We start from the raw sequence: 72089 nt of genomic DNA on the forward strand, positions 1-72089 counted from the left end.
ATTTACCCAAATGTTACTTTCTCACTGTAGTCATCCCTGATATACTATGCAAAATTGAAAGCCCTCCACCACTACCCTTTATACTTTTTCCTGCATTATATTTTTAATGACATTTACCAACACCTAATATAATATATAATGTATTTTATTCACTTATTTTTATTTTTTGTCTCCTTGACCAGAATGTTAATGCCACGAGGCAGGACTTTTTGGGTTCTTTACCCTCTTTCTATACTTAGTGCCTTAGAAAAATGTTTGGCATATAGCAGACAAAGTTGAATGAACCAATGGATGATGTTCTTATCCATTTTGTCATAGGGTTTACTTTTAACTCAAGAACCCTGATCAATAATCCACTTTATCTTTTGTTAAACTTCATTAATAATAAAACCATTGTTTGATTTGCACTGTGATAATACACTTTTTTAAATGTTGATGAAGGAAAACGTTTGTATTGCTCATAATGGCTAGGCAGTTTTACATGACTTCATATAAACAAAGACTTGAGAATAAGAATATGTAGAATAAATATGTAGAGTGGACCCATGGGGTCAATAATTATTGAGTAGAGTATAATCAAGTTAGTACCAGAGCTAAAAAGAGAAGTTAGTATTGTATTCAGAAGTTGGGTAACTTTGAATGTAAGGTTAAGTAATAGAACTCAGTTTTGAAGGAGGGGATCCATTATGAGCCAATTTTTGTTGTGTAACAAGGCCTTACCAAGGTGTTATCAGAGTTTGCTCATTTGATTTTAGTGCAATGAAAAAATTTCTTCATGGGTTAATTAAAAAAAAAAAAATCTGTCACAACTCTACGTGACGAAGTTTTTCATTAACTAATGGCTATTTTTTTTTTTTTTTTTAATGGCTATAATGGCAAGAATATATGTATAATATTCTGAGATTTTTTTCTGGGGGAGGATTTGTTACAAAAAGTATCTCACCATCAATTTCTCTTAGTCAGTAGAGTAAAATAAATGGTGACCTTTTCTTCCTCTAACAGCTTGAAATTATTGGTTTTATACCGAAAATAGTGATTGGGAATGTAGCTCTACATTAATCTTATTTATAATACATATTTTAGAATCACAAAACAATTGTTAAAATGTCAAAACATACTTGAAAATCACTGATAATTTTAAGGCAGATGTGGTGCTTGGCATTCATTTCCTTATGTGCCTATAAATCATTACTGGTGATTAATCTCTATCTCTGGTCTTGCTTGTGTTAATCAGACTTATCACAAAGATACTAAAAATGTTAAGTATCTAGTTATTATTAATGGCTTCACCTTCTATATCTGTATAATCACATTTTCAGATTATTATTAAATACACAGTTCAACCAATTATCACTAAACAAATACGTTTGAAACCAACCCTCACATAAAAAAAAAAAAAATAATCCCAGGAGTTCCTCTCATACTCTCTTCCAATTACTTAATGTTCCTTGCTCCTTAAAGATGACCACCATGTTAATCATTTCTTGGCTTATGTTTACAGTCTTACCACGTAAGCTCACGTGCCAACACATTACAATCTAATTTTTTCTGTTTTGAATTTTACAGAAATGGAATAATATAGTATATAAAGAATATATATACTATATTCTTTTTACCTTAATATTATGCTTACAGAGGATATTCTTGTTATTGGAACTTGGTTCATTTTAATTTCTGTATAATATCCTACTGTATTATTAATACCACAATTTTTTTTTCTTTTTTACTGACAATGGATGTTTGTATCCATCAGAATTGTGTGGATTATGCCAAGGTTATGAAAAAATCCCCAAATACCAATAGCCTAAATCAACAGAGATTTATTTCTCAATGCTTCATGAAAAGTGTGGATGAGCTGGTAACTCACCACTTGAGTTGTCATTTTCACTTCAAGATTCAGTTTGAAGAGTAGCTACTATGCAGTGGTGATGATGATGTTCAATATCATTAGTCATTACCAGTTTCATGGTGACCCCATGTGTGTCAGAGTAGAACTATGCTCCATAGGGTTTTCAATGGTTGATTGTTCAGATGGAGATCACTAGGGAAACTGGTTTATTGTATTGCTCAGCTGCTAACCAAAAGTTTGGCAGCTTGAAATGACCAACCACTCAATAGAAGGCTGTGGAAGCCTGCTTCTATAAAGATTACAGCCTTGGAAACCCTTTGGGGCAGAGATACTATGTTCTATAGGGTCAATATGAGTTGGAATCAACTTGACGGCAACAGATTTTTTTTTTTTTATTGTACTTTAGATGAAGGTTTACAGAACAATGTGTTCTCATCAAACAGTTAGTACACACATTGTTCTATGACATTGGTTAACAGACCCACTACATGTCAACGCTCTCCCTTTTCAACACTGGGTTCCTTATTACCAGCTTTCCTCTTCCCTCCTGCCTTCCAGTCCCTATGCGAGGGCTGGTGCGCCCCTTTAGTCTTGTTTTGTTCCACGGGCCTATTCAATCTTTGGCTGAAGGGGGAACCCCAGGAGTGACCTCATTACTGAGCTGAAAGGGTGTCTGGGGTCCAGTACTCTCAGGGTTTCTTCAGTCTCTGTCAGGCCAGCAAATCTGGTCTTTCTTTTTGAGTTAGAATTTTTTTTTCTACATTTTTCTCCTTCTCTGTCCCGGAGCCTCTATTGTGATCCCCGTCAGAGCAGTCAGTCAGTGGCGATAGCCAGGCACCATCTCGTTGTACTGGACTCAGTCTGGTGGAAGCCATGGTAGATGTGGTCCATTAGTCCTTTGGACAAATCTTTAGTTTTCTTCATTCTTCCTTACTCCTGAAGGGGTGAGACCAGTGGAGTATCCTAGATGGCCGCTCAGAGGCTTTTAAGACCCCAGACACTACTCACCAAAGCAGAATGTAGAACATATTCTTTATAAAATATATTATGGCAATTGTGCTAGATATTCCCTGAGATCATGGTCCCCACAGCCCTCAGCCCAGCAATTTTGTCCTGCAGGGAATTTGGATGTGTCTATGGAGCTTCTATGACCTTCCCTTATACAGGTTGTGTTGGCTTCTCCAGTATTGTGTACTGTCTTACTCTTCACCAAAGTTTCTACTTATCTACTGCCGATTAAGTGTTTTTTCCATCCCCACCCCTCTACTCCCTCTTAACCATCAAAGATTGTTTCTTTTTGTATGTAAACCTTTTCAAGAGAATTTACAGTAGTGGTCTCTTACAATATTTGTCCTTTTATGATTGACTTATTTCACTCAGCATAATGCCCTCCAGATTCATCCATGTTATGAAATGCTTCACAGATTCATCATTGTTCTTTATCATTGCCTAATATTCCATTGTGTGTATGTACCACAGTTCGTTTATCCATTCATGTGTTGATGGGCATCTAGGTTGTTTCCATTTTTTGCTATCGTGAATTATGCTGTAATGAATATGGGTGTGCATGTGTCTATTCGTGTGATGACTCTTACTTCTCTAGGATATATTCCTAGCAATGGGATTGCAGGATTATATGATATTCCTATTTCTAGCTTTCCAAAGAAGCACCATATCGTTTTCCAAAAAGGTTGTATCATTTTGCACTCCCACCAGCAGTGCATAAGAGTTCCGATATCCCTGCAGCCTCTCCAACAATTCTTATAACCTGTTTTTTCCCTTTGTGCCAGTAACACAGGGTGAAATGGTATCTCATTGTGGTTTTGATTTGTATTTTCTAATGGCTAGTGATTGCGAGCATTTCCTCATGTATCTGTTATTCTCTTGAATGTCTTTGGCAAAATGTTCATTTTCTTTGCCCATTTTTTAATAGGATTGTTTGTCTTTTTGTTGCTGAGGTGTTGGATTTTCTTGTAGGTTTCATTAGGTTAGACCTTCGTCTGATTTGTAATAGCCAAATTTTTTTTCCCAGTCTGTAGGTTCTCTTTTTACTCTTTTGGTGAAGTCTTTTGATGAGCATAAGTGTTTAATTTTTAGAAGATCCCAGTTATCTAGCTTATCCTCTAGAGTTTGTGTGTTGTTGATTGTGGTTTGTATCCTGTTAGTGCCATGTATTAGGACCTCTAGTGTTGATCCTATTTTTTCTTCTATGACCTTCAAGGTTTTTGGCCTTATATTTAGGTATTTGATCCATTTTGAGTTTTTGTATATGGTGTGAGGTATGGGTCCTGTTTCATTTTTTTGCAGAGGGACATCCAGTTTTGCCAGCACCATTTGTAAAAGAGGCTGTCTTTTCTCCATTTGACAGGCTTTGGGCCTTTGTCGAATATCAGCTGCTCATATATGGATGGATTTACATCTGGATTCTCAATTCTGTTCCATTGGTCTACATATTTGTCATTGTACCAGTACCAGGCTGTTTTGACTACCGTAGCTGTATAGTGGGTTCTGAGACCAGGTAGAATGAATCCTCCTACTTTATTCTTCCTCTTCAGTAGTGCTTTGTTATCTGGGGCTTCTTCCCTTTCCATATAAAGTTAGTAAGTTTTTCCATCTCTTTAGAGAATGTTGTTGGTATTTGGATCACTATTACATTGTATTTGTAAATCCCTTTGGGTAAAATTGTCCTTTTCACAAAGTTGAGTCTACCTATCCATGAGCATGGTATGTTTTTCCATTTATGTAGATCTCTTTTGGTTTCTTGCAGTACATATTTTGTAGTTTTCTTTGTAAAGGTCTTTTACATCCCTGATTAGATTTATTTCCAAGTATTTTATTTTTGGGGGGGGCTATTATAAATGGTACGAAACCCTGGTGGTGTAGTGGTTAAGTGCTACGGCTGCTAACCAAGAGGTCAGCAGTTCAAATCTGCCAGGCGCTCCTTGGAAACTCTATGGGGGCAGTTCTACTCTGTCCTATAAATGGTATTGTTTTCCTGATTTCCTTTTCATCATTCTCTTTATTGGTGTATAGGAATCCAACTGATTTTTGTATATGTATTTTGTATCCTGCTAATCTGCTGAATCTTTCTATTGGTTCTGTAGTTTTCTTGTGGAGTCTTTTGGGTTTTCTATGTATAGTACCATATCATCTGCACATAAAAATAAAAAAAAAAATTTTTGCACATAGGGAGAGTTTAGCTTCTTCATTGCCAATTTGGATGCCCTTTATTTCTGTTTCTTACCTTATTGCTCTAGCTAGGACTTACAACACAGTGTTAAATAGGAATGGTGATAAAAGGCATCCTTGTCTTGTTCCTGTTCTCAAGGGGAATGTTTTCAGCCTCTCTCCATTGAGAATGATGTTGGCTGTTGGTTTTGCATATATGCCCTTTATTATGTTGAGAAATATTCCTTCTATACCTATTTTATTGAGAGTTTTTATCAGGAATGGATGTTGGATTTTGTCGAATGCCTTTTCTGCATCATGTGATTCTCTTTTTTCTTGTTATTTATGTGGTGGATTATATTGATTGATTTTCTAATGTTGAACCATCTTTGCATACCTGGTATGAATCCTTATTGGTTATGGTGTATTTTTTTTTTTATATGATGCAGAATTTTATTGAGAATTTTTGCATCTATACTCATGAGAGATATTGGTCTATAATTTTCTTTTTTTTGTGGTGTCTTTGCCTGGTTTTGGTATCAGGGTTATGCTGGCTTCACAGAAAAAATTAGGACGTATAACTTCCTTCTCTATGTTCTGAAATAGTTTGAGTAGTACTGGTGCAATCTCTTCTCTGAATGTTTGGTAGAATTCTCCAGTGAAGCCATCTGGGCCAGGGCTTTTTTTGTTGGGAGTTTTTTTTATTACCTTTTCAGTCTCTTCTCTTGTTATGAGTCTGTTCAGATTTTCAACATCATCATTTTGTGTTAGTTTGGGTAGGAAGTGTGTTTCTAGAAATTTGTCCATTTCCTCAAGGTTTTCAAATTTGTTGGAGTATACTTTTTCATAATACTCTGTTATGATCCTTTTTATTTCACTTGGGTCTGTTGTAATATCCCCCATTTCATTTCTTATTTGGATTATTTGTGTCCTCTCCTGTTTTTATTTTGTCAATTTGGCCAGTAGTTTGTCGATTTTGTTGATCCTTTCAAAGAACCAACTTTTGATTTTGTTGATTCTTTCTACTGTCTTTCTCTTCTCTATTTCATTTATTTATGCTCCTATCTTTATTATTTCCTTTTATCTGGTGGCTGTGGGCTTCTTTGGTTGTTATCTTTCTATTTGTTCAAGTTGTGTAGCTAATGTTTTGAATTTGTTCCTTTCTTTTTTTTATTTTTTCATGCGTGCATCTATTGCTATAAATTGACCTCTGAGGACTGCTTTTGCTGTGTCCCAAAGGTTTTGGCATGATACGTTTTCATTCTCATTTGATTTTAGAAATTTTTTTTATTCCATCTCTGATTTCTTCTATTACCCAGTGGTTTTTAAGCAGGGTGTTATTCGGTTTCCCTATAATTGATTTTTTTTTTCCTTACTCTTCATATTGCTAATTTCTACTTTGATGACATTGTGGCCAGGGAAGATACTTTGCATTATCTCAATGTTTTGGATCTTGTCGAGGGTTGCTCTGTGGCCTAACATGTGGTCTATTCTAGAGAATGTTCCATGTGCATTGGAAAAGAATGTGTACTTTGCAACTGTTGAGTAGAGTGTTCTATATGTGTCTACTAGGTCAAGTTGGCTAATTGTGCCCTTTAGTTCTTCTGTATCTTTGTTGAGTTTCTTTCTAGATGTTCTGTTCTTTGCCAAGAGTGGTGTGTTGAAGTCTCCTATTATTGTGGAACTATCAATTTCTCTTCAGTGCTTTTAGAGTTTGTTTTATAAATTTTGGAGCCATGTCATTGGGTGTGTAAATGTTTATTATAGTTAAGTCTTCATGATAGATTATTCCTTTAATCATTATATCCTTCTTTGTCTTTTATGGTTGATTTTATTTTTAGAGTCTATTTTATCTGAGATTAGTATTGCCACTCCTGCTCTTTTTTGGTGGTTATTTGCTTGATATATATTTTTTCCTTTCTTTGATTTTTAATAAATTTACATCTTTGTTTCTAAGGTGTGTTTCTTGTAGACAGCATAGTGATGGATCTTGTTTTTTTTTTTTAATCCATTCTGTTATCCTGTGTCTCTTTATGGGTGCATTTAGGCCATTTATATTCAGTGTAATTATTGATACGTTTGAGTTTATTGCTGACATTTTGTAGTTTTTTTTTTTTTTGTGGTGCTAACATTTTCTTTGTTCCTCTTACTCCCCTGTGCTTTTGTTTGTGGATTTTTTTTTTTTTTTAGATTTTATTTTTATTGAAACTTTATGTTTTTCTTCTTTATTTTGATGACTACTTTGGTTAACTTTCTTTGTGGTTTTCTTGAAAATACCCTTATCTTCGTAGGTTTGAAGCAGTCTATTAGATTTTTTTAATACCAGACTTTGATTCATCTGTTCTTTCTCCATAACAAATTACGATGTAATTAAGAACCATTTCACACATATTATTTTGCACATGCTTGAATATAAATGCAGTTCCTGGGTTACAAATGAAATCCATTCCTAAGACTGTTGTCGAATTTGTAGGTATGTTGGAGCAGGTACATAAGGTTCTTATTTAGTGTCAGTCAAATATTTGTCTTAGTATATAGTATATATTTTACCTTTCAATATAAAACACTTAGAAATACTTCCAAACCTCTTGCACAATGTTTTCTTTGGTGTCACAAAGTAGTACATGTGCTAGTTATTACAAACCATTGTATTTAACTCAAATTTTTAATATGATAGGCTTTATTATTATATCATTAGCATCACATGCAAGTAAAATTTTGCTCCAGATCATTCAAAAGTATTTGCAGCTATATATGGACAGGGAACTGCTAGAAATTCAAGCTGGATTCAGAAGAGGACATGCAACGAGAGATATCATTGCTGATGTCAGGTTGATCTGGATGGAACCTAATAACATGGTAGTCTATTCTTAAGTATGCGTTTTACATAACCTAGGACTTACTGTGTGTTTGTAAAATAAATGTTTGAAATGAGATTGTTGAATTAATGGGTATACATTTGTAATTCAACACAAGCAAATGGAAAATTTCTCTCAAAAGTGGTTATACCACTTCAAACACTCACCACTAGTGACTAAACGCCCCTGTTTGTTCACACATAATTATTCAAAATGTGCTTCAGGGATCAGCATCAGCGTTAACAACAAGTTGTTAAAAATATTAAATCTTAGGCTCCACCCCAGATCTACTGAATCACATCTACAGCATAAAGAAAAACTCAGGTGATTTCTATGTACATCAAAGAATGCCGAGCACTCCTCTAGCAGCAGAGTGTATTCTAATACATTTTCATCCTTGGTCAATCTGACAGGGAAAAATTGGTATCTCTTGAAGTTATAATTTCCATGTATTTTAATATGAATAAAGTTTTGGGGCCCTGATGTTGCAGTTGTTAAGTGTTTCCCTGCTAACCAAAAGACTGGCAACTCGAATCCACCAGCTGCTCCTTGGAAACCCTACGGGGCAGTACTACTCTTTCCTATAGAGTCACAATGAATCGGAATTGACTTGACCGAAATGGATATGGGTAAAGTTTAGTGGTTTGTTATCTTTTTGTATGTTTAAGTATAACTCATATTCACTTCCCTAAGTATTGTGTGTTTATATCCACGGCCCATTTTCTTTTGAGCTGTTGGTCTTTTTATTACTGACCTGCAAGAACTCTTTTTCTATTATTTAATTAATCTTCTGATTTTTTCACATTTGTCTTCTGACTTTTATTGCCATGCAATTGTCTTCTTTTATAATTGTTATTTTATAATCCTCTGTTTTATAGTTTCCATGTTTTATGCCATATTAAGAAATGTCCTCTATACACTGAGATTATTTTTTAAAATTATTATAATTCCTTCATGGGATTACAGTATGAAGAAAACTATAAAAATATTAAACCCTGAAGCAGAAAAGTAATGTTTGGACATCTCAAGAACTTTTGTTACTTGAATATCTTAAAATAGAGGAACAGTTCTTTTAATACCTCTTATATTGATTTCTTCACCCATCATGTTTCCTCATATACCACAAATACTCTTCCATTCCGAAAAGAAGGAGAAAAAAAATCTTCTCTTAGTTTTTCATAAAAGGTTTTTACCACATTTCTCCCTTTTCTCTTTATCTAGCTTCTTTATTATATTAGTGTCCTTAAACTATTTTGTTAAATCTCTCCGGGTTAACTCTCAACCTTCCTACCCATTTTGCAATATGGTATTATGAGTCTCCAGGAGCTAGTCTGGATAATGATTAGAGGGTGTAGGGAAATTGGGGTGGAAACTACCAGATCTCTTTGGAAGGCAAAGGAGGAGAAAATACTCTGAAACAATCTGCTTATGTGTAACCGGAGTTGGTTGCAAGGCATTTCCTCCTTTAAGCTCTAAGTTGATGGTGGTGATAACATTTTGAACCTAGGTACTAGCTGGCTTTAATTTTAATCCTAGCTCTAATTCTGGACAAGTTACTTCACATCTGAAACTTTGTCACCACCTGTGACAGGAAGAGGTTTTGCTATCACTATGAGCTCATTGGGCAAACTGGCTGCAAAAGACCTCTTTAAAGTGCTGAAAAGCAAAGATGTCACCTTGAGGACTAAGGTGAGCCTGACCCAAGCCATGGTATTTTCAATCACATCATATGCATACAAAAGCTGAACAATGAATAAGGAAGACCAATGAAGAATCGACGCCTTTGAATTGTGGTGTTGGTGAAGAATATTGAATATACCATGAGCTGCCAAAAGAATGAACAAATCTGTCTTGGAAGAAGTACAACTAGAATGGTTCTTAGAAGCAAGGGTGATGAGACTGCATCTCACATACTTTGGACATATTATCAGGAGGGATCAGTCCCTGGAGAAGGGTATCATGCTAGGTAAAACAGAGGGTCAGCAAAAAGGAGGAAGACCCTCAATGAGATGGATGGACACAGTGGCTGCAACAATGGGTTCAAGCATAGCAACAATTGTGAGGATGGTGCAGGACTGGGCAGTGTTTCGTTCTGTTCTGTGTAGGGTCACTATGAGTCAGAACGGACTACATGGCACCTAAAAACAACATGATCCCATTGAGTATAACATTCCTTGGAACAGAAAGAAGGGATGCTATCTTAGGAACAGGTTTCTTAGTGTAGTCCAGAGTGTTGCACAGATAATGGAAGATGGCAGCTCTGGAGACTTTTGGTGGTTTGTAAGTTATCTCCCTCATCTTTGGGTTTGTGCAATTTTCATGTCATTATAAGACAACATAAAAATTCAGGCTGCTGTGGGACTAAAGGTGAAGCCTATCCCTACCATTTGTCAATAAAGGAGCTCTGCTCATATTATTCCCACATTGTGAAGTTTCCAGAAACAAAGTTTGTGATTGAAATGGAGCTCCTTGCCCTATAGAGAAAAAAATCAGAACTTAATATTGCATTACATTGGTAAATGTGACTTGTAATCAGTGATCCAGGTGTTCATGAGAGAGTAAGAGGTTGAGATTATGCAATAATTCACTTTCTTACCCAAATAGAAGTAAGATTCATAACCATACATCTGATCCTTCACCTTGGTTCCACTTTCCATTGCTCCTTAAACATAATTCTTAAAAGAAAAAACCACTATGGGAGTTGGGCAGAGTTGCCGTTACACGATTTCTTTCTCCCTGTTGGAAAGATATTTGCTGTTTCATCACTTCTCTGTGAGGTTCATTTAACACTGTGTAGCACATCTCTTTATGTCTGACAAAGATATGCGCAGCCTTAGGCATATTCCTTCAAGAAAAGATTTATTACTGTTTAGAATTTGCAACTTAATGGAGTAAAACTTCTGTCACAATACCCTTAACTGAGAACCAGGTCTACATCAAAATGGTTTTCTTATAGTGTTCTTCATCTGATAACAGGCTTCATTACTTCAAAAATTCAACTTAGGAGACCCAGAGAAGAAAGCAAAAGACCACAAGCTACACTTAGCATTCTGCTACACTCTAAAAATTAGGGCAGTATTTTCCAGAGGGATGTTCTTGTCACCAAAGACCAGTTAATTTATTGAGTGCTGGATTTCAGAGAGTGAAAGTACTCTGAGCTCCATAAGCAGCTTCCATGTCCATTACGACCATTTGGTGTCTCCAGCAGCTGGCAGATAGCAGCTTCTCAGCACATTTCAACCACTGACAGGGTTGCCTTGCCGCTATCTTCTGTTCATCAGGCAGTAGAATAGCCTTCCCAACTTGGACAGAAGGGTATCCATCTGATTTTAAAGGCCTCCAGGAAAGGCATGCCACTACTACCCCTCAGAAACCTCTTCTGTATCTCCCAGAGTCCAGCTGGGTCCCCGAATACAGTCTGTTCAGCAGCTGCTACTGCTTCCCACTGATCTGGCCAGAAATGCTCTGGCTAATTTCCATTTCAGTAAGCTCACTCCTTAATCATTTATAGAACAGCAAAGGGGGTATTGGGAAATCCTGTCTTATCGCTGTTACAGTATTTAAATTTACCTAATTCCATAGTATTGAAAAGGTAAAGCAACAAATCGTCCTTAACATGACCTTAAATAAATTTAACCTGCCGTTTTGAGACAATTCTTTTAAAATGAATATAGGGAGGTAAAAACGGGATTCTTCTTTCCTTTCTAGTAGGATATCCAGGTTTCACACCAGGATGAGCTTATTTCTGGCTTCAGATTCATTTACTGTGATTATTCTCCTCAACATTTTCTTTCTAGTATTAAGGCAAAAGAAATTTGTGGTGGACGTGTTAGGATTAAAATATAACTGCACTGTTTTTTAGGTTCATAGAAGTTCTTTTAATTGTGGATTCACTGTGAAAAAACATGAGAACTTCTGTTTGTGAAATTCTGAAAGGCAACTCCAGGAATTTTCAGAAATAAATAATATGTATGGTACCTCAAAAGGAGAAGGAGTATTAAAACACTGAGTTATAGATTTCACATCTATGAAATTATAGTTTTTACTAGTAATCTAACCTCCTTTATACCCAAAAGCTGGTATAAAGGAGAAATATGAGAAAACACTACTGAGGAAAAAAAAATTATCAATTTTAACACCTTATTCAGTTTATTTTACTAGAATATAAGTTCCATAAGTATAAGGTCTTTGTTTTGCTCATTGATGTATCTCAAGCTCCTAGAACAGTGTCAAGTACATAGTTAGCAGTCAATACATATAGAACTTAGATTATGTTTGTGCATTTATTTTTCAAAAGCAACTAATTGGCATTAGACCTTCATAAGATGGTTATCAGGCTCAGGAAGTTATGTCTCTAAGATGAAGATCTCTTACATATGTCTAAATTTTTCAAAATTAGCTGGCTAAGTTGTGTATATATATATATATATATATATATATATATATATATATAAATCTTACCAAATTTAAAGATAATTTCCAAAGTTACTCTGTCAATAACAGATGGACTTCTTGAATGTGGAATGCTAGTAAGCATTCTCAAACTCAAAGCATTGTGTTTTCAAAGGCAATTACCTATATATCTAGCAATGCCTTGGATCTTACATAATAGGCTCTTAGTATGAAAAAGCTAAGTATTCATAGCTGGTGTGTTGAACACATAAACTGTAGGATATGATAAACACAATTTTATTATCTTTTTCTCCCACTCAAAAAACCAAACCCTCTACCATCAAGTCGATTCTGACTCATAGCGACCCTACAGGACAGAGTAGAACTGCCCCATAGAGATTCCAAGGAGCGCTTGGTGGATTAGAACTGCTGACCTCTTGGTGAGCAGCCGTAGCACTTAACCACTACACCACCAGCGTTTCCTTTTACGCCTTATAAATTTAGACTGTGGCAACAAATTCCTTTGCCTTTAAATTGGGCAACATCCTTAATTTTTCTGTTTATTTTTAAATAAAGAAATTCCTGGGTGGTACAAATGGTTAAACTATTACCCATGACTATGAGCCACAAGTTTGGCAGTTCGAACATACCCAGAGGCTTCTCGAAAGACAGGCCTGGTGATCTGCTTCCAAAAGTTCACCTCCTTCAAAACCCCTATGAGCACAGTTACACTCTGCACACATGGGGTCTCAATGAGTCAAAATTGACTCAAGGCAACCACCACTACCAACAACATAATAATTATAAGTTATAAAATATGATCTGATTAGTAATTAGAACAAGACCAATCAAGGCATTAATTAATATTTCAGTCTTCATTCAAAGTTAAGACTTCACTTTCTCCTACAGTACCACCCTTAAACTCACACAGGAGAGACCCCAGTCCTGGGTCCCGTGTTCTACGTATGACAAGAGCATACTAATGAAAACATTTATTAAAGAACATGTGGGTGCCTCTGTCACTTGGAGTGTGATGCTCAGTGCTGTCACAGCATGAGACACAACTCTAAATATCCACTCTTGTGATTAACATCATCCAGACCCTGATGAAGCCTTATACAACTCTTTTGCCCTATGTCCTTGAACAAAAGGAAACTGTCTGAACGCCATGAAAATTTTGGATTGTGCCCCTGCTGATATCAGAGACAGACACTACTTGCAACTGCAGGGATTATTTAAGTGGGAGAAATGTTTAAAGTTAACTAATAATATAGATTAGGAACATCCCGCTGGAAACATTTCGTAGGCATGGGCTCCTCTCCTAGCAAATACCATTAGTTTGTTTGCCAGGAAGTCTGCTACTATGTTTTACAGGAGCTTGAATTTGGGTTTGGGTCACTTGACTTCTTTCATCCCACCCCCTCAGCCCTGAAAATGGGAGATAAATGGATTGCAGGCTGTCTGCTTAACCCTTTCTTTCCTGGTAAGGGAAAATACAATTAAGTAATTTGCCAAATTCTTCCTCTTAATATAGCATTAATGTAATAGTTGTATATGTTACAAGGTATTGTTTTCTACTAGTGCCAAGTGTCCATTTTCTTGCCTTTCCTCATGTTCCAATTGATGGTTCTGGAAGTGCTAATGAATTAAAATGGTATTTCCAACAGTTACACTTGGTGATCAATGAATGCTTTTTAATAATAAATAATTCATAATAGTATCGAATTTCTTGATAGACCTAAGTGTGTGAAATGTTATACCAACCCTTTACAATATTGCATACATCTAGATATTGCTTTAAGGAAGAATATACACTGATAATTTATATGACATATTAACATATTTAAAATATATTTTTAACATATTTAAAATATTTCATGTTATTTTACATTATAATGATAACTCATTATATTAGACTTTTTATAATAGTTAAACGTAATATTCATAATGTAGTTCCTTATATAAATATTGCCTTAAAAATTTTATTAACTTCATTCAAGTGCAGTTACCTGAATTGAAATAGTAATTAAAAAAAAAAAAAAAAAAAACTGTCTTAGAACTATAGCAACTCAAGAAAAAAAACAAAACCCAAACCCATTACTGTCAAGTCGATTCTGACTCATAGTGACCCTATAGGACAGAGTAGAACTTCCCCATAGAGCTTCCAGGCAGTGCCTGGTAAACTCAAACTGCTGACCTTTTGGTTAGCAGCCATAGCACTTAATCACTACACCACCAAGGTTTTTGTCTAATTTGGCATTTCTAACCCTGGTGGCTTAGTGGTTAAGTGCTACGGCTGCTAACGAAGAGGTCAGTAGTTCAAATCCACCAGACACTCCTTGGAAACTCTATGGGGCAGTTCTTATCTGTCCTATAGGGTCGTGTTGAGTCGGAATTGACTCAATGGCAGTGGGTTATCATTAGATCGCTTTATGTGAAAAATTCTTAAACATGACAAAATAATTAATGATTTGTTGAAATAAAAGCAATAAAAATACATTATATGGAAATATATAATGATCTGTAAATGATGAGTACTTTTTATTACTTATTCAAACATTGCTGACCCAGCATCTGAACACTCAGTTATGGACACTGGTCATTAATTCTGTCATATTTGATATTATGCCAACTTCCAGGCATATAAAATCATAGATTTACACATCTATATTTTATTTGTGAAGTCTTTGTCAAGCTCGAACAAGTGAATATATTTTTTTTTCACAGTTAACTGTATAACTCTTAAATACTTAGAGCTGTAGTGTGCAGGCCTCCATTTGTACCATGACTGGGTCCCCATAGATGTTAGGGGTGACCTGCACTCCACTGCTGAGGCAGCACTGGTGGGTGCCTTCATTCGAGAAAGGGGTTATATGAGGTTTGGCTCTCTTTTGAACAGGGTTGTTACTTGACTGTGGCTTTCTGTTCTCAGAGCCTGGCAGACTTTTCTGTTGTGCGTGCTCTGTGGGTTTTGTCAGAGATTCCTGCCGCTAGAAACATTTAGTATGCAATTCTCACACAATAGCAAGGCTTAGTGTCCCCAGGCTGGCTACTCTCTCTACTCAAGCTCTCTAGAGGTCTCTTTATACACAATCGTAATACTAAAACCCCTTTAGTACTCAGTGAGTATTTTAAAGAAGGAGTTAAAATGTCTATCTATCTCTATGCTATGGTCCGTTCTTTGCTCTGACATACTCTGGAATGCAGGTTGGTTCCAAGGTAACAGTACTCCTCATGGCCCCATCACCATAATCTGTCTGTCTCTTGCCCTTAAACCTAAAAACATGGTGACTCTGAGGTAGAGATTTGCTGAAGCCTATTCTCTCTACTTTAAGGAGATTGTCTCATTCTTTCCCCAAAGAAGGAAAGGGCTTATTGTTTGTAAGGCTGCTTTCTCTAAAGAGGCCTCTACAAATTGTCTCCTTTTTCCAAACTCTAATCATCCTATGTATCTTTGATCTGGTAAAGGCTCTACATCACACTCGTTTTGATAACTGTTATCTATCATATTGACATTATCATATTACTGATTGACAACTGCATTTTAACATCCTGTTACATTTGTTAAAGCTAATTGTTACAGTCACTTGATGGCTTAATTATTACTCTGATGTTAATGTGCAATATATAGAATCATAAAATGATCATTCTAGAAAAATACTTGGAGAATAATCAGGCTTCTTAGTGAAGAGTGTACATGAGCAGAACCCACAGGGCTGTGTAAATGTGAATACACATGACCAGTCCCAACCACTAGAGACTCTCACCCTGAAATCAGAGGAGGGTTACAGGTATGTTTTTGGAAAGCTGCACATGTAATTCTGATGTCATCCTAGTTTAAGAGTTACCGGTTTAGTTCATCATCATTTTACAAATCAACAAACAAAAGGCCAGAGAGATAAAGAGAACTAGCTAAGTGGTAGATTTGGGGCTAGAGAGAGATCCCAACTCCTGGTCCTATGTTCTTTCCACTGTTCCAAATGGTGATTCGTATTATCACAGCTTTTTCATGGTTTTGTTGTTGTTGTTGTTCCCACTGCTGTTGTTGTTCACCAGTGTAATTATTTCCCATCAGGCAGCCAATGTAGTAAAATACGTCCAAAGATTGTTGGAGGAAATCAGTAAATTCGGAGATCAGGGTAGAATTCACCATGCTGTTCTAAGATAGAAAAACAAGCATGTCTTGGAAAAATACAGATAATTCTCCCAGTCTATAGAGAAGTCATTTAGTGGTACAGACTATTAACATTTGCAATATCACCAAATGAGTAATTGTCCTAGTTTATGGATTGCAGAACAAATGAGCTGTTACATTCTACTAGTAAAGTAACACCTGAATGCTAATCTGAAGAATATAACTGTAATTACCTGGAATCTTTTTTGTGCTTGTTATTGTTGTTGTTGTTCCTCATAATAGCAATATAACAGGTGAAAGACAAGTCTTCAGACTGATGAATTTATTCATCCCTGCATTATTGAAAGAATTTAAAATGAACCAACACTGGAGCAAACCCTGAAGCTCTTCAAATAAAAAGATCCTTAAAGTTAAAGTATGTGCTTTCTCTCCCACAGGATTTCCCCGGTAAAATCATAAATTTAATACCCTTGAGGAATTATCAGTACTATTCTCAATGTCTTGTAGGGCAATCTATATATTTGAGATCATTTCCAGAATGGTTGGATGGTCATAAAATGGTATGGATAAGCTTAGCCTGTTTGTTAAAATTTGTTTTTAAATGGAGTTGATAGGTTTTATATATAAATGGTCTTTAATTATAATACTTATCACATCTAAAATTAATTTATGCTTAAATACTAAAATTAACTTTGATTTTTAGCAGATTAAAAGCAGTTAAGCCCTATCATCCCTGATTTCTTTGATATTCACAAATTAATGATTGATGTTCATCCAGCCTGGTTAGGCAAATTCATTTAATCATGGAACCTCCACGTTTGAGGGAACTATAGAGTCCATCTCCCCAGTCTCTTATCCAGTGTTGCAATGTGATATATGTGTTGCTTAACAGCCTTACGTTCTGCAAAAGCACACATTAAAGTATTGCTGGGAAAAATAGAGTTTGAAACAGACTATTTGAAACATGATGAAAGTTGGGACTCCTGAGTTATTGAAACAAGGGGGAAAATGCACAAATATTGGGAAGAACTGGGAAGTAAGCTCGTCTAAGACAGAGCAGGAGAAGAAAAGTAGGTACAGGAAAGACCAAAAGGCAAATGAACAACCCAAAAGGTCAGCAGTTCAAACCCATCAGCTGCTCCTTGGAAGTCCTATGAGGCAGTCCTTTTCTGTCCTATAGGGTTACTATGAGTCAGAATTGACTTGCCGGCCATGGGATTTCTTTGGTTTGGCGGCTGGTATGTTCACTTGCATCATCATACTTTTCACTACTTGGAGGCAAAAACATTAACACCCTAGGAAAAATCTCATGAGAACTAATGCAACTTCCATATTATAATGACAACTTTCCTCTGCTTACCATCCTATATAAACGGATTTGCAATACAGAAAAATGTGTTGAAGTTCAAGAGGCCAATAGAGAATCTATAGCATCCTTAAAGTGACTGTTCAGCTTTGACTTAAACATTTCACAACTTTTTAGACAGCCTTTGCCGATGATGACCATCTCTGGTTATCAGAATATTCTTCCTTTTTCTGAGTCAAAATATTTCCCCATGTAATTGCTGCTTTTAAGTGCTCCTCTGCAGTAACACAAAATGCATCATTGATTTTTCTTTGAGAGAAACTTGCAATTATTTGATTAGTGCTCTCATGTTTCTCATGCATATTAACTTTCAAATGGATTTAATAGCTTTAGGTTGGGTATTAAACAGAGTTAAAGAAAATGCCTATCTATTCTAATTTATAAAAAAAATTTATACAACTCTGCAATTAGGATAAGTTATTTCAAGTCTAAGCTAAAATTTGTTTCATATATCTTTCTTAAACAATTGAAAAAACATCTCTCAATTGTTTCTTAGACCTTTTTCAAAGAAATTGAAAAATTAGTCATTAGTCAGTGACTAATGACTGAGGCATGGTAGATATCCTTCTCCTTGCTTAAGCACCTGCCCCTCTTGCTATTTCCCTGAGCTGTAGGGTTTCCTCTTCCTGAGGGCATCACATATCGATCTTCACCACAAGCTCTTCATGCTTCCTAATTTCTGAACTTTGTCACAATGTATCTACACTGGGTTCACGTCATTCTCCTATGTGTATTTAATCTGTCCTTTGGCAAAGTCATCCACTTTACCATTTCAACTGTCACAAATAGACTGAATCACTCATTCATTTGACAGATATTTATTGAGCATCTACTATATAGTGGGCACTGTTCTAGGCACCGGGGATATAAAAATGCACAAAATGGAAGAAAAAACCTGCCTCTCTTAGAGTTCACATCATAATGCAGAGAGTCAAAAAACAGATAAATAAATAAAAATATGGTGCATTTCATCAAATATAGGATGCCATTAACTATAAGACGCACCATTTTTTTTATGTATTTTATGTAGAGTTATAATGATGAGACTCCATAGATTATAAGACACATTCAGGTTTCAGAGCTTTTAAAGTGTAAAGTAGTATGTTTCAGAGAGAATGAAACACATTTCGATTGAAAAAAATATAGGCAGGGGACTTGAGGGAGTTTGTAATTTAAGTTTGCAAGGTAAGTCCTAAAGCTCAATTACTTCCTGTAACTTCCATCTACTTGTCATAGATTGAATTGTGTTCCCCAAAAAGTTTAAGTCCTAACCCCAAGTACCTGTGAATGTGACCTTGTTTGGAAATACAGTTTCTGAAGATGAGGTCATACTAGAGTAGGATGGTTTTAATACAATATAAGTGGTATCCTTATAAAAGAGAAGAAAAAATTCAGAAGGAAGGCAAAGCGTCCCAGTGGAGGAGGAGATTGTAGGAGGCAGATCTGTAAACCAAGGAACAACAAGGATTGCTGGGAACCAGCAGAAGATAGGAGACAGACATTGAACAGATTCTTCCTCAGAGCCCTCAGAAGAAATCAACATGACCAACACTGTGATTCTGGCTCATATTCTCCAGAGTCGTGAGACAATGAATTTTTGTTCCTATAAGCCATTTTGTGGTACTTTGTTACAGCATCCTTTCCTTATCTTTATAATCACTGCTATGTTTGAGTCCATTAGGAAACTAATATACTAATGGAATTTGTAGTCTAAAGGTCACAAGGGCATTCAGACTCAACATATCAAAACCTACTCCTCATTAAATACCTGATATCAGTCAATGGCTTTATCATTGAACACATTGACTCTATTCTCTCCCTTGGTTATGAGCAAGTCCTGTCTATGCCATCTCTAAAATGTTTCCAGTGTCCTCCATTTCTTCCAGATGGTGCCCAGGTCTAGGACTTCAATATCTCAAATTATGAGTCTTATTATATTCTACTCACTGTATCCCTGGTTCCTTTTTCTCCCCTCTCTGATTTATACTCCACGCAACTATTGCCGTGTGTCTTCAAGTCAATTCGGACTCATAGCATGCAACTATAGTATTTATTTTTATAAAAGTCAGTTCTAATCAAAGCACCCTGACATCATAGCTATCTTTGTTTAAAAGGTAAAGTTCCTTCAGGGAATGGTTTATTTATCTCTGTGTTTCAAAGTTAAAACCTCTGAATCTCAATTCCATTACTTACAAAGTGTGTGACCCATGACATCTTAATCTCTGAACCATAGTTTCTTATCTGTAGAAATGGGAAATAAAGAGGATTAAATTTGAAAACCACAAGGAATAATTAATCACAGAGCTTCCAAAAAAGGCTAAAGTACTCATTTGTTATAGTACAAACATCTCTTTATTTTCACAAAAATTTTCCAGAATTAACACCTTAGCCCAAGGATGTCTGATGTGTGGCATCAGGAAGAGAGTGAAGGAAAAGGGTTAGTTTTGTGCAGTAACATTTATGTCACATCGAGGATGTTTTATCTAGTCCAAATTATGGTATTATTTTCTAAACTTTTTAAATTTAGTATAATGGAAGAAATAAAAATGAAAGCAAAAAAAATGTCAATATATAAATAATATAAGCAATTCAATTTCTGATTCATAAAAAAAACAATGTCAAGTGTATTCAAAAAAGAACATAAAATTTAAAATGAAAGCTGTATAGTAACAGCAACAGTGAAGTTAAAAACAAACAAAAAAAACTGTAAATAAATATTCTAACCCAACAGTTGCTCTGCAGGAGAAAATGTGGCATTCTGTTTTCATAGGAAACCCTGTAGGGCAGTTCTATTCTGTCCTATAGGGTCTCTATGAATAGGAATCAACTCAACTTAATGGCAGTGGGGTTTTTTTTTTTTTTTAACTGAAAGGTGTTTATTTGCTTTCTACTATTAACATTATTAGTGATCAATTTTGATGTTTGCATAATATTTATGGTATAGTTTAATTGTATAAACTAGCCCTTCAGAGGTTATCCATTCCTTGGCACTATACTAGAACCAGATATTGAGGTTACTTAAATTTGTTTTTCTTCATGGCATTAAAAGTTATGCTGACTGTAAGCAAGGATAGCTGAGAATATTTATTTGAAAACAAGCCTACTCAGTTCTGTTTCCTAAAAATAAACCACTGAAACACAACAAAGCAGTTCCACAAAGTTTGCTAATAATTTTAAGCAATCATTATTTTTTAATTTTCACTTAATTTTTAAACAACTTAATATATGCATATGTTTTTAAACAGGTAGTATAGAAAGTTTTGTAATGCAAAGCAATTGTCTAATCCCCCAAAAGAAACCTCTTCCCTAGTTCTATTTTAATTTTTTTTTTCCTGGTAATAACATAGACATCTATAAACAACATACCTGCATCATGTACTCTTTGTATCAGTTACAAATTACTAGACTGCTAAAAAACAAAACTCCAAAATAATAGGTGCTTAATCAAATTGGGAGTGTATACTCACGCATGGACACATACACACAGATACATACGTTTTCCCTTCACAATAACTTGAATTCTGGAAGATGGTGGTGTGGTAATTTACAGCGGTATGGTGGTTCAGAAGGAGCCCTGGTGGCACAATTGTTAAGTGCTTAGCTGCTAACCGAAAGGTTTGCTGTTCAAACATTCTAGCTGCTCCAAGGAGGAAGAAAGATGTGGGAGTCTGCTTCTGAGCCTCAGAAACCCTATGGGGCATTTCTATTCTGCCCTATAGGCTCACTATGACTCAAAATCAACTGGATGGCAAAGAGTTTCATTTTTTGGTTTTTAATGGTGATCCAGAGATCAGGTTCTTTCAACATTTCTGTTCCGTCATCCCTGATGATTGACTTCTATATTCAAGGTGAGTCCATGCCTCAAGATGTCTGCTGGAGCTGCCACAAACAACTTTCCAGGCAGGAAGAAAGGAGCAATTTGTTAACTTGAAAACTGTTATAAAGGTGTCCTATAGATCTTTATCCAGTATGTAAGCCAACGCTTTCTCTCATGCACACCCACTCTGTTCAAGGTATAGTATGGGGTGATTTGGAAATGGAAGTAATTTAGTATATTGTACCTACACATCCAATAAGTATTAAATAATTACACCATTTTATTCCTCAACTTATAAATTATGAAATGTGACTACACTATATGAATATGGGCCTAGAGACAGTGTTTTTAATTGCAAAGGAACAGCCACTTGACAGTCCTTTGAAAATTGACCCTGTCATTTTTCAAGACCTTTCATATAACTCCTTTAACATGCATCTCATCCTTTTTTAGACCTACGGAAAACCATTAAAACTTATATGCTTTTAGCTTTCAGAAAACTGGCTAAAATATTCCGTTTAACAACAGGATTGTAAAATAACTTCTTCAAAAAATAAATATCTCACTAGAATTATTGAACAATTTCTCTTAAATATTTTCTCCCAAAGGCACTATATTCTATTTAAATGCTTAGAATAATTCTTAGAAATACTAATTCTATACTTTTAAGTAATTTTAAACCAAAAAACCAAACCTGTTGCCATTGAGTAGATTCCGACTCGCTGATCTTTTAGCTAGCGGCCCTAGCTCTTAACCACTATACTACCAGGGTTTCCATTTTAAAACATAATTATGGGAATTTTCTTTAATATATAGTGCTTTGAACCCCCAAAATCATTGCCTTCGAGTTGATTCCAACTCATAGTGAACCAATAGGACAGATTAGAACTGTCCCATAGCGTTTGCAAGGAACGACTGGTGGATGTGAACTGCTGACCTCTTGGTTAGCAGTTGGGCTCTTAACCACTGTGCTACCAGAGCTCCATATAATACTTACCATTATGAAAAATATAATATTTTTCTCACTGGCTTTCTCTGTAAAGATTGGAAAGGGTCAGTGAGAAAGACATGTTTTGAAACTTGCCTGTATGACATAAAACTAATGATCCAATATCTTTTTAATTCCTTCATGAATTTTTTGTACCTGATATTTCTTCATGAAAAATAATAAACATAATTAGAGAGTTTTTTCTTACCTCTACATGCAAATGTATCTTTTTTCTCTTTGCTACCACAAAAAGAAATGAATAGCTCTAACATTTTAGATTATCATTAGAATGTAAGATATAAATTATTCATTAAAATTTGTACTTCAACTTCAAAATACTGGCCAATGGGATAACACGGATTACATACATGTATATTTGTATGTATAAATTGCATAACAGCTTGGATAATGAAACAAATAAACTTGAAATAATGAAACATCATAATTTCTACATAAATGCTTGCTTGTACCATGAGAAAACTGGAATATATTTGAAGTTCTTCCCCCATTATTAGCTCCTAGATGTATACTTGCTTTCTCTTTCTAATAGACATCATATCTTTCCCAGTAGTCAGCTAACCAGATCCGGCTTCATAATCAGAGTGGGACTTCTAGAAGGAGGGACATTTAGTCTCAATACCCCGTTTGTAAATGTCAAGTACAAATATAGGCAAAATGTTCTGCCATAGAGGTAGCTATTGTAATATGTTTGTTATTGACTAGACTTCTTAGATGGAGCCCAGGTAGCACAGTGGTTAAGAGCTCGTCTACTAAGGAAAGGTTGGCAGTTGAAACCCACCAGCTGTTCCTTGGAAACCCTACAGGGTCACTATGAGTCATAATCGATTCAATGGCAACAGGTTCAGTTTTTTAGACTTCTTAGAAGTATTAGATTTTGATGCCTGCATTTATATCCATAGCATCCCTAGAGGACTGGCCATCAAATATAACTTCAACACTAAAAATGTTTTATACTAAAAATTTGTTAATTGAAAATACACCCTTTTATTAAAAATATTGCTTATTGGAAACTCACAGAAAAAAATTGTTTCACAGGTTAAAAATAGGCATGAACTGAAGTAACATATACAAGGTCCATATGCTATATGATAGGGAGCTTCAACATCTGTTTCCTTATCTCACATATACAGGTTTCCATCCACAAGGTACCTCTTTTTTCACATTATGTTTATTCATAAATTAATATATCCTTTTATTTAACAAGTATATGTTGTGAATCTATCATTTACCAGGCACAGTGCCAGGTGCTAGCAATGTTCTAATGGAGCTTATAATCTATTGTGTGTGATAGATGTGACTCAATTAACCAGATATTATATACAATATAAAAGATATGTGCCATGTGATAAATATGGGGTATACGCTGGAAATAAGAGGTATATGATGGAAGAGAATCTGGTTATTTGAGATTATAGAACAAAAGAAACTAGCAAGGTTTCTCCAAAGAAAAAAGACTAAACCTGAGCTCAGAAGTATAAGGAATTGTTAAAAAGGAAAAAAGAGAGCACAGAAAGAATATATAAGATAGATGCAGCACAAGCGTAAAGAACTTAGGGAAGGAGAGAGCATAATGCATTTGAGCAGGCACTGAAAGAAGCCTATCATGGCTGGCACAGAGAACTATGGATGAGAGGGATCAGATGAGGAAACAGAAGAAAGGAGAAAAAAAATCAAGCAGAGCTTCATAACCATGATGAGGGTTTTGGTCCATTCTCAGAACACAGAGAAACTACTGAACACTTTGAATATAATCAGATTTGGGTTTCAAAAAGTTCAGAAGACAGTAGTCTAATGAGGAAGGATGATAGCTTTGGATATGCTGGTGGCTGTGGAGATGACAAGAGGGGATGAATTTGGAGGAGTTCTAAGGTAGCGTTGAGAAGACTGTTGATGGTACATGGGGTGTGAGAAAGGAGGAAGAGAAGGTCAGGCATGATTCTTAGATCCATGGGTACACAGCTGACTGAGTGCCAATACCATTCACTAAGATAAATAATACTGAAATAGGATTGGGCCTTTGAGGAGAGGCCTGCAAACATCTGTATCAGTCAAGGTCCAATCAGGAGACAGAAATCAGACCATTAATTTCAGCAGAGAGAATTTAACACAGGTTAATTTAACTAGGCATAAAATTGTTAATTACTGAACAGGTAAAGAGAGGGAAAAAAAAAATTATGAGATTGTAGATTGCAGGAAGCACCTGCCACCTTTCCAAATGAGAGTAAAGAAAACACAGGGAAAAACTTAGAAGCTTAGAAGAAGGGCCCAGCAAAGCTGAAAGTAGGATTTCTGAGGGGAGTGGAGGCTGCTCTGTTTGCCTGGAGCAAGGGTTTCTGAACTCAAAGAAGAGCCTCATAGGTCTGGGACTCAGACCTCTGAGGAGGGGACACTGGCTGCCTGTTTTCAGTGTCCCTGAATGGAAGCTATTTCTGCAAGTATTGGATAATATGCAAACTGGATTCAGCTGCTGTCATAGGAAAGCTTTGTTATTGGGGTCAGGAATCAAAAAGAATAAACAGACTCAGACAAAAAGTCCACCAGAAGTATACCTGGAAAAACAAAACAAAACAAGAAAGCTCTTCTTCCTCACCCAGCCTTCAGTACTCCCTGTGGGCAGAGGCTAATTGGTGGCACAGTGGTTAAGAGCTTGGCTGTTAACAGACAGGTCAGCAGTTCAAATCCACCAGCCGCTCCTCAGAAACCCTATGGGGCTGTTCTACTCTGTACTATAGGATCACTAGGAGTCAAAATTGACTCAACTGCTATGGGTTGGTTGTTGTTTGGTAGCCAAGCAGAAATGTCTTTTTCGGGGTCCCAGCCCCAGTTTCACAAAATGGAAACTACCTGGCACACATACAAGTGGAAATGACATTAAGACTAATGGATACATGATTCTTGAACTCAAGTAATATCTGCATTGAATATATATGTTTGAGAGTCTTTAACATATTGAAATCATGAGTGTGGATTAGACTGCCTGGAGAAGGAGAAAAGAAGAATTAGTGGGCTGTATCTTAAGAAATTTGATGACTGCGTGACCAAGAAAAATGGTCCAAAAAAACTGAAAGGGAGAGACTGTAATTGTTACAGAAAAATTGAAAAGGAAAAATAAAGCAGAATATTGTGTCAAATAGAAAGTAATGGAAAACAATCATTTCAAGTGAGAAATTCTATTAAATGATGAGTTAAAAGCAACCTTCATTAGAAACTTCAGAAACCACTATTTTAATGGTGATCTGAGAAAAAGCTGACTGGAGTGAATTGAGGGGTGAATAGAGGTTGAGGAAATCGAGGAAACAAGAAGAGGCAAAACTTTTAATAACTTAGGCTGCAAATGCGGAAGACAATGTTGCATACTAAAAAAAAAAAACCAAGCCTATTGCCATTGAGTCGATTCTGACCCATAGCAACCTTATAGGACAGAGTTGAATTGCCCCATACAGTTTTCAAGGAGCACCTGGTGGTTTCGAACTGCTAACCTTTTGGTTAGCAGCTGTAGCTCTTAACTACTATATCACCAGGGTTTCTGTTGCAGCTAAAGGGGATGTTAAATCAAGGGAGTTTCCTTGATTTGGTTTTGAAAAGGTAATATACCTGTCTAGGTTTATCCACTAAATGAAATTATCCAAATGAGAAATGGTTGCATATAAAGGAGAAATAAGAGATCAATGGTTATGGTGGACACCTGAATAAGTGGGCATAGACTCTAAGAAGCAATTACATAGATGAATATAAACACATAAAAACCTAAGGCTATCTATTGTTATTCCTGAACAATAGAGTTATATATGATTAAAACCCATTTAAAAGACTTCACATTAACTTTAAAATTGAAGTTGAAAATAGAAAGCTCTGTTTCCCTTCTAAATTTTACTCAGGCTGAAAGGCAGGCTGATGATTGAACACAAGAACATTGGTTGTTTAAAATTTATATATTTTTACCCACCTGGGGCAAAGAAGAATGAAGAACACCAAAGACACAAGGAAAATATTAGCCTAAGAGGCAAAATGTCCACATAAACCAGAGACTCCATCAGTCTGAGATCAGAAGAACTAGATGGTGCCCAGATACAACCAATGACCACCCTGACAGGGAAAACAACAGAGTCCTTCACAGAGCAGGGGAAAAGTGTGGTGCAGAGCTCAAATTCACGTAAATAGACCAGACTTAATGATATGAATGAGACTAGAGGAACTCCAGAAGACATGGCCCCTGGACTATCTGTTAACCCAGAACTGAAACCATTCCCTAAGCGAACTCTGCAGACAAAGATTAGACTGGAACATAAAACATAAAATGATACTCATGAAGAGTGTGCTTCTTAGTTCAAGTAGATACATGAGACCTAATGGACCGCTCCTGTCTGGAGGCGGGATGAGAAGGCAGAAGGGGATAGGAGCTGGTTGAATGGACATGGGAAACCCAGGATGGAAAGAAGGAATGTGCAGTCACATTACAGGGATAGCAACTAAGGTCACATAACAATTTGTGTATAAGTTTTTGTATGAGAAATTAACTTGAGCTCTAAATTTTCAGCTAAAACGCAATAATAAAAAAGTACATTTTACTCAAACGTCTTCCTCTAGCCAAAAAGATACAAATTTATCTTCACATCACTTTTTAAAGTCATTTTATCACTTCAGAAAAAAATCACAAAAATACAGCAAATATGCAATAAAATCACTGGAAATGGGTCAACAATATGGAACTATATAGAGATACATGTCAGTACTATATTTATTCAAATGTGTTGCATAAAACATCAGTCCTGCAAGAAGTTCCATAAAAAATTGCTGGTAAAATTAATCTCAGAAATCTTTCCTGTATCTCTCTTGAAAATTTTCCATAGTAAAATTCTGAAAAGCATTGAACTAATAACTCTGTTTACCTTTGTCTAATCTAGAAATTTAAAAAAGGTTATTTGGGCAAAGAACACTTTTGCTAGGAGTATATTAACATCCTGTGAGCTAGTGTTCCAAGGGCTACATATTGGAATATGCAGCCTGAGGGAAAAGTCAGTTGAAAAACTATAATCTGGATGTTTCATCACCCAGATTATCTGAAAAATAACTTAAGATTTTCCCAGTATCTGGCTTCACAATTTTTTAAAACTAGCTTATAAGCAAAGTTTTCTCAAAATGACTCCTCAACTTCATATCTGGCCTAATAATTCAGTTATAATTACAGAGAATATGCAAAAATGCTCAAAGTTTAGATAATTTTTAGCTTGAGTTCCAGGTATTGCTCTTCTTGTCACCTCATCCCTATTTTTCTCTCTTTGGCCTTAATGATTCCTGAGTGAAACAAGAAAAAGTAAAGCTAATTCCTCTTGAAAATTAAATTACACCCACTCCTCGCTTATCGACATGGTTAGGTTCCAAAGACCAGGTCATTATGCAAAAATTGACCTTATTCAAAATTGGAGGATGACCACATCAGATCACAAAATGGAGAATGGCTACATCATTATCCACCCATTGCTGTTAGGTTGATTTCAACTCATAGCAACCCTGTAGGACAAAATAGAATTTGGAAACTGGGTTTCCAAGACCATAAATCTTTACAGAAGCGGATTCCTTCATCTTTCTTTCACTGAGAAGCTGGTGGGTTTTAATCACAGATCTTTTGTTTAGTAGCCAAGGGTTTAACCACTGCACCACCAGGGCTTTTCATATCATTGCATAACTGTCAGATTATATTACATAACTGCCAAAAATTACATCAGTACACAACTGCAGAAACACTTAGAATCACAGCTCAGCCAAGTTCACGTATAGCCTTAGCCATCACAGCTAGTCTTACTCTCTCCTTGCATCTCAGCTTTCTTTACAGCCAGACATGTGTCATTAATTTGCAAAGTAGTCGGATAGTAGATGCTTTCCTATTGTCACAAATGCGAAATGTCAGATAACATGGAAGTCAATAAGTGAGGAGCAGTTGTATTGCCTCCTGTTCCATGTTACTTTATTCTGTGTACTTATTTATTCCACATATTTCCAGTCACTTTTCATATACGTACGAAAGCTGGAGAATGAATAAAGAAAACTGAAGAAGAATTGATGCATTTGAATTATGCTGTTGGTGAAGAATATTGAATATACCATGGATTACCAGAGGAATGAACAAATCTGTCTTGGAAGAAGTACAGCCAAAATGTTCCTAAGAAGGGAGGATAGAGAGACTTCAGGTATTTTTGACATGTTACCAGGAAGGACCAGTCCCTGGAGAAGGATATCATGCTGGATGAAGTAGGAGGTTAATGAAAAAGGAGAAGACCCTCAATGAAACAGATTGACACATTGGCTGCGACAATGTGCTCAAACATAGCAACAATGTGAGGATGGCGCAGGACTGGCAGCATTTCGTTCTATTGTGCATAGGGTCCCTATAAGTCGGTACCAACCTGGTGACACCTGACAAAAACAACATGTATTCCACAAGGAGTAATTATTATTCCTTATAGAAGATCACTTCTCCACCATCCAACGGCAATATATGCTTCTTAAGTAATATTTGATTGTGCATTAAGTGAAAGTTTACGCAGCACGTTAGGTTCCCCTTTAACAACTTTTATATAAATTGTTCTGTGCCCTTGGTTAAGATTTTTACAATGTGTCAGCATTCTCATTATTTTCATTCCGTTTGTTCTTCTTCCATTGATCTAGTTAACCGTTCCCTTCCTTGTCTTCTCATCTTTGCTTTTGGGTAAATGTTGACAGTTTGGTGTCATATAGTTAATTGTTTAAGGGAGCACATTACTCGTAATGACATTGTTTATTCTGTAAGCCAATCTATTATTTGGCTGAAAGGCTTCAATTCCAAGTTCAAAGGGCAAATTAAGGTTATTGTCTCAGGGGTTCCTCTAGTCTCTATCAGTCCACTAGGTCTGGCTTTTTTTTAGGAATTAAAATTTTGTTCTGTATTTTTCTCCAATTCTATCTGGGAGCTTCTATTGTGTCCCTGGTCATAAAAGTCAGTAGTGGTAGCTGGGCACCATCTAGTTCTTCTGGTCTCAGGTTAGAAGAGACTGTGGTTCGTGTTGGCTATTAGTCCTGTGGACTAATTTTTTTGTTGAGCCTTTGATTTTCTTCTGCTTCATATGCATAGAGACCACTAGTTTTATCTTTGATGTCTACTCGCAGGCTTTTAAAACCCCAGACACTACTCACCAAACTAGGATGTAGAACATTATCTTTGTGAACTATCTTGTGTCAGTTGATGAAATTGTCCCCCGAGACTATGGTCCTAAGCCTTTTAACCCAGAAAATCAATCCCACTGCTTGTCTGGATATGTTTAGAAAGCCTCCGTAACTGTTCCTCCTTTGTGATTTGATGTGTGTGTGGGTATATATACAACACACACAAACATGTATATGCATATGCCTACAGATACAACTAAACATGCACATATATTAACTCACATTATTTCTTCCTATACACATATATGCATCCATATCTACTTACATAACCACACACATATTTTTTGTTGTTTTTACTGTTATAGCAAAATTGAATGCATTATAGTATTTACTAAAATTGTCCCTTTTTCTCATGCACTTCTTAGTGTCTTCATTTACCTTGGTCATGTTGTGCTGACTTCACCCATATTGGTTATTACCCTTCCCATCACCAACAGAACAATTGTCTGCTATCTAGAAAGTGATGGTTCCCATTACTGGGAACCATCAAAGAACTTTACTTTCTGTGTGTATATCTATTCTTGACTTTTTATAATTGTTGTACCATACAATATTTGTCTATTTGTGATTGACTTATTTTACTCAGGATAATGTCCTGCAGATTCATCCACATTATAAGATGTTTTGCAGACTCCTAATTATTCTTTATAGTTGTGCAATATACCGTTGTATGAATTTATCATAATTTGTTTATCCATTCATCTGTTGTTGGGCACTTAGGTTGCTTCCGTTTTTTGCTATTGTGAATAATGCTGCCATGAACATAGGTGTGCATATGTCCATTTATGTCACTGCTCTGATATCTTTAGGATATATGCCTAGGAATGGGATTTCTGGACCATAAAGCATTTCTGTTTCAAGCATTTGAGGAAGCACCATGCCATTTCCATAGTAGCTGTACCATTTTACAATCCCACCAGCAATGTATGAGAGTTCTAGTTCCCCCACAGCCTCACCAGCATTTGCTGTTTTTCTGTTTTTTTAAACATGTCATTTTTGCAGGGGTAAGATAGTATCTCATTGTAGTTTTGAATTACATCTCAGACGGCACTGGGTTTTTTTTTTTTTAATGGCTAATTGGAGCCCCGGTGTCATAGTTGTTAAGCACTTGGCTGCTAACCAAAATGTTGGCAGTTCAAACTGACTCAATGGCAATGGGTTTTTTTTTTTGTTTGTTTTATGACTAATGATCATGAGCATCTTTACATGTGTTTGTTGACCACCATTGATTCTGACTCATAATGACCCTGTAGGACAGAGTAGAACTGCCCCATAAGGTTTCCAAGGAGCGGCTGGTAGATTCGAGCTCTTTACCACTGTAGTGTTTTATAGTTTTCCTTATATAAGCCTTTTACATCCTCGGTTAGGCTTATTCTCAGGTATTTTATCCTTTTTGTGCTATTGTAAATGGCATAGTTTTCTTTTCCTTGTTAATGTACAGAAACCCTACTAATTTTATATCTTGATCTTTTGCTCTGCCACTTTGCTGAACCCTTCTATTAGTTATAGTAATTTTCTTGTGAAAGCTTTGGAGCTTTCTATGTATTTAAAAAATAAAAAAAAAACACCAAACCCAGTGCCGTCGAGTCGATTCTGACTCATAGCAGCCCTATAGGACAGGGAAGAACTGCCCCATAGAGTTTCCAAGGAGCACCTGGCAGATTCGAACGGCCGACCCTTTGGTTAGCAGCTGTACCACTTAACCACTGAGCCACCAGGTTTTCCTTTCTATGTATAGGATTGTGTTTTCTACAAATAGGGATACTTTTACTTCTTCCTTTCCAAACTGGATGCCATTTATTTCCTTTTTTTGTCTTACTGCTCTAGCTAAGATTTCCAATATGACATTGAATAATAGTCTGGATAAAGGACTTCCTTGTCTTTGTTTCTGTTCTAAAGGGGAATGAATGCTGTCAGTCTTTCTCTGTTGAGAGTAACGTTGGCTGTTGGTTTTGCATATATGCCCTTAATTATGTTGAGGAATTCCCCTTCTATTCTTATTTTGCTGAGACTTTTTGTGAGGAAAGGTATTGAATTTTATTAAATGTGTTTCTCCATCTATTGAGATGATCATGTGATTCTATGTCTTTATTGATGTGGTGAATTACGTTGATTGATTTTCTAATATTGAGCCATCCTTGCATCCCTGGTATGAATCTCACTGAATCATGATGTATTATTATTATTTTTTGATATGCTGTTGAATTCTGTTCTCTAGGAGTTTGTTGAGAAGTTTTTGTGTCTACATTCCTGAGAGATATTGGTCTGTAATTTTTTTTTTGTCCATTTCTTTTAAATTTTCAAATTTGTTGGAGTACAACTTTTCATAATATTCTGTTAAGATTCATTTTATTTCAGTTTTCTCTATTATAATATTATCCATCTCATTTCTTATTTTTGTTATTTATATCTTCCCATCTTTTTCCTTTTTCAGTTTGGCTAGTGGTTTGTCAATTTTATTGTTCCTCTCAAAGAACAAACCTCTAAGCTTGTTGATCCTACTGTTTTTTTCTTTTCTGTTTCATTTATTTTGTCTCTGATCTTTATTGTTTCCTTTCTTCTGGCAACTGTGGCCTTCTTCTGCTGTTCCGTTTCTGTTTGAGTTGGTGGGTTAAGCTGTTGATTTTGGCCCTTTCTTCTTTTTTGATGTGTGCATTCATTGCTATAAATTCTCCTTTAAGCACTGCTTTTACTGTGTCCCAAAGGTTTTGTTATGTAGTGTTTTCATTCTATTTTAGGAATTTTTAAATTTATTTTTTTAATTCCTTCTGTTACTCAATAGTTTTTAAGTAAGGAGTTATTCAGTTTCCATGTATTTAATTTTTTTTCTTGTTCTGTCAGTTATTGATTTCTAATTTTACAGCATTATGATTAGAGAAGATGCTTTGTATTATTTCATTGTTTTTTAATTTATTGAGATTTGCTTTGTGCCCTAAAATATGGTCTATTCTGTAGAATGATCCATTGCTCTGGAGAAGAATGTATGCTGTGCTGCTGTTAGGTGGTTTTTTCTGTATATGTCTATGAAATCAAGTTGGTATATTGTGTTATTTTGTTCTTCAGTATCTTTGTTGAGTTTCTTTATAGATGTTCTGTTTGTCATCGAAAGTGCTGTGTTAAAATCATCTTCTATTATTATTGAACTTTCTAGTTCTCTTTTCAATTCTGTTAGAGTTTGTTTTATGTGTTTTGGAGCTCTGTCATTGGGTGCTTAAATATTAGTTATAGTTATGACCTTTCAGTGGAATGACCCTTTAATCATTATATAATGCCCTTCTCTGTCTCTCATGGATTTTGACTCAAAGTCTATCTTATCAGAGTTTATTATTGTCACTCCTACTCTCTTTTGGTTACTATTCATTTGATATATACGTGTGTGTATATATATATGTATACACATATATATGTGTATATGTATATATATTTTCCCTCATTCTTTGATTTTTAACCTGTTTATGTCTTTGTGTCTAAGGTATGTCTCTTGTAGGCAACATATTGATGAGTCACGTTTTACTATGATTCTGCTACTCTCTGTCTCTTGACTGGTGCGTTTAAATCATTTACATTCAGTGTGAGTGTGATTACCGGTAAGTGTGTATTTACTGCTGCCATTTTATTATGCTTTTTTTTGTAGTGGTGTTAACGCTTTCTTCGCTTTAGTTTTCTGTGCTGAGTTATTTTTCATTTATGGATATTCTTTTCATACCTTTTGTTGTTGCTGATTTTGTGTTTACTGAGTCTTTTTGATTTTCTTCTTTATTTTGGTGAGTAGATTTATTAATTTTCTTTGTGATTACCCTGAAAGTTACTTTTATCATCCTAAGTTTAAAACAATATGTTATCTTTTTATATCATCTTGATTTCCTCTCCATATGCAAGTTCTATAACTACATGATTTTTTCCCCTTTTTGTTTTGAAGTTATCATTTACAAATAGACATCTCTGGTTCTTGTTTTCAGTTTTGCAGCTTTATTTTACTTTTGAGAATTCTTTGTCTAGGCTGGTATCTGGGTGATGCTGTTGTGTGTCTTAATCCCAGGTGATTCTCTGATGCCGTTGGTTCTCTGTCTGAAGGACTCCCTTAAATATTTCCTGTAAGTTTGGTCTGATTTTCACAAATTCCCTTAACTTCTGTTTATCTGGGAATGTCCTAGTTTCATCATCATATTTCAAACACAGTTTTGTTGGATATGTGATTTTTGGTTGATAGTTCTTTTCTTTCAGGGTTTTATATGTGTCGGAAACCCTGGTGGTATAGTGGTTAAGTGCTACGGCTGAGTAACCAAAGGGTCGGCAGTTCAAATCCACCAGGTGCTCCTTGGAAACTCTATGGGGCAGTTCTACTCTATCCTATAGGTTCGCTATGAGTCGGAATCGACTCGACAGCACTGGGTTTGGTTTATATGTGTCATCCCATTGCCTTCTTGCCTGCATGGTTTCTGCTGATAAATCAGCACTTAGTCTTATTTGTTCACCTTTATAAGCGATATTTCATTTTTTCACAAGCTGCTCTCAAAATTCTTCCATTGTCTTCGGTTTTTTAAGTTTGATTGTGGTATGTCTTGGTGGCTTCCTTTTGGAGTCTAACCTGTATGGGTTTCATTGAGCTTCTTGGATGGTCTTTCATGATGTTACAGAAGTTTTCTGCCAATAAATCATCAAAAAATCTGTTTTTGTTTTGTTTTGTTTTTCCTCCTCCTTATCTGGAACTCCTATTATGTGAAAATTATTCCTCTTGATAATGTCTCACATAATTCTTTGGTTTTCTTCATTTTTCTTCCTTTCTTTTTTTTTTTTCTAATTGTACCTCTATTTTTGCTGATTTTTTTTCCATTGATTCAATTCTACTTCTATGTCCTTCCATTGAGTTATCTATTTCTGATATTTTACTTTTAATCCTCTGAATTTCTAGTTGTTGTTTTTTAAGGGTTTCTAGTTGTCTTTATTTTGTCATTTTGTTCGTGTATTGCTTTCCTGAATTCTAAAGTTTTTAATCTGTGTTTTCCTTGATCTCTTTGAGGATCCTAAATATAATATATATATATATATATATATATGTCTTATGAATTCTTTATCATGTAATTTTATTACCATTTCTTCTTCAGGAGGGTTTTCTGCCTCTTTATTTTGCTCACTTGTTTGTCACTTCATATGATTTGTTATTATCTGCTGTCTCTGAGGCATTAAGGTGTTAATTTATTGATTAATTTCACGTGCTTTGGTTTTGTGCTGATTTTGTTTTGTTTTGTCTTACTTTGTTTCTTCCCTTTCTTTTTTAGAATGACTTTCTTCCTTTGTATTCTTTTAATTGTTGTTATTTTTTGATGCTGGTCTATGTGTGACTTTGGTGATATCTGTTGTCTGGGTGCAATTTCCTCTCACTAGTGAGTATGGAGAGAGCCCTGGTGGCACAGTGGTTAAGAATTAGGCTGCTAACCAAAGGGTTGGTGGTTAGAGCCCACCAGCCACTTCAGGGGAGAAAGATGTGGCAGTCTGCTTCTGTAAAGATTTACAGCCTTGGAAACCCTGCAGGACAGTTCTGCTCTGTCCATGAAGTCTCTCTGAGTTGGAATCAACTTGAAGGCAATGGGTTTGTTTTTTGATTTAGTGGGTATGGTGGGTCACACCCACGTGTGAGTTCTTTGTGGTTAGGCTCATATATTTTCCCTTACCAAGCTGAGTGGAGATGGAAAAGCAGATTCTTTCCCTAATATTGGGTGACAAGTGTTGTGTGGTCAGGGTCCCTCCATACCCCTTGTGGGACTATAGGGTCCTGATGGGTTCATGCTAACAGCTAGTGCATTGTCTAGAGATCAGGGCAAGACACCTCTGTATCTGCTGTGAAGGAGTACTACCCAAATGAATAGGATAGGCCTACTGTGTGTGCATGAATTGGCATCTCAGTAGATAGTGGGATATCAAGTGGTTTTAATGCAAGTGCAGGCAGCCTACAGGAACCGTTTGGGTGTGGGCTGTCTGACACTGCAGCTGGGCAAATGTTGGATAAGGGCACTAGGATATCCTGCTCATGACTTGGCAGAGGTGCGTATGGTACCTGTCAAGATGTGACTTGTGTTGCTGATGAGGTGATGTGTCTGTCCTGTTGATTATCGGGCATGGGTGCGGGGACCATTCTCACCAGTTGCTGGGTTGGGCACTGTGTATGCACACTGCCAGTTGCCAGGTAGTCAGATAGAGGGTGCATGGGTCATTGGTCACTGAGCAGGTGGCACAGTAGCTCATGCCCCTGGTCGCTGGGTGGACAGGACAGCAGGGGGGAATCTTGCACCTCCAGTTATTGGCCTGGCACCATGAGAGCAAGCTGCCAATTTCCAGACAGGCAGAGTGATGCAAAGGTGGGGGTGTGTGTGTGTGCAAGCCTCCAGTCACAGGACCAATGAGTGGGAGTGCATACTGCGGATCTCTTGATAGGTGGAAGGGGACACACCACTGGTCACTGGGAGGGTTGAGGGGTGAAGGAGGCAGGAAAGGATGTTCCCCTAGTCCCTGGCATGGGCACTGGGCCATTCTTGGAAGAGTGCAGACGGAGGCCAGCACTAGCGCTAACCAAATGTGGGGGCGGGCGTGGTTGTCCAGAGTCCTGTCACATGGGGGATCTCTAGCCACCACTCCAAGGGCCTTCCACTCCACAAGCACGACCTACCCAAATGATCAGAGACTGCTGCTGGTGAGTAGTTCTGTCCCTGTTTCTGGCTACCTCTCTGCTCTGTGATCACCTGGTCCCTACAGCTCTTGCTCACCTTCCTGCATTTTTCCTTCTTAGAACCAGATCATGTTCAGTTCACCTCGATTCACTCCAGGTTTGTCTACTCTGACTCCTGTTGAGAATTCTGTGGAGTTGCCTTCCTGAGCTCCTCGCCCAGGAATGCTGCTCACTTTGTCTCAAGATGGCCATGCTGTGCTGGGCCAGCTGCAAGGTTCCTATGGTCCGTAAGTCCCCTTGTTTGCTGTGTTCATTCAGTTTTCCCTCCCTTTTTTGTCCATTTGCTGTTCTGGGCTCCCAGATTTCCATCTGTATCTGTTTCACTTGGTTTCTTAGTTCTTTGCTGTAGGGAGATGGCATGGTATGTGTGACTAAGCTGCCATCTTGGTCCATCTCAAGACAATAGCTTTTAGAGTCACAAGATCATCCTTCTCCTAACTTCCTAACATCCCATATATTAGTGATGGTTCTCTGCCATCTTACTTTGTCCACTTGTACTAAAGCTAATCATAGGTGTTCTGTTTCATGAAGTTTAAGTTGTTTTCTTCCAGAGTCATCCATTTTCTCTTAACAGAAATAATAGCAAAAAGCTGCTATTTTCTTCTTTACTACAAATTATAATATGCTGTAAAGTTGCATGGAATTTACAGGATTCCAAACACAATGTTTTCTTTTTATTGGCAAGATGCAATTACAAAACTAATTGGCTGTTATATTACAGTGATACATGCTTGGCGGACACCTCTCTCCTGCTGGCAATGCAGGAGTTGGTCTACTTTTGCACCCCCTTTCAATATGTTTTATTATTTAAGCCAAGAGAATGGTCACTCAGTGCATGTGCTTGGCAACTCTGAGACACAGATGCTGGACTCTCACATTTGTCTTTTTTCAAACAGGAGCAATATGGAAAGAAGTGCCTAATTTCTTGGCTAAGAGTCAGTCAACACTCTTACTAGGCTTAGTTGCTAGATTTTGTGGCAGCCACAAACTTACCTTTGTGCCTTTGTGGTAGCTACATGTTAAATGGCCGATTGTCACTGACAGTTATTTCTGATGATGGGATTCTTGCAGATGGGTTTTAATAAGAAAGATTTATTGGATTGATAATTCCAGTTCTCCATCCATTCTGTACTCTGCCCTATTAATTATGGTATTTATGTTCCTAAACTAACTATGCTTAAATGAGTTAAAAACATTTTTAAGTCATAAGAAGTAATGAATTAGACATAAAAGAGAGAAAATATCAGTGTAACAAAAAAAAGGATTTTTAAAATAATTTATTCAAAATAAATTTATTCATCTAAATTTCCATACTCATTTTGTATAAAGATAAGACATGCTCTCCAACATAAAAGTTCTTCCTAGTTATTTGAAAAACAAAAAATGTGCATATTATGGGTTGGACTGTGTTCACCTAAAAGATATGTTCAAGTTGGTAGCATTGGTACCTGGGACTGTAACCTTATTTAGAAATTGTGCCTTTAAAGATAAAATTAGTTAACATGAGGTCATACTGGAGTATGGTGGGTTATAGTCCGATAAAACTATTGTCCTTATAAGAAGAGGAGAAAAGACACAGAGACAGAGAAACACAGAGGGAAGATGGCCATGTGAAGATGAAGGCAGAGATTGGAGTCATGCTGTCACAACCCAAGGAACACATGGAACCACCAAAAGCTAGGCTAGAGGCCAGGAACAGACTTTCCTCAGAGCCCCCCACAAGGAATTAACCTTTCCAGCACATTGATTTTAGACCTCTAGACTCCAGAACTGTGAAAGAATAAATTTCTTGTTTTTTTAAGGCACCAGTTTGTGGTACTTTGTTACAGCAGTCCTAGATAACAAACACAATGCAGAAACAAATTATTAAAAATAATAATAAGCACAATTGCCATAGTTGAGTATAGAATTTGTATAAATGAATAAGGAAAACCTGAAAAGCTGGTCCAAAAAAGAACAATTTGGAGACATGACATTTGGGCTGTCAAAAGTGCACCACCTAGAGACAGTGGTGAAGGTAGATGTATTGGGAGGAAAAAATTTAAAAGGGACTTACATTCCATTCTGAAGAATTTGGATTTCATCCTGATCCTGTAAGCAGTAAAACCCAGTGGTAGTTGTGGCAAAGAAAGTTTATATACATGCTTTAAAAGATGACTTTGAAAGCATGGGGGACAGATGAGTTTTAGGGTAATACATGCAGGAGACACCCTAGTTGAGAAATAATTTCAGCAGACCAAGATAGAGCTAATAAAGATTTCATTTAAGACAACAGTAGTGTAAGGGGTGATAATTAGCAAGGTTTCCAAAAATATTTCAGGAGAAAAATCTATATTACTGAGGATACCTCCCTGAATGTATTTTCATGGCACCTTCTTTTCCCAGTTCCATGGTAGGACAACTTGAGGTATAAAAGAAACTTAATGTTAGATCCAAAAGAAAGAGCATTTCTGAGGCCTTGAATTCTCTCTAGGAAAGAGCAGGAAAAGTGTTCTACTATCTGGAGAGGCCTGTTAGAGAAGAGCATAGGCTGCTTGAACCTACTCACCGCAGTCTCGGAGGAAGGGAACCCATCAGTCTCCACAGAGAAGTCCACCTGGACCAGCATCCTTCAGTTCTATCCCTGCACCTTTTATACCAGAGAAGCTTCAGACCTGAGAGTCAAAACTGGAGGCGGGGTGGGGGGTGGGGAGTTCAATTTTGTATAAATGTTTTTCAGTGAGCTTACTTACAGAAAGAAGATTAAAATAATATTAATCATTCATAGCATTGATGTGGTCCGAAAAGACACCAATAGGCTTTACTCCCTTAATAATTCTTGATTCAAAGTGAAAATAAAATTGAAACTATAAACCATTAGAATATTACCCTAAAAACATAAACTATATCAAAACATATGGTATAAAGATAAAACTTTGTTAAGAGAAGCTTTTGAGGCAGAAGTTATTTTATTACTAAAAGAAGGAATACCGACAATGAATTAAGTATGTAACATGAGTTACTAAAAAATCAAAAACCAAACCCACTGATGTGGAGTCAATTCTGACTCATGGCAACCTCATGTGTTACAGATTAGAACTAATTGCTCCGTAAGGTTTTGTTGACTATAATCTTTATGGAAGCAGATTACCAGCCCTTTCTTCCATGGTGCTACTGGGTAGGTTGGAACCACCAATCTTTAGGTTAGTAGTCAGGTGCAAACCATTGGAGCCACCCAGAGACCTTAACATCACTTACTAGGTATAATACTAAACAATAAACAAAAAAAAAGGGAAAAGTTAATAAGAAACTATAAGAAGAAATACAAAAAGATAAAATAAGTTAAGATCATATTTTACCTCTTTGAAAACAAAACAGATAAATTATTGACAAGCCTGCTAAAGCAAAAAGACAAAGCAAAATAAACAGCTTTAGGAATGTAAATAGATACATGTAATCACAGATACAGGAGCCCTGGTGTCACAGTAGTTAAAGCTCTCGGCTGCTTACTAAAAAGTCAGTGGTCCCAACCCACCAGCCACTGCTCGGGAGAAAGATTGACCGTCTGCTTCCCTAAAGGTTACAGCCTCGGAAACCCTATGGGGCAGTTCCACTCAGTACTACAGGGCCTTTATGAGTAGGAATCAACTTAATGGTAGTGGGTTTTGGTTTTGGTTAATCACAAATACAGGAAGTATTAAAAAATATCAGACAATATTATGCAAACCTTGGTGGCAATAAGTTTGAAAACCTAAAGGAAATGTAAGATTTTCTTATAAAATTTAATTTGCAAAATTGACTGAAGAAGAGTTAGAAAATCTGACGAACCAATCACAGTACAAATTGGGAAAGTTGTTAAAAATCTGCCAAAAATAAGGAAGTACAACACTCAGACACTTTTGCAGCCGAATTCTATTTTAACTTAAATAACAGACAATATCTATGTGTTTTAACTCTTAGAAGACACATAAAATATGGCAGCTTCCCAACTCATTTTTTAAATTTTGTATATATCCAAATTCTTGTTGTGTTAAAAATGCAGAATATACAATTTTATTTATAAATATAAATGTGAAACTTTTAAATAAAATTTGAATAAATCAAGTTCAATAAATACATCAATAAACCATGACGAAGTGGAGCATTCTATAAATGAAAATTTTTTCAACATTTAAAGATATATTTTGATACATTTTAAAATGTTTTACCATTTATTAATGTATTATATCAAGTGGGTTAAAGAATAAAACATACATTATTGTTTTTTGAAATATTTCAAAAAGCTATTTTCTAAAACTCAGCTGCACTCTTAACATGTTTTTAAAGTAAAATAGGAAGAGAAACCTATGTAAATATCAGAATGAATATTTTCTGAAAAACGTCTTAAATACCATATAAAATTGCAAATAACTATTTCTGTTGAAATCAGTAAGGTGAGAAGGGAAGCCTACATATAATATTACTGTAGACATGAAAAGTGAAGATGCATAATAAAATTAACAAGCAGTCACAATTTAGAATACTTAAGAAATTTTGAGAAAGTACCTATCGCATTTTTATGCAAATTATGTTCAAATTATGTTTGTTTACCAACCATGTCCTCCCCCAATGAAGTATTTTAATAAGTGCCATTACGAGAATTTTTTTTTTTTTTACATATTGATGTAAAAAAGTTAGTATAGTGGACTTATGAAAATGCCTGAGGGGTGGAGAGAACAGTTGGCAAACAAAGGTAGAAGGCTCACGTTATTTGTGTGAAAATATGGTACATGCATAATAAGCATGTAAAAGTCTATAGACATTCTCTATAGCTATGAACACTTTGAAATGGAACTTGGAAAAAAAAAGGTCATTAGCTCAATAACATTAAAACCAAAAAATCAATAATAAATTTACAAACAAAAAATACATGGTTAATACGAAGATAATTATCAAACTTTATTAAAAAGTTAAACAGAGCTGAGCGATTAGAGAGAAACATCATTTTTCTGGAAAGATATTAGTGTCATTAAAAATGTCAGTCATACATGAATTAACAATTTCAGTCGGAATCTCAAATTGTATTTTAACTAAATCCAGTGACTTTGAAGTTCACATGAGAAAATAAATGAGAATTTCACAGAATAATTTGAAAAAAGTGAATGACAATAGAGTCTTGTTCATTTCAGTCAAGATTTTAGTTACAAGTCCCAAAAACTAACTCTGGAAATACAATGAAACCTGTGAAAGCCAGAACTTGATGGGACTGCCTTGTTTTTACGGTTTCACAAGTTTTCTACTTTTGACAGTATACAGTCTTACTACTTTTTTATCAATCATTTTAGTGGAATATATTTGAGTTTTCCTTCTTTGACAGGTTTCTACTCTACACAGGTTTTAATGTTTAAGTGGAAAATTAATTCATTAATGATATTGGATAGCACATATCATCTAAGGGAAGGCAAGAAAATCAGGTTTGGAGGCTATGCAGCCAAGACCATCTCCCAAAATCATGTGCTTATGAGTCACATAACAGTAAATGTAACAGACACACAACAGCCCACAAAGAAATAAAAACCCAAACCCACTGCAATGGAGTCTATTCCGACTAATAGAGACCATATAAGACTGAGTAAAAAAGACATCATGCTTGGTAAGGTGAAGGGAAGACCCTCAACAAGGTCGACTGACACAGTGGCTTCAACAATGGGCTCAAATGTTGTTGAGGACAGCACAGGACTGGCAATGTCTTGTTCTGTTGCACATAGGTTTCCCAAAACTGTAGTCTTTCTGGAAGCAGACTGCCACATCTTTCTCCCATGGAGCAGCTCCTGGGTTCAAACCACCAAACTTTTGGTTAGCAGCTGAGCACTTTAAACACTGCTCCGCTTTCTGCCCCTAACACAGAAATAGAGGGACAGAAATTTGTATCTAGGGCTTGCTGAGACCTAGATTGGGATACCAAAAGGCTATGTAATAGGAAAAAGAGTGATTCAGAAATAGACCAGCTCTTGAAATTTACTAAAAATTGAGTTAAGTTGATATAGGATAGGTAATGTCCCTAAATTCCTGCCAGAAGTATAAATAAATCCTCTACAGAGGAATATAATATCATCCTAGGCCTCAAATATTTTCTCAGCTTTTAATATGCAATATCCAGCATCCATCAAAACTAATACACATCGAAGACAAGAAAATACAGCTAAAAAACAAGAGAAAATCAACGAGCAATACATATTCCCACAGGAGATTTATACTTTGAAACAATTGTACATACATGTTGTTATGGATTGAATTTCATCCTGCAAAAATGTATACTGGAAATCTTAACCTTTGCCCCATGGTGACAACCCCATTTATGAATGGGTTGTGTTTGTTATGTTAATGAGGCAGGATTAGGTTATGGCAATGAGGATTAGGTTATGTTTATTACGTTAATGAAACAGGATTAGGGTATATTTTGAGTCAATCTTTTTTGAGATATAAAAGAGATTAAACAAGCAAGCGAGAGAAGCAGATATGAGGGAAGAGAGATGCCAAGCCACATAAAGACTGCTGAGAAACAGAAGCCCAAAAGAGACAAAGACCTTCCTCCAGAGCCGACAGAGAGAGATAGGCTTCCCCTAGAGCTAGCACTCTGAATCCAGACATCTAGCCTCCTAAACCGTGAGAAAATGAATTTCTGTTTGTTAAAGCCATCCACTTGTGGTATTTCTGTTGTAGTGGCACTAGATGACTAAGACTCATATATTCAAGAAAATGAGTGATAAGGTTAAAACCTTAGGCAGAGAACTAGAAGCTAGAAAAGATAACTAAATGTAAATTTATTAAAATACTCTATCTAAAATACAGAATTTAGTAGCATTTATAAACAATTGAATATAGAATTACTGAATAAAAGATGTCAGCATAAAAGATCCAAAAAATATAGCACAAAGAAACTTACGGAAGGAAAACAAAGAAGTAAGCATCAGAGATATCCATACCCAGAGATACCCATAACCATTGCGGTTGAATCAACTGACCCATAGTGACACATAGGAAGCCATAGGGCTCCCACTGCTATAATGTTTATGGAAGCAGACTGCTACATCATTCTCCCAGGGAGTGGTTGATGGGTTCCGACCTCCAACCTTTACGCTAGTGGCTGATCTCTTGACCACTGCGTCACCAGGGCTCCTGTCAGAGATATAGGGGTAGAGAAAATCTAACAATTGGACAATAAGAATTCCCAAATGATGAGAGACATAAGGCAGATGCAATATATAAAGAAGTAATGTTTTCAATTTTTCCCTAACTGAAAAAAAGATACCAAGCCAAAGATGCAATAAATGCCTATGAAAGCAAGCATAATTTTAAAAATTCTGTACATGCATCATTAAATCACTGAAAACTAGAGTAAGAGACAATCTTAGAAGCAGCAAGAAATGTAAAGACATTACCTTCAAAGAGTAAAATATACACTGATGGCAAATTTTTCAAATCAAAAAGTGAAAGTTAAAAAATAACAAAACAATACTTCAGAAAGAAAATAATTGCTAAACACCATGATAATCCATAAAGAAATTAAGGTAAAATAAAGAAATATTCACACAAACCGAAACTGAGAGGATTTTCTACCAGCAAATCCATACTAAATGAAATATTTGAAGAGCGTTTTTCAGACAAAAAGAAATAACTCCAGATAGAAGTTCAGAGAATAAGAAGAAATAATTAGCAACAACAACAAAATTAATATGTAGGGAAAGCTAAACCAATATTGACTGTATAAAAAAAACAACACTAATAACCAATATATTGGGAATATAAAATATATATGGAATTAAAATGCAAAGCAACAATTGCACATAATTTGAGAAAGTATGGAATGTAATTAAAGTGTCCTAATATTCTTACATTATCAGACTGGAAGTGAAAGAACTAGTTTATATTAGGCTTTGATAAGTCAAGGATGAGTGTTTATTATTTTAGGGTAATCACTAAAAGAGTAGTAAAATACAAAACCACCAATCTAATAGAAGAAAAAATAAATATTAAAAAAATATTTCATTGAAAACAGAAAGCAAGGAAAGGAGAGAAAAAAGACCATGGGAACGGATAGGACAAATAGAAAGCAAACAGTGAGATGGTAGATTGAAAGCCAAATATATCATTAATCACATTGACTCTAAATAAAAGAATGTTGTAATTAAAAGATAAAGATTGTCAGGTGGGATAAAAAATCAAAACATACAATGTGTTTCTTGGAAGAAGAACACTAAAAAAGCACAGAATAAAGTAAAATTATGGAAAAAAATACTATGTAAGTATTAACCAAAAACATTTGTTTAACTTTATTAATAATATCAGACTAAGTAGATTTAAAGTAACAATCATTCCTCGAGATAAAGGGATACTTCATAAACATGAACATTTCAATGTGCCAACAAAATGTAATTCCAGAGTTTTATGTACTTAAAAACTATAGAAACAAAATATATAAAGAAAAAATTAGTAAAAAATTAGAAAAAGACTAATCCACCATGATAATGAAAAATTTAGCACAGCTCCTCTTCATAAAAGATAGAACAGACCAAAAAATTGGTAATGTCATAGAAGCTTTGAATAGCACAATTAACAAGCTTGACCTATTGAAAATATATACAACATTGTATCCAACAGCCACAGAATACACATTATTTTCAAGTACACATAGTTTAATTAATTCAACATATGGTAGGTTACAAAGCAAATCTCAACAAATTTCAAATGATTGAAAATATTCAAAGTGTGTTTGCTAACTATAGCCACAATTAAGCTAGATAGTTTTTATATGACCTTTCTTGCCATGGTTTTGTAACTCCCAACAAATGAGGTCCTTGTGGCCCACCAAGAGGATTGCACAGCTTGGTAGTCGTGAAAATAAGGTGCATGGCACCCTAAGGTGGGAGTAAGCCCAAACCCATTGCCGTCCAGATGATTTTGACTCATAGTGACCCTATAGGAATGAGTAAGACTAGCCCATATGGTTTCCAAGGAGCGGCTGGTGGATTCGAACTGCTGGCTTTTTGGTTAGCAGCTGAGCTCTTAACCACTGTACCACCAGGACATCAAAGTGGGGATGGGACCATGAAAATAAAATATATGGAACCCTAACGAGTTGACTGGTTGGTTTTGCCATCAACTAGGCTTAAAATAGAGCCAATCCCAGAGCAAAAGGAGGGGGGACCTCACCACCACCAAGAAGAAGAGATAGGGGCAGAGCTTGTCCTTTGAATCTGGGATGCTTGCACAGAGAAATGTTCCAGATCCAGGAGATAGCTGTAACACTGGAGATGGTGAGAAGCAGCAGCAGAAAAATGGCTGTAGCATGGGCACAAGAACTAGGAGACCAGCAGAAGAAGGCGTGATGGGCTCCCTGGCCCACATAGTGAGAAAGCTGAGTGCCTTCGGGCAGGAGGCTTGCTGGCAGAGTGGAGTGCCTCTGGGCACTCGTTGGCAGACCTAGGTTTGCCAACCCATGGAGCTAGAGGACTGAGCACCTTCAGGCTGAGAGTTACTGGTGAAGTGGGTGGTGTCTCTGGGCCCTTATCGGTGGGGCTAGTGAGCTTTGTAACATTTGCTTGAGCAAGTTACAGCCTGTGCTGACCCAAGGGGCCTGAAGGGCTGAGGGGCAAGAACTTAGAGCCAAGGGCCAGGGAGAGGCCTGCCTGTGGGCACAGCTGAGAAGCTCTCCTGACCTAAGAACTGTATCCTGAGTTATTCCTGATCTTGAATTGTAACCTGTTACTTCCTTAATAAACTCCATAGCTGTGAGAATGATCTGTGAGTTCTCTGTAACCACTGCAATGAATTATCAAGCCCAGCAGAGAGGTAGAGTGCTGTGGGAGGGACAACGGTATCAGAATTGGTAAAAAAGTTGGAGAGAGGAGGTACAGGTGACCTCCACCTCGGAGGAATCAGCCTTGGCTGTTGATCTCGATTCTCCTTCCCCCTTGTGAAGTTAAAGCAGGTCAGATGCCACTGCCACTTCATTTTTATAGTCTGTGTTTCAAACTCATCGGCTGCTCTGTGGGAGAATGATGTGGCAGCCTGCATCCATAACGATTACAACCTTGAAGACCTAATGAGGCAGTTCTACTCTGTCCCATAGGGTCGCTATGAGTCAGAATTGACTTGACAGCAATGGGTTTTATCCACTAATACAGAAATTAAAACAATTATAAATGGATATGATGAGCAATTTATGCCAACAAAATTGAAAAAATTAAATAGTAAAATTCTTACAAAGCATAACTTATTAAACTGACAAAAGATGTAATAAAAAATCTGAGCACTGCCATAAATATTAAATAAATTAGATGCCTAATTAAAACTTTTTTTTTATGAAAGAAACCTTCAACTTAGATTGTTTAATCAGTGAACGCTTCTGAATATGTAAGGAAGAAATAATGCCCAATTTACATGTTGAAGAGAATATTAATAACTGTGATATAAAAACATGATAAGGAAATAATGAGAAAAGAAAACCATAGGACAATCCCAACATTGACTATAGATTCAAATTACCTAAACAAACAAAATATTGCCAAATCAAATGTTGCCAAAGGACATGATAGATCATCACCAAACAGATTTATCCAAGAAATGAAAGTTTGGTTTAACATCCTGAATATAACTCACACGTTCACAAATTAAGAAGTAAAAATTATTTCATCATTTCAACTGATGAAATTGCGTTTGATGAAATTCAACATCAATTCCTTATTTAAAAAATAGAAAAACACATTTAATAGTCAACTTCCTTAATTGAATAAAGAGAATTTACAAAAACACAAGCAACCTACTAGAGGTGCTCTCTATCACCACTTATTTTCAACACTTCTTGAACACCCTAGCCACTGCAATAGTCCAGAAAAAAAAAAAATAGAGAATTTTGAAAGTAAGACATTAAAATATCCATATTTGCAGACTGAAAATATAATCTATAATATAGATTACTAATTATTAAAAATAACATTAGCTCTTTCTTAAAAGAGCACAATGCTCAAGGCAAACATTCTCTACTAGGTAAGCTAAAATATTGTTTGACTTTATGAAGACTTTGGAGGATATTTTTGGCTTAATGTTTAAAGATTATATCAGGGCAGTAGTTTCAGGGGTTCAACCAGCTCCAGAAAATCTGGATTCAATGGGGATTTGAAATTCTGTTCTGCATTTCCCCTTTTGATCAGGATTCTTCTATATCTACTCCTCACTTATCAACTATCTCTTTATCTGACATTTGGAATTTATAACAATAGCAAAAAACCTACTATCCAACTATTTTGCACATTAATGATGTACATATTGCAGTAATGAATACCAAGGTGTGGGGCAAGTGCAATGCGGCTGTGATGGTTAAGGTTATGTTTCAACTTGGCTAGGCCATGCATAATTCTCAGTGGTTTGACAGCTACGTAATAACGTATTTAAGCAATTATGTAATGATGTAATTTGGCAGTTATGTCATGATGTGGTCATCCTCCATTTTTGTGTAATGCTGATTTTTGCATGAGGACCTGGTCTTTGGAACCTAAATGTGTTGATAAGCGAGGAGTGGATGTATAAAATCCTTGATCAAAACATTTAGTCAAGGTAGTCTGGCACCGTCTAGTTCTTCTGGCCTCATGGCAAAGACGGCAGTTGTTCATAGCGGAAATTAGCCACACATTTACATTTCTTCTTCTTATTCCTCACTTTCCTCCTCCCTCTATTGCTTGAAGCAAATAAGACCAATTGTTTTGCCTTGGATGGACGCTTGAAAGCTTTTAAGAACCCAGGCACTATGCAAAGAGCTAGGCGATAGAACAGAAACGCTAAACACATTATTTGGCCAATTAACTGGGATGTCTCATGAAACCATGACTCTAAACCTCCAAACTAAGAAACCAAATCCCATGAGATGTCTGATTGTACATAAGCAGGCTCGGTAGCTGCTCTTTGTGTTGTTGTTGTAAATATATCTATCACACCTTTGCCAATTCAACTTTTTACAGGTGTACAACATATTGACAGTAATTACATTAAGAGGCTGTGCAACAATACCTTTAATCAATGCAATTTTTCCATCGCCGTAAACAGAAGCTCAGTGCTCCATAAGCAATAATCCCCCCTTTCCCTTTTCCTTCCGCCCCTAGTAACCATGAATAAACTTTGGTCTATACATTTGTCTGTTTTTGGCTTTTTATATAAGTGAAGTCATGTAGTATTCGTCCATTTGTTATTGACTTATTTCACTCAGCATGTCTTCAAGCTCCATCCACATCATAGCATGTATCAAGACTTAATTTCTCCTACTGGCTGAGTAGTACTCCATTGTAAGTATGTATCACATTTTTGTTTAAACAAATTTTGTTTATCCATTCATCCACTTAGGGGCATTTAGGTTTTTCATACCTCTTTGCTATTGTGAATAATGCTGCAACGAATGTTGGTGTACATATGTCTGTTCTCATTGCTGCTTTCAAGCCACTTGGGTATATTGCTAGCAGTGGAATTTCTGGGTCATTTGTGGTTCTATTTTTAGTTTTTGAGGAACTGTTGCATTGTTTTCCACAACAGTTGTAGCATTTTGCAAATTGACAACAGTAATTCTAAAGATTAGATAGGAAACTTAGGGAACAGTGAGTTTATATTAATGGTGAAGACACAATTCAGAAAAGAAAAGTGAGAATGGTCGCACAACTTGAAGAATGTAATCAATGTCACTGAATTGGACACGTAGAAATTGTTGAGTTGGTGTATTTCCTGTTGTGTATATTTCCAACAAAGAAAAAACAATAGCCCATTGCTGTTGAGTTGATTCTGACTCCTAGCGACCCTATAGGACAGAGTAGAACTACCCCATATGGTTTCTACAGAATGGTTGGTGGCTTCAAACTGCTGACCTTTTGGTTAGCAGCTGAACTCTTAACCGCTGCAACACCAGGGCCTCGTATATATGTGTATATATATACATATAAAACCCGATATATATACACATATATGTATATATAACATATATATGTATATACATATGTATATGTGTGTGTCTGTGTTTGTGTGTGCATATGTGTATGTATAAGAAGAAAAAATCATTGAATTGAATGTTACTCAGATACAAATTTAAATGAAGTCCTGATGCATGCTTCAACCTGAATGAATGAACCTTGGAAACATTGTGCTGAGTGAAATAAGACAGTTGCAAAGGAACAAATATTGTATGATCCAACTTATATGAAATATTTAGGTTAGGCAAGTGTATAGAGATCAAAGTTTATTAGTAGTTACCATGGGTGTGTGGAAGGGAGGGACAAAGGGGAACTCACTGAATAGGGGTGCTGACACACTGGGAAGGGTATTTCACACCTCATACCTTTCACTGAAAGAGTTAAGTTCCTGCCTGGAATCTAAGCAAAAATATTTATGCCAAAACCCTACCCTTGTAAAAGTATTAAACGTCCCCTGTACCACATTGGAGCTCTGGTGGCGCAGTTGCTAAGAGCTTGGCTGCTAACCTTTTGGTCGGTAGTTGGAATCCACCAGGCTCTCCTTGGAAACCCTGTGGAGCAGTTCTACTGTCCTATAGGGCCACTATGAGTTGGAATCCACTCAATAGCACAAAATAACAACCGGATGTTAAAAGGAGGAGCCGTAGTTGCGCAGTGGTTAAGCACTTGACTGCTAACCAGAATGTCAGTGGTTCAAACCCACCAGCCACTCTGTGGGAGAAAGATGTGGCGGTCTGCTTCTTTAAAGATTACAGCCTTGGAAACTCTATGGGGCAGTTCTACTCCATCCTGTAGGGTCACTATGAGTCGAAATTGACTTGATGGCAATGAGTATGGTTTATGTTTTTGGTCTGGGGGCAAAGCACAAGGATTTCACTGTGTAACCCTTTGATACATGGGATAGAGTCAAGGTAGTAGATTGTGGTGGATAAGAACACTGCTTTGTGATTAAATTCACCATATTTTCAGACTTAAGGGGAAAAATACATATGATCATCTCAATCAAAAATAATCACTGATAAAATTCAATATCTAATAATGATAAAATTTAGGAATAAACAGAAATAATCTGATAAAGCATATCCAGCAAAATCCTACAGCCCATGCATAATTTCAATTTTTATGAGAATATACATAGCAAAGGATGCACCCTTTCAACAAATTTTACATGTACAATTAATTCAGTGACATTGTTTACATTCTCAACTTATGTAACTATTCTCATTATCATTTTCCAAATCATTCCATTACCAAAAATGAAAAGTCACTGCGCCCTAAGCTGCTTCTGTACCCTCTCAAGATGCTGTCGTCGGTCTGATCTCACAGAGAGAAATCTTTGAGAGAGCATGACGCTCAAGGCAGACAAACTTTGTTAATTAAGCTAAATTGTTTGGTTCAAAGGAGACTTCCGGGGAGAGTTCCGGTTCGAGGTTAAAAATTAAATAGTTAAACCTTAGGCCCATGTATTTTTAAATAGTAAATTGAGTATTCCATTCTTCTTAAAAAAAATTCTCCTTATTATTGTTAAAAAATAAAATAGCATTTCTCTTCAACCCTGTATTAGCAGTCTCAGCGAACGCAGCAAGACAAGAAAAAGAAATATAATGTCTATGAGTTCGAAAGGAAGAAATACAACTACTATTATTCAAAGATAATCTCATGTACCTGTAAAATACCAAATAATATACAGAAAAAATTTAGAATTGATAGCGGTTTTTAGAAATTGGTTGATATGAGATTAATTTACAAAAAGCATTATATTTCTATAAAACTGTAGCTAACAGAAAACATATTTTAAATTAATTTTCTATATAATTTGATATATTGGATAATACTAGCTTTCTCCAGGAAGGATTTTTATTTCCTCCTGCCAGGGCCAAGCCTGGCATTTTTTCTAGTTCACTAAAAATGATTGCTAGAGCACAGTTCATGGAGCCTTTTGTGTCACAATACAGAGCAGGAGCTTTACGCTAAGGTCTCTGCCTTTGGAGGTTGTGAACTCTGGCCCTGGTTCCTTCAGTGCCTGGTGTCCACCACATAGGGCTACCTTTCAAGTGCCTCCTGAGATGGGCAAATATCCCAGAATAAAAACTGCAGCTCTTGGTTGTACTCTAAGGTGAATGGAGTACAGCGTTCAGGGAAGAGCCATCTACATGTTCTTAAAGCCCAGCTGTTTAGGACACCCTTACCCTAACCCATTGCCTGAAGCCATTAGCAAAAACTGCTGAGACTCCAAGCTGTCGTTCCTAGATTAGCATATTTCTGGGGCTGAAGCTTCCCAGACTCATCTCTTTGAACTTTTATTTGTTCTGAGTTCCTGCCTGGTAATCTGCCACTTAAGGGGCAGTGGTGGATCAGTTATAGAATTCTCACCTTTCCTGCTGGAGACTCAGTTAGAATCTCGAAAAATTCACCTTAAGCTCAGCCACCACCCTTCTATTCGTGAAGCCTTGATGATGCCACAGGACTAGGCAGCATTTCCTTCAGTATGGGGTCGCCCTGAGTTAGGGACGAACTCAAGAGCAGCTAACAGCAACAATAACCTGTCACTATTCTGTTTGTTAGGCCATAAATATTGCTTACTAGTTTGTTTTTTATTCCTTCCCATCTTTTGTGTTACCTATATAAGTTTTTTTTTTAATAAGAGAGTTAGTTTAAATTACCTAATCCTCCTTTATCAAGAAATTGACAATACCTTTAGTATCTTTATAAACTCTACTATACATTGATTATGCCCTCCATTTCATTCTAATATTATTTAATTGTGCCATTTCTCTTTTTTCCTTATCAATCTCACTAAAAATTTATCCATTTTATTAGTCTTCACAAGCTACCGTCTATTTACTCTGTTGATCAATGCTGTTGTAGTATCTTTGTTTTCTATTCTTAACGCCAGTTCTTATCTTTATTTTCTTCCTTCTTTCACTTTACTTGAATTTATTTTACTAAAGCACTGGCTTCGCAATTAATTTATTTTCACCCTTCATTCCTTTCTATTGTACATAATAAAACCTTAAATGGCCTTTGAAACACTGTTTTGGCTTCATTTCATAGGTTCAATATGAACTATTTTTATTATTATTAAAGTTGAAAGTATTTTAAAATGTCTATTATTAGTATTTCTTCTACACATGAGTTATTTATGGGTTCAAAACTTCTCAATTGAATTTTTTACTATTACCTTTGTTAGTAATTCCTAACTTAATTGTAATTTGGTCATTATACATATATGGTCGTTATATATATATGAGGTGTATATATACCTCTTCTTTTTTGAACCTTGTTGACTTGCTCTATAGCCATGTAAATGGTCACTTTAAAAAATATCCATCTGTGCTTAGGAAGAATATATGAGGTTATGAGGTTGGGTACAGGGTAAATACAAACAGGAAGTCAATCGTGTTAGCTATGTCATTCAAATAAACCTTCTACACCTTCACTATTTCTTTCTTTTACTTACTAATAAATGTTCAAAGGATGTTGAAAAGTCCAATGAAGATGATGGTTTTGTCCATTTTTCCTTATAGTAGTATGAATTTTTACTGTCTATTTTGAGAAGGAACCCTGGTGGTGCAACAGTGGAGTATTCAGCTGCTAAACAAGAGGTTGACAGTTTGAACCCATTCAGTGGCTCCACTAGGGAAAGACGTGGCAATCTGATCCCACAAGAGTACAGCTGAACAAACCTGTGGGGCAGTTCTACTCTGTCAGTGGGGATCACTATGAGTGGAGATCAACTTAACGGCACCTAACGGCAACATTTGGAGAATGTCTTTAGGTGCATGAGGCTTAAAATAGTTGAAATGGTTAGCCTGAGCTCCGGTACTTAATAGATTTTGTATTTAAACTGATTTTGTTTCATATTAAGATAGTTATACCAGCTGGCTTTTGGTTGGTATTGTCCTAGTTTAGTTTTTTACTTATTTTTTTGTCCATCTACATTCCATCTTTATGTTCTCTTACACAGCAAAACTGCGAAATCCGCAACTTGTGTAAGGCGGAAACCTGTCAGAGAATGAAAAGAAAAGTTGTCAGACTGTACCCTGACAAAGGTGGAAAACCTGCAAGACCTATAAAAACAAGACAGCCCCGTGTAGTTCTGGCTCTCACAGATTTCACTGTATTTTGTTGTCTCTGGTAAACAACCAAGCGCTAGCTTTTGTTCTGGCTTTATTTCGCTGTTTTTATTTTGTTTATTTATTTATTTTTCTTTTCAGTGTTGCAATTTTGTTTGAACTTTGGCCCTTGGGAATTTCCCCTACTTCCTACTAGCTCTGCAACACTATAATACCTATGTTTTACCTAGATTCTAGTTGTGCGTTGTAGTTGGCGTCTTCTTCTGGCTCTTGAAAATACTTTTTCAAATCATAGGTGCTTCTCTGGGGAGGATGCTTTCTATCCACGTCTCTCATCCCCTTAGATTGAGGTTACCTAGGGTTAGTTTCCTGGTCTCACATGTCTATTCTCAGCATATTCGAACCACATAATCGCATTGCTTTTACTCTGTACAAAGGATCAGCCTAAGTGCCATAGATATGCAATGCTATTTAGATATGATTCTTGCCCTTAGGTATCTGCCTGAAATTTCCTTGTGCTATTTATATAACATGTTTGTGCCTCTAATTTGCACTGTACATCTTACCTTTAGTAAGCTTTTTAATTACCAAGGTCATTTCTTGTTAGTGTGGTAACTTCTTATTTTTGCTGTTACATGAGCATGTCTTTGCTCTATAATACAGTGTCATAGTTCATAGGAGATTAACTATACATATAATATTTATATCACAGTATCTAATATGCAGATATTCTCATATAATTTTTATTAAAACTAAACCAAAAAACTATTTAATTTCCTTTAGGTCTTCCAGATTTTCATAAAAGAATGTAAACAAATTCACTTATGGGGTAATATATTTATTATTATTTTATACAGTTCTTTGGGAGGCAATCTCATCAGAAAAGATGCCCACGATTTTTCTAATCTTGCTGAACTAGGATTTCCAAAGAGGGAAGAGGGAAGGAAGCCGCTTCAAACGATACTTAAAAACAGAGTTTAAGGCTGGGAAGAAATTCATTCACAAAGAAATGCAAGACTTCCATTTTGTCTCTCCTTTATGTATATTGGAAAGGCCCAGTGCAGACCCAAATTACCAATGAAAACTGAAACTTCTTAACACTTCCTAGGGTTTCTGATTCCCTTAATAATCCACATATAATTAGGTACTCTTGATATTAATTCTTTTTAAAAAAGACTCTCAGACTAAAGGCACAATTTCTGTAGGACAGGAAATATTGCATAGCATTTATCCTTCTTCACCAACCAAAATCTTAGAAATAGTGGGCATTGTATGAATCACATGTCTCACACTGAGTTATATCTGACCATGTTTGAACCCTGTAACAGCTTGTCCCAGAAAAAGCATCAAATAGCAAAGAGTAATCTGTATAGGGGTCTTTTTTTTTTTTTTTTAATAGTTTTTGTGTGTGTGTATGTGTTTTAAGTGAAGATTTACTCGACAAATTAGTTTCTCATTAAGCAATTAATACACATACTGTTTTGTGACATTGGTTACCAACTCTGTAAAATGAGGTGTCAACACTCTCCCCTTCTCTACCTTGGGTTCCCCATTTCCATTCATCCAGTTTTCCTGTCCCCTCCTAACTTCTTGTCCTTGCCCATGTGCTAGTGTGCCCGTTTAGTCTAGTATACGTGGTTGAGCTACGCGTAGTGTTTGTTTTATGGGCCTGCCTAATCTTCGGCTGAAGAGCGAACCGCAGGAGTGGCTTCAGTACTGAGTTAAAAGGGCGTCCGGGGGCTACACTGTCAGGGTTTCTCCAGTATCTCTTGGACCAGTAAATCTGATCTTTTATTGTGGGTTTGAATTTTGCTCCACATTTTTCTCTAGCCCTGTCCAGGGCCCTCTATTGTGATCCCTGTCAGAGCAGTTAGTGGTGGTAACCAGGCACCATCTAATTGTGCTGGGTTCATTCTGGTGGAGGCTATGGTAGTTGTGTTCCATTACTCCTTTGGGCTAATCTTTCCCTTGTGTCTTTGGTTTTCCTCATTCTCACTTGCTCCAGACAGGGTGGGACAAGTAGACATATCTTAGATGGCCACTCACAAGCTTTTAAGACCATAGATGCTACTCACCAAAGTTGGACATTTTCTTTATAAACTATGCTATGCCAATTGAGCCAGATGTCCCCCGAGACTACGGTCCCCAGCCCTCAGGCCAAGAACTTAGTCTCTCAAGGAGTTTGGATGTGTCTATGAAGTTTCCATGACTTTACCTTGGTTCAAGATGTGTTGACTTTCCCAGTGTTGTGTACTGTCTTACCCTTAACCAAAGTTACCACTTATCTATTGTCTAGTTAGTACTTCCCCCCCCCGCCCCCGTATACATCAAAGATTCTTTCTGGGTGTAAACCTCTTCATGGGTTTTTATAAGAGTGGTCTCATACAGTAATTATACAATAATTGTCCTTTTGTGACTGACTTTTTTTATTTCACTAAGCATAATGCCCTCTAGACTCATCCAAGTTGTGAGATGCTTTGCAGATTCATCATTGTTCTTTATCATTGAAGAACAACTCATCATTGTTCTTTATCGTTGCATTCCATTGTGTGTATGTACCGTGATTTATTTATCCATTCATCTGTTGATGGGCACTTAGGTTGTTACCATCTTTTTGCTATTGTGGATAATGCTGCAATGAACATGGGTGTGGGTATATCTATTCGTGTAACAGTTCTTATTTCTCTAAGATATATTCCTAGGAGTGGGATTGCTAGATGGTATGGTATTTGTATTTCTAGCTTTTTAAGGAAGCACCATATCGTTTTCCAAAACAGTTTACCATTTTCCATCCCCACCAAACTGCATAAGAGTTCTAATCTCCCCACAGCCTCCCCAACATTTGTTATTTTCTATTTTTTTTGATTCATGCCAGTAATGTGGTGGTGAGATGTTATCTCATTGTAGTTTTTGTTTGCATTTCTCTAATAACTAGTGATTGTAAGCCATTTCCTCATGTGTCTGTAAGTTGCCTGAATCTTCTTTAGTGAAGTGCCTGTTCATATTCTTTGCCCATTTTTTAATTGGATTATTTGTCTTTTTGTTGTAAAGGTGTTGAATTTTCCTACAGATTTTAGAGATTAGACTTTTGTTGGATATGTCATAGCCAAAATTTTATTTCCAGTCTGTTGGTTCTCTTTCTCCCCTTTTGGTGAAGTCTTTTGATGAGCATAAGTATTTAATTTTAGAAGATCCCAATTATCTAATTTATCTTCTAGTGTTTGTAATGCTAGTTATGATTTGTATCCTATTTATGCTGTGTACTAGGGCCTTCTGCATTGACACTATTTTTTCTTCCATGATCTTTATAGTTTTTGGTTGTATATATATTTGATCCATTTTGAATTAATATTGTGTAGGATATGAAGTATGGGTCCTGTTTCATTTTTTTACAGAAGGACATCTAGTTTTGCCAGCACCTTTTGTTAAAAATACTGTCTTTCCCCCATTTAATGGACTTAGGGCCTTTGTCAAAGATCAAGTGACTTTAGGTGGAAGAATTTACATCTGGGTTCTCGATTCTGTTCCATTAGTCATTGTGTCTGCCCTCGTACCAGTACCAGGCTGTCTGACTTCCATAGCTGTATAGTAGTTTCTGAGCTCAGGTAGTGCAAGGCCTCCTACTCTATTCTTAATCTACAATAATGGTTTACTTCTCTGGGGCCTCTTTCCTTTCCATATAAAGGTAATGATTAGTTTTTCCATCTCTTTAAAGAATGCCATTGGTATTTGGATCTGGATTGCATTGTATTTGTAGATTGCTTTGGATAGAATTCACATTTTGACAATGTTGAGTCTACGTATCCACGTGCATGGTATATTTTTCCATTTATGTAGACCTCCTTTGGTTTCTTGCAGTAGTGTTTTGTAATTTTCTTTGTACAGATCTTTTACATCCCTGGTTAGATTTATTCCTAAGTATTTTATTTTTTTAGTGGCTATTATAAATGGCATTGCTTCCTTGGTTTTCTCTTCATGGTTCTTTTTATTGGTGCGTAGGAATCCAAATGATTTTTGTATGTTTGTCTTGTATCATGCTCTGTGCTGAATCTTTCTGTAAGTTCCAGCAGTTTTCTCCTGGAGTCTTTTGGATTTTCTATGTATGGTATCACACAGTTCTCAAATAGGGACAGTTTTACTTCTTCCTTACCAGTTTGGATGTTCTTCATTTCTTTTTCTTGCATTATTGCTCTGGCTATGACTTACAGCACAATTTTAAATAGGAGAGGTGATAAAGGTCATGCTTGTCTTGTTCCTGTTTTTAGGGGGTATGTTTTCAGCTTCTCTCCATTGAGAATGATGTTGACTATTGGTTTTTAAATGCCCTTTATTATGTTGAGGAATTTCCCTTCTATTCTTATTTTATTGAGAGTTTTTCTTGAGAATGGGTATTGGACTTTATCAAATGAATTTTTCTGCATTGATTGAGAGGATCATGTGGTTCTTTTGTTTTTATTTATTTGGCGGACTAACTTGATTGATTTTCTAATGTTCAACCATTCTTTCTCACCTTGTGTGAATCCCACTTGGTCATTGTGTATTTTTTTTTATATGATGCTGAATTCTATTGGCTAGAATTTTGTTCAGAATTTTTGCATCTATATTCAAGAGCGATATTGGTCTGTAATTTTCTTTTTTGTGATGTCTTTCCCTGGTTTTGGTATCAGGATTGTGCTGGCTTCATAGAATGAAGTATCCCTTCCTTTTCTGAAATAGTTTGAGTAGTAGTGGTGCAAGGTCTTCTCTGAATGTTTGAAAGAGTTCTCCAGTGAAGACATATGGGCTAGAACTTTTGTTGTTGTTGGGAGTTTTTTTTTGTGTTTTTGTTTTTGTTTTTTAAATTACCTTTTCAATCTCTTCTCTTGTTATGAGTCTGGTCAGATTTTCCACCTCAGTTTGTGTTAGTTTAGGTAGGTAGTGTGTTAATAGAGATTTGTCCATTTCCCCTAGGTTTTCAAATTTGTTGGAGTACAGTTTTTCATAATACTCTGTTATAATCTTTTTTATTTTAGTCAGGTCTGTTGTGATGCCCCCATTTCCTTTCTTATTTGGGTTATTTGCTTCCTCTACTGTTTTTCTTTTGTCACTTTGGCCAGTGCTTTGTCAATTTTACTGACCCTTTCAAAGAACCAACTTTTGGTTTTGTTGATTCTTTCTATTGTTTTTCTATTTCATTTATTTCTCCTCTGATCTCTATTAATTCCTTTCTTCTGTAGCTGTGGGCTTCTTTTGCTCTTTTACATTTGTTTGAGTTGTATAACTGATGCTTTGACTTTGTCCCTTTCTTCTTTTTTGATGTGTACATCTATTGCTATAAATTGATCTCTGAGCCCTGCCTTTGCTGTGTCCCAAAGGTTTTGGTATGATGTACTTTCATTATCATTTGATTCCAGGAATTTTTTTTATTCCATCTTTGATTTCTTCTATTACCCAGTGGTTTTTAAGCAGGGTTTTTATTCAGTTTTCATGTATTTTTTTTCCTTGCTCTTCCTGTTATTAATTTCTACTTTTATGGTGTTGTGATCAGAGAAGATACTTTGTATTATATCAATGTTTTGGATTTTGTTGAGAGTTTCTTTGTGGCCTAAGATGTGATCTGTTCTGGAGAACATTCCATGTGCTTTGGAAAAGCATGTATACTTTGCTGCTGTTGAGTGGAGTGTTTTATATAACTTCAGGTTGGTTGATTTCTGCCTTTAAATTTTCTGTATCTATGTTGAGTTTCTTTCCAGATGTTCTTTCCTTTTCTGAGAGTGGCTTGTTGAAGTCTGCCTACTATTATTGTGGAACTGTCAATTTTTCTTTTCCGTGCCCATTAGAGTCTGTGTTATGTATTTTAGAGCACTGTCATTGGTGAGTAGATGTTCATTATTGTAGTGTCCTCATGGTGGATTGTTCCTTTAATCATTATATAATGTCCTTCCTTATCTTTAATGGTAGATTTTGTGTTAAAGTGTATTTTATCTGAGATTAGTTGCTGTTCCTGCTCTTTTTTTTTTAGCTTGATATATTTCTTCCATCATTTGATTTTTAGTATAGTTATGTCTTTATTTTTAAGGCGTGTCTCTTATAGGCAGCATATCGATGGGTCCTGTTTTTTCATCCATTCTGTCACTCTCCGTCTCTTTATGGATGCATTAAACCAATTATGTTCAGTGTGATAATTGATAGGTGTGAATTTATTGCTGTCATTATGTAGTGCTTTTTTTTTTTTTTTTTGTGGTGCTGACATTTTCTTTGTTACTCTTACTTTCCTGTGCTGAATATGATTTTTTTAAATTTTCTTTTAATTTCTTTTATTTTTGTAGCTTTTGTGTTTACTGAGACTTTGTTTTTCTTCTTTATTTTGATGAGTTATGTTTGTTAATTTTCTTTGTGGTTACATTGAAATTTATCCCTATCTTTCTAAGTTTGAACCAGTCTTTTATTACTTGATATCACCTTGACTTCCTCTCTGTTTCAAAAACGGTCTATACCTACACCATTTATTCCTTCTTTTATTGTTCTGACATTGTTGTTATTTACAGGTTGATGTCTCATGTTCTGTGTTGTAAATTTTTTAGTTTTACTTTATCCTTGAGGGCTCATTACCTAGGTTGGTATCTGGCTAATGCTGTCTGTGTCCTAAATTCAAGTTTTTTTGTATTTTGCTCTCTAACCGAAGAACTGTCTTTAATAATTCTTGTAAATTGGATTTGGTTTTTACATATCCCCTTAATTTCTGTTTATTTGGAAATGTCCTGATTTTATCATCATATTTGAACAAAAATTTTGCAGGATATGTTATTCTTGGTTGACAATTTTTTTTCCCCCCCAAGGTTTTATGTATGTCATCCCATTGCCTTCTTGCTTGCATGGTTTCTGCTGAGTAGTCAGAGCTTAGTCTTGTTGTTTCCCTTTGTATGTGACTTTTCATTTTTTCAAGCTGCTGTAATGATTTTTTTCTTTGTCTTTGTTTTTGGCAAGTGTGATTATGGTATGTTTTGGTGAATTTCTTTTGGGGTCTGTCTTATATTGATCTTCTTGGATGATATATATACACAATGTTTTGTTATTGTGTGCTGTATTCAGCACATTCAAGAATTATTCTTTTCATTTATTGATAGTAGGTTTGTTTTGTACTGCTTTTTTGTTTTATTTGGTTATATCTGGGCAGGTGGACTTGATGTATTTTCTTTCTTTTTATTTTATGGGCATGATACTTCTCACCACCTTGTCCAGGTGTGCAGGGCTGGTTGCTCAACTACACTGTTACAAGTCAGGTCCAGCAGGGAGGAAAGAGTGGGGATGGGTCATTTCAGCATGAACTGGAAACACTGGGTGGGGCCAGGGCAGCACAAGGTAGAGTCCTAGGGTCTGGGGGTCCGTCCCAGTACTGCTCAGGGGCACAGTGCTTGGCATGTGGTCAAGATAAGCAGGAGGGAAGAGATAGGATGTGATGTGAGGAGCTAAGTGGAAAAGAGAAAGAAGAGAAACAGAAGAAAAAAGGATACGAAATGGTGGTGAGTGGGAGTCAGTGGATGGGGACAGGACAGACCTGAAGAGGTCATGTTGTGGTGAGTCTCTAGCCACACAGTGCATCTCCACCTGTCAAGAAGGGCTGGGGTCAGCACATGGGGCTAGGTGGGCAGGAGAAAGAAAAGGAAAGAAGGGAAGGAGAGAGAGGAAACAAAAACAAAACAACAACAATGACAAAAAATATATTGTGCTGAGGGAACTGTCTGTTGGGGCAGAGCAGGACTGTGGTGGCAATAAGCTGGTGACTGTCTCACCATTTGCACGACATTGGCCCTCAGAAAGGGACAGAGACAACAGAAGGCCTTGTTGGGAGGAAGGAGGAAAGGGAGAAAGGGAAAGGTAAAGAAAAATTTAAAAAATATGTCATTGAGGGAGCCAGCACATGGGGGCAGGGGAGACCCATGGAGGTTGTGTGCTGGTGGCTCTCTAGCTTAGCAGAGCAGTGTGACCTCTCTAGAAGGGGTGTGGGCAGTACACGGGCTTATGGGTTTGGGAGACAGGAAAGTAAGGGGGAGAAAGAGAAGAAATAAACAAAAAACAACAAAACAAAACAAAATGGTGCTGAGTGAACCTACTGTTGGGGGCGGAGGAGAGCTGGCATGGCAGGGAACTGGTGTGTTTCTCAATGGGTGGCTCAATGAAGGCAGTTCAGGGCCTAGGTGAGAGGAAGAAAGGGAAAGATAAAGAAAAACAAAAATGCAGTGTTAAGGGAATCAGCCTATGGTGGTGGTGCAGATCCAGGGAGGCAGTGTTCCAGAGGCTGGCTAGCTGAGTGATACAGCATGGCCCATTCAAGAGTGGCAGGGTTGGTGCATAGGGCTAGCTGGGCAGAAGAAAGGAAAGGAAGGAAGGGAGAGAGAGAAGAAACAAAAACAAGAAGTAAAACAAATGGCACTAAGAGAGCTGGCCGGTGATGGAAGTGCCTACACAGGGAGACTGCATGCTAGTGGTTCTCTGGCGAAGCTGTGTGCCTGGGTTAAGAGGGGATGGGAGCGGCACACAGGGCTAGGTGGGAAGGAGGAAGACAAAGAAGGAAAAGAGGGAGAGACTAAACAAAACAAACAAAAATATATATATAGCACTGGTGGAATGGGCCATTGCGAGTGGGATGGACTCAGAGCAGCAGTGAGCCAGTGTCTTTTCAGCCAAGCAACTGTGGCTCATTGGAAAGTGGCAGAGGCAGCATACAGGGCAAAATGGTGGGGGGCGAGAAAGCGTGTATCACTTGTTATTGGGTGCTGTGTCTCCTATTGGGATCTTCCCATATTCCTTGTCCGTGCTCCTTGTTGGATGTGAGCCAAGATGGAGAATCCATGTCATGTTAGCTAGCAGGGGGCCTCCACTCAGTAGCTCTCCTCATTCTCTGTTCTCTGTCAGTTTCTTCTTACATTCAGTGCTTGATGAAGTTTTTTATCCCTTTATTTGATGCTTAAGGTTCCAGGATTAACTTTTGTATCTGCTTTACTTAGTTTTTTGGGTCTTTGCCACAGAGGGATGGCATAGTGTTTCTGTCAATAGTGCCATGTTGGTTCCACCTTCTCACCTATAGGAGTCTTTTGAGGCTATGATAAGACTCCCATCAGAATGGCCCAGGTTGTAAATCTTGTTGTGACTTATATATAGCAAGATTTTTTTAAGCATAAATGAGTATGTTCAGAATGCTTGTTATGCACTCTATTTTCTGAAGAGGGGGACGGTATCAGAAAGACCTGTTTCTCTACAAACTTTGAAAATACCCTTGAGTGACATCACCATACCCTGCTCTGCTGCACCAAACCTGAAGTGCAATAGAGCAAAGCTGCAATGTTGTACTCTCAGGGCATCCTCAATTTCTAGACAGCCAGAAAAAGGAAACTAGTAACTTATATAGATTGCTCCATAAACATCATATCCTTCTGGTAAAACCTGGACACAGATTAAGACACGAAAGGTAGCTTTTATTATTTTTGATAAGAAGCAGACAGTATAAAACAGATGAACAGTCTCCCTGGCTCAAAAGCTGCCTGGGCAGAGATGATGACTTTTCCATGCTCACCTTCTTTTTGTTTCATGGGTGACAGACTTAAGTGGGACAGTTATATGACACTCGGTCCCCGCTGGCTTCTGGAAACTGTCCTAGTGGGACTCTTCCAGATAAACCCTCTACCTGGCATTGTGGTTGAGGGATATAATGGGAACCTACCTTCTTCTGGTCTCCCCCTGGCCAGGTAGATCTGCTTCGCTTAGTGTTACACTTAGCTTAGTGCTTCAACTATGGCACCATAGTTGAAAAGGCAAAGAAAATGTACTCTTCTGGCTATTTTATACCCCTATCATATGAGACTAATTGCATATTTTTAACCCTGCTAACAAACATTCTACTGCATCACGCCCCCCTAATTTCCTTAGGTGGGGTGTGGTGGTTAGCCCTGAACTGTACATTTGTAATAGTTTCATGATTCAATTTTTTTGATTTCTTGACTGCTGCTTCCATGGATGTTGACTGTGAATCCAAGTAAAAAGAAATCCTTGACAACTTCAGTATTTTCTCTATTTATCGTGATGTATTTTATCATGATGTTGTTTTTTGGTCCAGTTGTGAAGATTTTTGTTTTCTTTATGTTGAAGTGTAATGCATACTGATGGCTGTAGGCTTTGACCTTCATCATTATGTGCTTCAAGTCTGCTTCACTTTCCTCAAGCTAGGTAAGTAAACTTACATTATTAAATTCTTAGTTTTGATTCAACCTTCACTGAGTACAGACCGTCATTTTTTTTTTTTCCAATACTGTATTTTAACATATGTTATGAAGCCAGGATGCCTGGATTAAATTCCAACTCCCTCAATTTATTAGCTGTCTGGGGTCATTATTAACATTTTTTAGACTCAGGCTCATCTGTTAAATTACAATAAAAATAGGACTTACTTCACAAAGTAGTTACAAGATCAATCACTAGAAAAGGACATCATGTTTCATATGGTAGAGAGTCAGCAAAAACAGAAGGAACCTTCAATGAGATGGATTGACACAATAGCCCCAACAATGGACTCAAGCACACCAGCAATCATGAAGATGGCACAAGACCAGGCAATACTTTATTCTGTTGTACATAAGGTCGATATATGAGTTCAAACCACCTTGAGGGCACCTAACACGGCAACAACATATGAAGAATTTTAACTAACGTAGTCAGCTTAGACTTTGGCAAAGAAATATAAACTAATTAATTCAGAAAAATACATTTTCTAAATGAGAATTACACGGAAGAATATCCTTAGAAGTTTTGCAGAAGTCTTCTATTTATAGGTTACTCTATCATGTATTACTTTTGAATGTAACACCTTTTTTTTTTTTCTTGTTTAACAATTTTAAGGATTTTATGTGAAGACTATAAATAGCAATAAGAATCTGGCAAGAACAGAACCCAGGGGGACCTTAGTGTTTAATTAGCAAAGGAAGAGCAACCAGCAAATCCTGCTTGGAATAAAGCAGCTATAGATTTACTGTAAGAGGTAAGAGAACTTAGAAGGAAATGTCCTTTGGATGTGAGGGAGATGTGCTCAAAATATCCTCCAATCTGTTAAGACTGATCTGGATAGCAAGGCAGTTTCCCTTCTTTTACCATGTGAGTTGCTGCTAAAAATTGCCTGCATTCTTGATGAGAATAATGTCAGATAGAGAAAGGTAGCTTTAATTTTTAAGTGTATAATATGATCACACTTTCTGGTTTCTTCTCTACCCCGTCTTCCTCTCCCTTATAGAGAGGCTTACATAAATCAAGGCTCCCAAAGCAGGTTCCCTGAATCAGATTGGTTTAGGTTTCCTTATGGTAAGGATTATTATAAATATAGCTGGAGCTTGTAATACATGATTGTCTTCTTTATTTTAAATAATATAAAAAAAGTACACTTGTGAGCCAAAAAGCATTGCAGCAATGTTTGATAGAGGACTCCAGGTTTATTTATGCGCTGAAGCAGAGGAGGAGATTTATAGACATTTTTTGCTTTGCACTCTCAAATTTAGCCCCCTGAACCATTCTGAGAAAAAATCTCCAAATGACAGCAGATACTTGATATCCAGATCTTTATGGAATGAAATGATGACCCTTGGGATCTCTGCCTCAGCTATCAGGTTCCCAATCCCATTTGTTCCAAATCCCATTTGCTGCCTTCCGATCCAGACTTCCAGAGAGTGTATAGGGCTGGCAGCCTATTTGTCTAAGTGTATTCAGCTAAAAAAAAGCATTAAAAAAAAAAAAAAAAACCTTGCCACCAAGTCCATTTCAACTCATAGTCAACCCTATAGGACAGAGTAGAACCACCTCATAGTGTTTCCAAGTAGCACCTGGTGGGTTCAAACTGCCGATCTTTTGGTTAGCAGCCTTAGCACTTAACCACTAGGCCACCAGGGTTTCTAACAAAGAGCATTAGTAAGTTCCAAATATGGTTAAGGAGAATTGTAAGATCATTTTTCCCAAGATCATTCAAATATTTATAGTATGATTGGATCTTGCCACCATTCATGAATAACTTAAAAAAAAATTTAAGGCAAATGATATCCTTATGTTTCATTTAGACATTCTTTGCTTTTTGACTTTTAAAGAACTGTTTGAAGTCCAGGATGAGAGAGTTTTAGGATTTGATGAGCTTTTAAAATATGCTCTTTCTCTCTCTCTTCAAAAAAAAAAAAAATTTAATATTCTACTCATATTAGTTTACCTTATTGCATGGAAAAACCAACCTGAATAGTGCTGTCTCACAGAGTTAATGAAGAGGCTGGTGGAGTCCTAGGGGCCAGGGGTGAGCATAGGGGAAAAGGCCACTGTCTATGTTATTCTTCATTCTATAATTCTTCCTCTTAAACTTTATTTGATTTCAAATAAGTTGTCATTTGCTAATGGGCAAAAAAAAAAAAAAAAAATCTAATTTTCAATATAATGTCATAGGAAGAAGAAAAGCACATGTAGTATTGTCCTCAAAAACAAGCATCGGTAAAAGGCCTGAAGATAACAGATTTGCTTTTAAATAAATCCTTTACTAAAACGTTTAACTTATGCTTCAATAGGCATTTTTTCCTGATCTTTTGGCATTTAAAAGGTGTGAAATGGTATGAAATATGTTTTGCTTCCTATTTTGTAAGAATTTACAGCGTTCAGAAAGCGTATTGCTTAATCAACATACGGGTTCCATTTTTCCAATTAAGGCTAATGGAACCTCTAAGGCTCAAGTCATGCATGTTGAATCATGAATGCTGCAAACAATCTGAGAAATTCTGATTTTAAAAGGCTTCTAACATACTCTCTCATTGTAAAACCAAGCCTTATAATAATTGTTTTAATCCTGTAAATTCAGCTGGACTTTCAGGTAACAAGTTAAAGAGAGAAGAAAAAGAAAAAGTAATTTGGACATTTTTAAAGAAAAGAATGCAAGATTTGTATCCATTTAGGAAAATAATAATTCATTAAATTTTTTATAAAGAATACTCGAACATATCTTCAAAATTGATCTTCATATCAATCCTCAGTTTAGAAATACTTTATATTAGGTTGAAAGTAAACTCTAAAATACAGAGATAAATATTATATGGAATCATCCCCAAATATTCCCTGCTTTAGGAATTTTCATCATAATATAGCTTCAAGAACATAGTTTTTTTACACAAAAAGTTGATCATTGTCAATATGCCATTAGACAAAATTTACTGAAAATGCCATAACTAAACTGATATCTATCAAAGCTCAAAGACAATGCATGGAAAGATTCTTAGACTAATTTGATAAATGTTTATACCTATTTGGGTGAAGATTCGCTGAGTCGGAATCGACTCGACGGCACTGGGTTTGGGTTGGGGTGAAGATAATCATTCTTATTTTAGGGCAGGCTTAGTCCTTAGTAATCTCCTTATAAAACACCACTCATAAAAAGGTAGATTCACATAACATCAACAAACACCAGTTGAAAACTGAAAAATTAATATATTCTATTATTAATTCATACTCGCTAGACTAAAAGTTTGATGGTTTAGTATACTGGGATAAGCTAAGAATATTGTTCATAAAAAACACAGTTTTTAGTTTAGTTTTGGCTATGAGTCAGAATCAACTCGTTGGCAATGAGTTTTCTTTAATACAAGCAGTAATGCCATTAATAAATGTCATGATGTGCACTTGCTTTCTTGAATATCAGTAATAATCTTTATCAAGATAGTGAAAGAAAAATTGTGTCTTTGATTTACTCTTAGCATATCTGGGTGAGAAATTCAGTTGCTCATCTTTTGAAATGTAGTTTCAAGGATGCCAGGTTAAATAAGTGTATGTGTGTGTGTTTGTATGCATGCAAATATGTACAGGTATGTATGTATCAATGCACTTATATGCTTATGTATCTCTACGTGGGTGTGTTCATATGGATAAACACACACACATTGTGTCAGTTCTTGCCTTCCAGCAAACAGACTCCAAGATGGAATTAATAATGAAAGAAACTATTTGGAGGAATTGACTGTAAAGTATAAAGGAGAGAGGGGTAGGAGTGGGCAAGGGCAAATCTTCAAACTAAAATGGTGTCTGACACCTGTGAAAGAAAAGGGGGAAGGATAGAGAGCCTCAGACAGCAGTGGAGCTCTGAGAAATTCTTTACCAGGTTGATGATACACACCAAAATAAAGCTGCACATTAGAAGAGCCTAGCACCCCTACCGAGCTCCTTCACTGGTTGGAAATAGCCTGAGAAGACAGAAGCCTTAGCCTGAGCCCTGTGTTGAATCCTGAAGGTGCAATAGCGGGAAGCTGCCAGCTAACTACCCTCATCATAGAAGGTTCTCTCTTGAGGGGAAATATGAGTAGTGCAAACCCCAGCCTGCCAGAGGAATGCATATGTAAATAATACATTTTAGATTAGCCATTCCTATCATCCTTCTAAACCTAAGATTGCTTATTTATGATCTTCTTCCTCAGGATTCTGAAAGAACTAAACGGATTTTTGAAGAGTGACATGCATTTTGAAGTGAGAAGTTATGTGTAGCTAAAAGTATTTTACATTATTTAACGATTTATGTAGAATAGACGGTGTTATAATTTGTATACTGTCTTATTTCCAAGTTGCCTAATAGTTCCATCGTGGTTTTTTTCCCAAATAGATGAATTATTCTTAGAATTCCGTATTTTTGCATTATATAGGTTGTTGGCCCTCAGAAACACAAAGGAGTGCTGTTGAATGCCTATGCTAAGAACTGCTTAGACCAGAGTTACAGATTTCAACAATCCTAGGATGGTTGAAATCTGGTGGCACAAGATTAAATGCTCAGCTGCTAGTCAAAACGTAGGCAATTCAAACCCACCAGCCACTCTGTGAGAGAAAAGATTTGGTGATCTGCTCCCTAAATATTTCAGCCTGGGAAACCCTATGGGGACAGTTCTGCTCTGTCCTGTAGGGTCGCTATGACTTGCAATCAACTGGACAGTATACACTGACAACAACAGAGACTCATTTGTGATTCAAAGCTGCCTTTCAACCTCCCTACTCCCAAGGAGAGCTAAAGAATTGGGCACAGATCAGACACATAAATGTTGCTGTGTTAGAATTAAAATATGCAATTACCTATGAGATAACTAGAAATGAGGGGGCAAAAGGAAGCAAGACAAAAATAGCCTTCTATCAGAAAAAGGTGAGTTATCCATTTCTGTCTATGCCGATTCACTTCATCCCATGCAAAACTGGAGATACACAAGAGCCTGAGTCTGATACATTGCCAGAAGTGGGAAGAAGCTCAGAGTAGAAAAATGGAACTGAATCCCAATGCTCTCTTGACCAATAGCTTTGCCGTATTCTACTGCAATGGAAGAGTAACAAGGTAGCAAGTCAGAGCATCATTATGGAAACTGGTTCAAGTGAGGAAACTTTGAGGACTGCAATTGTCAGCAGTGCTGAAGGCTACAGCAATGTGTGTTTGAGAGTCCCTCCTCTTTTTACCAGGTCTACTGGCAAACAGAAGAAGTGGAGTATGAGCCGGGTCCCAGCAAGTGTACTAGGGGGAAGAAATGCTAATGAGTTTATCTTTCTCTTGTCCAGTTTATCCACGCACCCTCCAATGTTCTTCCCCTGCCTGGAGTCACACTTGTTTAAAGGTGAACTTCTCTAAGCTTGTGTCATTGGAATTCTCTCTCCTACCAAGGTGAACAGCTCAGAATGTCTACTTAAATGTTATCTGAACCCCTGAAGTGAAAGAGGAAATAATCATTTGTTAGCTACTTTAAAAATAAAGGTGGTCTTTTTTGCATACAGGAATTTCATTTTACAGACAACTTACGGACTTTAAATGGGCTTCCTTATATGTTTAAAACTAAATATAACCTTAGAAAGAGTACAAAGATGGTAATATGTGGGGTTACGATGCATTGTTTGCTTTTGAACAATAACACTGAAAAACACAAATATTAAATGATGGCCTATTAAACACTACGTACGTTCAAACCACTGACCTTTTGGTTAGCAGCCAAGCTCTTAACCACTGCGCCACCAGAGCTCCATTTATGTATATTATATATTCTTTGTTCTGTAAATCAGTATATTTATTGATGTTATTTCGTCCTGAAGAGAAAGGGTATTTGTGAAACCTCCTACAAGAGTGCTTCAAGATCTTCTGATAAAATATGATAAAAATTCCCAGGCTTGTATAACCGAACTAAGGATTCTAGATCTTTTGTACAAAGTTCAGATAAGTATCTGAACGCCAAGTGCTAATCCAAACTGAATCGGTTGTAATTCACCAATCTCTTCTGCCTGTGGGCTGCAAAGTGAAGTGTGCCTAGGGTGGATTTCTTTGAGCACTAAGTAATTTCTTTGCACTCTGTTTTTCACTGCTGATTAGTTCTTTCTTGTCTGGCTAGTTTATACAAAGGATGCCTCGACATAAAGAAAGCCTGGAAACATCTACAAAAAAAAAAAAAAAAAAAACACAGAATTATGTGGTAATAATGAAAAAAGAAAACAGAGGTTTTTCATCAGCACACCCTATCTATACACAAACCCATATATATTCCCAAGAAAAGGACGATACATTTAACTACGTGAGTTAGTTCGTTTTAATTAAAGCGAATGTAGCCTTTTGATCTACGAAATAAACAATTTAACAATAGGAAAAATGCAATCTGTCGAGACATATTTGAGTTATTTTGCAGTAATTGGCTTGGCAGCAGCTTCAGTCACAGATTTCTGTTTCACAGATTGTCCCCAAATGAATAAAGGTTTGCTTTGAAATGTAATTAATACTACATTCAGCTGCAAGACATTCTCAGGTTGTCAAAGGAATTTGAAGGAGGTAGCTACAAAAAGTGAACAAAATAAAAGTGAAACTGAAAAGTAAATTAAGTCAAATGAATGCTCACACAGTAAAGTGGACCAATACAAAATGCCAGTGTCTTGAACTTGGTCTTACCTTCAGTTCGATATCCAACCAACATTAAATTATTCGTGTTGCTAAAGAATTCAGAGGATAAGCTTACTGACACTGATTGCCTCATTTTATCATTTAAGCATGGATGAGCGTGGGGAATGTACAAACTGTTCCATTCTCTGTTGAGATGGAACTGATCTGACAGTATTGAGGCTGACTTGGGAAGTTAGGACCCCGAAATTCAGTACCCATTGACCAGTATAACTTCTTTCACTGCAATAATTAATCACCTGCTTGCTGCTGGTCTTTAAACAAATATTGAGTTCTATTGGTGAAGGGCATAAGTACCAATTACATGCATGGAAATGCTAATTTTTCCAAGACAACGTATTCCATATTTTCTGTAAGCCCAATTATTCATTCTACTTTGGTAGGAGAGCTGGACATACGCAAGACACCCAGAACAAACGGAACACATTGTTGCAGTTAGTCATCCTCAGATGTGTCCAACTAACCAGTATATTTAAAACTCCAAGACCCACGACATCTTAATTAAATGTAAGTAGTACTAATTGCACACACTACTGGAATCTCAAATATATTTTCTCTCCTTTCCGAGTAGGGAATTTGTAAATACACTTGCATTTATTTGTCTTAGGAGAGTTGACTGCAGTAGTTAATATACAGTTAAGAAAGATGCTGCAATTAACATACATGAAGATGTGATTTATTATAAAACAAACTTAAGAAATTTTTTGGCATCCGGTCAACCAACATTACAGGGCCAGTTCTTCTTAGCCATATGTGGTATTTTAAAAAGTATAGGAGCTTCACAAACCAGCAGAGATTTTGTATTTTCACACACAATAGTTTGTATGGGAAAATTATTTCATTCTATGCTCAAATATCTAGATTGTTTTTTATTCACAATTAACCCTACCTTTTGGTTACATATTTAACATTATTATTAAGTAAGCTTCAATTAGCTTCATCCTGTGATACTTGGAGAATTTGATAAGTAACACAAAGAGGTTTGGGAAGGATATTTTGAAAGGAAAGAAAAGAAGGCAGCTTGGAAATGTGATGTACTGTATATACTAAATCTGGCTGGAAGACCAGCTTTTGAACAAGCTGTTATTTTCCACATGGGAGTAGCATTGCTACAGTAAAATGCCAGATTTCATCTATCATAATGTCATGGCTCATATTAAAATGTCTTCAGGGACCAAAGGGAGGGATGGGCAAAAGACATCAAATCAATTTTCGGGCAATTGCTACGGTTTTCAGAACCTAAGCCCTATGTGATAGCATTATGGCTGCACAAAGGGAGGTTATAAATAAGGTCCATGCATCAAGGGATGAAGCAATTTAGAAAAAGGAAGCTGATTTGACTCTTGTGTAAGTTGGGGCCTATGGTTAAGGCACAGCTGGGTCATCATTCTATACGTTATTTCAAGGGAAAAGAACCAAATCAACGTTTTATGGAAATTAGCCCATCACCAGAATCCTGAAAATGAGAGGTCCAAAACTGTATACGCCTTGTTGATGTCTTGAGAAAGATTCGAGCTTATTTTGCATTTGTCTAAGTTAGTATTTAATCACAAGAAAATCCAGTCAAACATCATTATTTGGTGAC

The sequence above is a fragment of the Loxodonta africana genome, chromosome 4 (genome assembly GCF_030014295.1).
Source record: "Loxodonta africana isolate mLoxAfr1 chromosome 4, mLoxAfr1.hap2, whole genome shotgun sequence".
Taxonomy (NCBI): Eukaryota; Metazoa; Chordata; class Mammalia; order Proboscidea; family Elephantidae; genus Loxodonta; species Loxodonta africana.